The 72,089-nt window shown below is 47.2% G+C and overlaps 1 protein-coding gene and 4 non-coding genes across 5 annotated transcripts; 3 read left to right on the forward strand and 2 right to left on the reverse strand.

Moving 5' to 3' along the window:
- The first annotated feature begins 11,369 nt into the window (after nucleotides 1-11,369).
- Nucleotides 11,370-11,441, forward strand: TRNAA-CGC (transfer RNA alanine (anticodon CGC)). Its single transcript has one exon. It is a non-coding gene; the product is annotated as a tRNA-Ala (tRNA).
- A 663-nt stretch (nucleotides 11,442-12,104) lies between these two features.
- On the forward strand, nucleotides 12,105-12,176 carry TRNAA-CGC (transfer RNA alanine (anticodon CGC)). Its single transcript has one exon. It is a non-coding gene; the product is annotated as a tRNA-Ala (tRNA).
- Nucleotides 12,177-23,674: 11,498 nt separating this feature from the next.
- Nucleotides 23,675-23,746, forward strand: TRNAA-CGC (transfer RNA alanine (anticodon CGC)). Its single transcript has one exon. It is a non-coding gene; the product is annotated as a tRNA-Ala (tRNA).
- A 729-nt stretch (nucleotides 23,747-24,475) lies between these two features.
- On the reverse strand, nucleotides 24,476-45,871 carry LOC142576429 (somatomedin-B and thrombospondin type-1 domain-containing protein-like). Its single transcript, XM_075686558.1, has 4 exons — nucleotides 45,454-45,871; nucleotides 35,846-36,040; nucleotides 33,572-33,701; nucleotides 24,476-27,373 (listed from the first exon to the last, which is right to left on the reverse strand). The coding sequence occupies exons 1-4, from the start codon at nucleotides 45,758-45,760 to the stop codon at nucleotides 27,100-27,102; spliced, it is 906 nt and encodes a 301-aa protein (XP_075542673.1). The 5' UTR covers nucleotides 45,761-45,871; the 3' UTR covers nucleotides 24,476-27,099.
- A 20,428-nt stretch (nucleotides 45,872-66,299) lies between these two features.
- Nucleotides 66,300-66,371, reverse strand: TRNAA-CGC (transfer RNA alanine (anticodon CGC)). Its single transcript has one exon. It is a non-coding gene; the product is annotated as a tRNA-Ala (tRNA).
- Between the last annotated feature and the right edge of the window lie 5,718 nt (nucleotides 66,372-72,089).

Raw genomic sequence — 72,089 nt, forward strand, 5'->3', positions numbered from 1 at the left:
AATGCACATCGATAGCAGCGACTATTGCGATTGCTCGGGACCAACCTATACAAACACACATTGCGGTAGAAGTGTTGAGAGTGCACATTAGGCACGTTGCCCGTGCCTGTTCCCACCATCTGGCAACACTACCGTCAGAAAGGCCGCAGGCAGCATTTTGTACTACGATTTCGGAGTATTCCACCTGCCTCCCGTCAGGCTTCACCCCCGCAACTAAGCCATCGATTCCTCCATGGTGTTTGGCTCGACCCGCAGTGCGCCTCACCGTACCAGGAATCAGGAAAAAATCTGAGCTGTCATCACCTGCTCTTAAACAACTAACTCTGCTCCTTTTGCACGAGAAGTACGCCGAACACGTACATATTTATATTGATGGATCGACAACTCTCCAGTGTTCCTCTGGAGCTGTGGTCTTCCCAGCGAAAGCCACCACCATCAGTTTCAAGACATGTCACCCAACGACACCGATGGCCGCGGAACTTGCAGCCCTTCGCGCTGCACTTCGTCTCGTCAGCCAAGAGCAACCTCGAAGGTGGTCAATATTCAGTGACTCGAAGGCTGCACTGCAATCTTTGCTATCGGCCCTGCGGCGCGGACCACACGAACAACTGGTATTTGAGATTAGAGAACTCATTCATACCTTAACTGAGAAAGGACACCACGTGACATTTCAGTGGCTTCCAAGTCACTGCGGAGTCATAGGGAATGAACACGCTGACAACGCTGCTCGGTCGGCTCTTCAAGGGGACGAAGAGGAGCCGATACCGTTATCAAGTACAGATGCCGCTCGAAAACTTCGAATGATCAGCCGTGACATCACGTTCTCCTTGTGGAACGCTGGAAGTTTTCACGACTACCGACTCCACAATCTTGACTACTCTCTACGCCTTTGTATTCCAGCTGGACTCTGCCGTCGCGAAGCTACCCTGCTTTGTCGACTATGGCTATGGGGTGGCTTTCACCAAGTCTTTCGCTTACCGAATTGGATGGGCCGACGACGCCACGTGTGAGGATTGTGGTAACGAGGAGACTTTTCAACACCTTCTTTGTGACTGTCCTCGATATAATTTACAGAGACAATCACTCGCAACCGCGATAGCGCGCTTTGACCAAAGACCTCTCGCAGAGGAACTTATTTTACAATACCGCCATCACAAGCCATCGCAGCAGAGGGCGACGAGGGCACTGTTGCGGTTTTTGAGGGCGACAGGATTGGACAGGCGGCTGTAGCCTGAACAAATGTTGATAGTGTGGCAAGTGTCACTTTGCTGTGCGATGACAGTATTCGGTGCCAGTGACCGATGGTGACTGTGTGTCTAGGCTCCTTCCTTTCCTTATCTCTACTTTGTTACCACTTTACCTCCCCCTCCCCTCTCTCCCCAGTGTAGGGTAGCCAACCGGATCTTTTTCTCTGGTTAACCTCCCTGCCTTTCCCCTTTCCTCTCTCTCTCTCTCTCTCTCCTTCCTTGGAACCAGACTGAATTGGCACACCTGTGTGTTGTGCACCCGTTAAATGTGTGCGTGTGTGCCGTGCTGTGTTATTGAGCAAGTGTGCGTGTGTGTGCACGCGGAGGGAAAGGAGGTGTCGTCTGCATCCTGCAAATTCCTGCTCTAGATGGCTGGTTATCAGACGCTCTAACATACAGGCATCAGCCTTTATTTTAGTCTAGAGTGCCGTGTTACCACTAAGATTATTATTATTATTATTATTATTATTATTATTATTATTATTATTATTATTATTATTATTATTAGAATCATCACTACGACCCCATTGATTATGTTGAAGCCAGCGTGTCACATAATTCAAAATATTTCTGGAGCTTTGTGCGCTCTCACTCTTCTAAAAAGAGTGCCAAAGATGTACGTCTTCTTCATGAAAATGGTGGTGTTGTCTCGAACACTGCTGACGCCTTTGCAGAACATTTCTGCTTGCATATGGTGTCAAGTATGCTTCAAGTAACCTTCCTTCTCAGTCTGGCCTAATGTGTACGCTATCAGTCAATGAAAACCTTGTTTTCAAGTGTATGAAGTGCCTTAAACCTTCCCTTTCTTGTGGTGTTGATGGTATTTCTTCCGCAGAGTTTAACCCTTTGAGACGCTGTCTACACAATTGTGCACAGCAGGAAAGTGCGTCAATAGAAAAAACACTTATGAAAGTAATGGTATTTAAAATGTGTTTCATACATCGTGAAACATTTATTATTGGAACTGTGCTGCAATATTGAATAACGTGCTGAATGTTTTAGCAAAATGAGGGAGAAGGTAGACGGCTGAGTGTTTTTACTCTGTGTCAGTATGTTGTATGTAGTGGGTTCACTTCTTTCATTGTTTTTTACAATATCATGCACAAGGCATAATTTTCAAGTGGCTGGATAAGTGCTTTCAAGCTTTTCAAAACACTAAATAGTACATGTTCTCATATATTGTGTTCCTGTAGTGAGTTTTCGCATGGAGTTGAAATATTGTAAACTTGACAAAATTCGCTAAACAATTGAAAATTCTTAATATTTTCTGCAGCTGTACACTTTATACGATTCTGAAAATGCAAGAGATTGGGTGAAAGCAACTTTTCATTCAACGGGATAAAGTGGCATCTGAAAGGGTTAAGACGTATGGAAGCATACTTGTTGTCTATTCTCACAAACATCTTCAATAGTTCCCTAAAGTTTAGTACCTTTTCTAGCACTCGGAAGGTAGCATGGACATTGCCCATGCACAAATCAGGTGCTAGATGTGCAGTTACTAACTGCCGACCTATATCTATCCTCTGCAGTGCGTCAAAAGTGTTTGAATCGATATTCTATTCCTTGCTTTCTGTTAGTGCTAAGAGCATTTTAATAAATGAACAGCATGACTATGTGTGCCGACAACTTAAAACTATTTGAGACTGTGAACAGTGTTCACCACTGCATCGACTTCCACAAATACATTTTTTTCACTCTCAAACGGGTGCAGAAACAATAAATACTCCTAAATGCTTCCAATACTATGGCATGAAGTTATATGCAGAAAACGCACTATGTGAAATTTTGATACACCTTATGTCATGCTCCACTCCTTATGGTCATGAAATGAAGGATCTTGGTGTGTATTTCGACAAAATACTAAGCTTCTCTTCACATAGATAATTACACAACATGCCCTTCACGCTCTTGTAATTGCAGGCCGTATATTGCATGATTTTGGCTCGCCTATTGTGTTTCTGAAATTCTGCTGTGTGCTGCCAACTACTAGAGTATGCCTCTGTAGGAGGGGATGCAACGAGCAAATCTAATTCTGACCTCATTGAACGCATCCAGAATAAATTGATATCTATCTTAAAGCACCACTTTTGCCATTCTGGCGACCACAGTTGAGCCTTCTCAAATATGCTTCAACTCGCACCTCTATATTCAAGATTTAATTGCATCTTTTGTTCCTTTGTAAGGTAGTCCATGACATTATGCATTCACTAAAGCTTCTTGATCATATGCATTTATTCGTGCCGCAACAGTATACCAGGTAGCATTCCACATTCGTTGCCTGGCCTTGTTGCAAGATTGTGCTGTATAAGACTCGACTCCAAAACATACTTCAGAGTTCGTGTCCTGTGTTTTGTGTATCTGCAGATAATCACGTAGACTTAACTCCCGCTAACTTTTCCTCTTTTCTTCATTTGTTTCTCTATCTCGCATTTTTTTGTCTACCACATTCATGTTTTCTGTTCATTTTGTCTCGCATAGTGCTCGTTAAGTGCACCAGTACAAAGGCTCTCTAGCTGTTCCTGGGCACTACAATAAACATTTGAATGATTATTATTATCGTAGCATAAAATCGTTCTTTTTAAGTATGTACTAGTATAATATTTCAGTGCAGTAGCTTTTGTGCAATTAAAAAAGGGCATTAATTAAAAAAGTGCAATAATATTATGCTATGTGCCTGATCATATGCATTGCGCTATTAATTTCGTCTGAGTAATAATAATGGTTAGCTACTGAATCCAGTGTTGTGCAATAAAATATGCCACAGCAATTATTGCGTGCCTCGCAGAACAAATTGAATATATCTTTCTCAGTCAAAACATCATAGCAGGCTGAAAACAATAAAACATTTTTTTTTTGTGGTGACGAAGTGTATAAATTGTGAAAATAACCTGTTTATATATTTCTTATACTATGCAAATGAGCTGCTCCCATACATTCGAATAAGCGCTTCAATAGTATGACTTGGCAAAGGGCAACGAAAGACCCCTACTAAAACCCTCCAATTCTCAAGCTTGTATTATCTGACGGTATGTCACTTCATCAATGTAAAGAAAGACAAACTTGGCATGTGGGAACCTGTAACAATAGAACATGGCCCTTACACTGTGAAAATGTTTTGTAGCGATACACTCAATGTGAAGGCCTCCGGATGCGATGTTGATGCATCAAAACAACCCAGAATAATAGAGGAGATGCATGGGCTAGATTTAACAGAATCAAGAATGGAGGGGAGACAAGCTACAAATTACATAAATTTTAGCAATTCTAGGTTCTTTTTGTGAGTGCTATAGATGTTTCAATTCTTTTTTTGCTGATTTTCTCAGAACCCACTTTTTCACGTTCCTTTCATGCACCAACAAGCATAATTACATTGACACGGATGCTTTATCTGTATCTGGTTACCGTATTTCACCGGCTAAAAAATGTTAAACGTTATCGCTCGGTGCAGGATGCGCCTGAACGTATCGGAAGCTTCGCGAATGTTATCAATGGTTCTTTATGGTGTCGACGAAACCTGTTAATCTGATTGCATACGCGAAACGAATTGTATAGTAGTTTCTGGAAGGCGCGCGGGCACCAGCGAATAGGCTGTAACTTTCGACGACTGATGTATGCAAACCGACGCACTTGACCCGCAGACGAGATTTCGACTATTGCCGACATTGCTCGCCGCTATCGTTGCGATTGAGTCTGCACTATTTATTTACCGTCGCTACTACGTGACAATATTTCCAACACAGATTTTTTCAGTGATACCTTGTACGCCTGATTCTTACATAGTTGGCTGTGCAATGAGCTAACAAAAAAGGAAATGGTACAACAGTTTTTGATGAAATGGCATCGTCGTGCAGGTGTTTGCAACGCGATCTTGCAGGCAGACGATTCGCGAGCGCTGATGTCGATATGTTGTGCACTATTTTTACTTCAAAAATAAAAACAAACTGTTACGGCAGGCGTATATTCATTATTCAAACGTGTTTTTTATATCTAAAAGCCCATACAGATCACTAACTTATTGTTTCAAGCTTAGTTTACAGCAGGCTGTTTTAGGCCGGGCTTTGATGGATGAAGATAAAATCGTCAAGCAACAGTGTACCGCAGCCGAGGAGCGAGCTTCGGCTCGCGTCGGAGCTTCACTCCAGTGCCATGCTCCAGTGGTGGCGTGCCCTCTTCCTCCGACCAACGCGAAGCGAAGCGTTCGCTTGTCGGCGCACGCCGAAGCTTGCCGACGCGTGCCAGTGGTTGGGGCATTACCGGCGCGCGCCATTGGCCTACTCCGCGCCGACATCGCCAGCCGCGGGGCGCGGCCACGTTTTTGGTGACGTCAAAATGACGACACGCTCCTGTCAATCCTCCTCCCACCGAGCATTTCGTCTGCTAGGCACCGAACCCGACGGGAGCTGGGAAGTTTGGAGCGATGATACGGCTTCGCATGGCGCGTCTGGTGGATTAGATTGGATCCAACAGGCGGCCTTTTCGGCTGCGGAATGGCACGTTTGAATCCAATGCATAGTTTAATTCGAGAAAATGGCGCTTCCATTGGGAACTTAGGTTGTTGCGCTGGCGTTTCTAGAGGAAGGAGGAGAGCGGGTGGCGGTGCGAAACGCGTTTGAATAAATCGCGGAAAATGAATTCCGGCGTCGTTTTTGTTTCTCGAAACAAATAATTCGTTGGTTGTACAGAGAAAACGACAACATCATCGGTGCCAGCGAGCCACAGGAATGTTGTCGCTGCCTCTTGAAAAGTGCGCCACTCTTCCCGTCGTTCTTTTGTTCTTTTTTCTTCTCGCTGTACGCGACACCACCTAGGGACGACGCAAAGAACTTAATAGTTGCAAATTGCAACAGTCACACGTACTACTATTTGAAAACGGGTTTGGGCTTGAGAAGAAAAAATAATTTTTTTAGATAAAGATTTCATTCATTTGGAAGACGAGAAACATTTGGTTTCGTAGTATACTGTTTGCAAGCAGACGACAAACGACGGAAGAAAACTTCCGGGGAGGTCACCGCTTCCTGATTGGCTGCTCTCTCCGCCCCGCTGTCACAAATTTTGCATACTGCAACTTTGTGATGTTGCAGCAACTGAACAGAACGCGTATCGAACAAAATATCTCCGAACGCGCCCCTCGTGTGTAGCAACAAGCTTGATGGAAAGGAAGCTTTTTCCACTTTCTAGTGGCTACTTCTATGAAGAACAACAATTCGTCCACACATGACTGCGTTTATCATTCCGGGGGTGTAGCTCAGTCATTCTGCTTCCGGCTCCCGAGCTGAACGGATCGTAGGATCATGGGCTCCAATGGAGCGGCATATGCGGCTGTTAGCCGCGGCAACAGGCTTTCGACGGAGGAAGATAAGGATTACCAGATTATTTTGCCTCGGCTACCTACAGGACATATAGTTTTAAACACAGTTTTTTTTTTTTTTGCACGGCGACGCTCGTGTTCGCCCGTTTCGTGTAGAGGATTTTCGAGACGCGCTTCAAGCTGTTGGTATGCACTCTGGCGTCGTCACCCTTGGAGCGTACCAAATCAACCATGTATGGGCGGTGACGATGAACATAGCCGAGGCTGCCCAAAAGCTGGCGGCCCTGAAGGACCTGCAGGTGAAGGGGCGTCGCTGCCTGGTCATCTACCCTAAGGAACAACAGGTGAAGCTTCGTATCCACTGGCTTCTGCATGGGGTGGACGACGAAGGCGTCAAGACCGCGCTGGCCTCCTTCGGCAATGTGACGGAAATGACCCGGGAGCGCTGGCGAGTGGATGGCGTTTCCGACAAGGGCTCGACGACCCGAGCAGTTCAGCTGCAGCTGAAGGCTGGAATGAAAGTTGACGATCTGCCCCACCAGATCCGCGTCACCGGCGAGCATGCGTTGTTGGTAGCCCCAGGTCGCCCCATGCAGTTCCTACGCTGCCGGGGCTCTGGCCACGTTCGACGAGAATGCAAGGTTCCCGTTGTTCCCGGTGCAGGCTTTTTGGACACAACGACGCGGACGGTGTACGCTCTTACGCAGTAGCCACGGGCTCAACGCAGACCGAGCCATCGACATCAGAACATATGGTGGATGTGACCGAGGCGGAGGAAGCTGCCAAGGGTGCTGGAAACAGCAACGTGGCGGCAGAAACGAGCGAGATGAGCACGCCGACCGAAGGAGGACGGAACTATGTACCTCCCCCCAAGGACCCATTAGCTAAACTCGAGAGCGTGAGGACGGACCCGCAAGAAAATGAGAGCCGCCAGCCAGCTACGGATGCTAGGCAGGCAGAGGAAGACAATGCGACCCCAACTGGCGCCCGCGTCGAAGGCGTCTCGGCACCGGTCAACAGGTCCCTGCAGCAGGAGGAGAAAATCGACGGAAAGGCCAGCGGTGACTCCGAGGCGCCGCCCGCTAAGACGCTACTCGGCAGGCGCTCCACCCTCAAGCCTAAGCCGAACCTGGAGGCTGACCATAGGCTCGCGGCGAAGACGACCAAAGACGAACTCGGGCGACGGCTACCGGATGGCCACGGAGGCGTCTAGCGGTCAGCTAGACGTTAAAGTGAGCACCATGCTCCGGGCCTTATCCCCTCCGGTTTTCATCAATAATGGCTACCAACCCGTCGCTTAGTCTCGACACGCTAAACGTTCGAGGTCTGGCCGCCAAAAGGAAACAGAGTCAGGTGTATAGACTGCTAGTGGACCCCTACCTCGACGTTTTAGCAGTGCAAGAAACCAAGGTAGACGGCGAGGAGGACACCGGGAGCATGGTGCAAAGGTTCACGTACAACTACAATACGGTAGTGAGCCCCGCCTTAGGGACTTCGGGGGATTGTGTCTTGTTCGTGAGGAAGCTTCCAGGCCTGGCTATAGACGGTTACTTCTCGTGCTCTTCCGGTCGACTTGTCGTTTGTGATTTCAGCTATTGCGATGTCCAATGGCGCGTACTGTGCATTTATGTGCTTAATACGGTGCAAGAAAGGGTCAATTTCTTTTTGAACTTGAAGCACCACTTCTCTGTGCACAAAACGATAGCCTGTGTTGGGGAATTCGATTGTGTATTGAACATCGAACATATGTCTACGCGACGCGTAATTTATGACAAAATCAGCGATATCATGGCGCTGATCATACACGAATTTGAATTAGAGGATATCGCTCAGTGTTTCGGGGCAGACCGAGAGGTGAGGTACACCCACTTCCAGGGAATACGTCATGCACGATTAGACCGTATCTATCTATCATATCATTCAGTATAAAAATGCCAGTGCTATGCAGTTACTACCGTATCCTTTTCTGACCAGTGCCTGATAAAATGCAGGGTGGGCCGCAAAAAATAACAAAAGGAATTCGTCCGGGAACTGTGGAAAATGAATGCCGAGCTCCTACGGGATGATACTTTTAACGAAACGGTAGTGAATGCTCTGAATTCTTTTGGAAAAGACAGTTCTACGAAGTTGGGCGAGGAATGGGAGTTACTAAAACAAACTATTAAAGTCAAGGCAATTGAAAGAAGTAGCGTACTACGATATGAAGGGAAGGCAAGAGAAAGGGATTTAAATATATTTGCTGAAAAAATTTGTGACGCTCGAATGCATGCAACCCGGCGCTTATCACGAAGATATGTGTCCTATTAAGAAAAACATCGAGGTTTTCGATGAAGAGCGTTATCGAGGCGCGCTCGTGCGCGCGAGAGCAGAAAGACTAGCATGAAATGCCTTCGAAAAGAGCACTGGGACTAGAAAAAAAGCACTACAGACGCAAACAGATTGAGGCCATCGAATATAACGGGGTGGTAGTAACTGATATGAACAATATAGGGCGTGCCTTCTTTGAACATTTCCAAGAGCTTTTCGCATTCAGGCCCGTCAACATGCAAAGTTTCAAGCACTTATTTTTGCAGCGAATGCCACAGCTGTCGAGTGAAGTTAAAGAAACGTTGGAAGGACGAATAACTGAACAGGAAGGGATAAAGGCCATCGAAGACCTGAACCCTGGCAAGTCACCAGGTCCAGACGGTCTTTGTGCCGCTTGGTACAAATCGTTCAAAAGCCACCTAGCTCCTATCTTAACCGCAGTTTTCAATGAAGCATGCGAAATGAAAATATTTCCACCATCCTTTGGCCAGTCACATACTGTACTAATACCTAAAACAGAAGAGACCGAGAAGCTCAAGCAACTTTCCTCCTATAGACCCACAGCACTTACTGACTGCGACTACCAGATACTGATGAAGGTGCTGGCACGGCGTATGCAGTCAGTCATTAAGGAAGTAGTCGACCCACACCAGACATGTGGCGTTCGCGGAAGAACCATCTTTACAAACATTCATAAGTTGAAGTGTGTGCTGGAGTGTTGAGATGCCATGTGTGGTGCAGTTGCGATCCTCCAGCTTTACTTGGAGAAAGCGTTTGATTGTGTTTCTCACGAGATATTGCTCACCACCCTTGAACATGTTAATTTTGGCCACATAATCACTGAGGGGGTGACCATGGCGTACCGGAGTTGCTATACGAGGCTTATAATTAATCAAACGCTGGGGGCCCCCATTAACGTGAAGCGCTCCGTTTGCCAGGGTTGTCCACTCAGCCCATTCCTGTTTTGTGTTTACAAAGAAACGCTATGTCAGGCCATCATTGAAAATGAATACATTAAGGGATTTTGCCTCCAAGCAGCAGAGGTGAAGTTATTCGCATATGCTGACGATGTGGCTCTATGTTGTAAAGATACGCAAAGTGTATTGAACGCTGTGAGTATCGTCAGACACTTTGGTAACGCCACTAATAGCTTCGTGAACTGGCAGAAATCTTTGGGGTTTTGGCATGGAAGATGGGCGCCCACACCAGATCACTTTTCGAACGTAACCTGGGTCACGACGCCGGTTAAGTACATTGGCGCACCAATTGATGCCTACAAAGACAGTAGCGAGTACTGGAAGGAGTGGACAAAAGAACTAAAAGAAAAGACCGACCGATGGAACGCCTGTCACTTGTCAATATTCGCGAGAGCAACAGCGTGCAACATGTTTCTCGTGACAAACATCTGGTACATAATGCACGTCCTACAGTGCTCTCGGATTAATGTGCAGAAACTGCAGCGCGTGTTCACTGTTTTCGTGTGGGCATCAAGCTGGGAGCGATGCAGCCGAGATAATCTCTTCCGGTGCGTGAAGGATGGCGGTCTGGGGTTGGCGCACCTCTTCTTGCGTCAACTAGTAAAGAGGTTGACCCATTTCTGCGCACCGCTATAAAAATGAGGCTGTCAAGATCACTTCCCGAATTCGTTGTAGGCACCGAAATAATGCCAGAGCCAGTTCGTGGTTTATTTAGGGAAATAATTCAGAATCTTTCCTTTTTGCGTGTTCGTTTTTCTAGTGCATATTTGTGGAGTGTAAAACGGAAAAAGTTATATCGTGATTTGTGTGATAGTGTTTTGCTGGCACCCATGTAGAGAGCCGTGTACTGTGGGGGCCCAGGCCTACATGTATTCAAAAGGGTGAAGAAGATGCCAGTTCAGCCAGCCACTAAATCGTTCTTCTTTAAATTGCACACCGGTACTCTACCTGTTAAAATCTTTCTTGAACAGCGTGGGTTCTACATGCCATGGGGAACCCACTGCCTTATATGTAAAAAAAAACAGAAAGCATAGATCATGTCTTTATCCACTGTTTGGAAGGGCGACTTTTTCTGGGACGTGTTGCAAAGGACTCTAAAGAAGGAGCTACCTATGGATCCCCACGGAATCAGGTTTCTGCCACTATATGACGACGAAGGTTTCCCGTACGACCGGATCATGCTTACGGGGCTTCACTGTTTATGGCGCGCAAGAATGGGTGGTTACCATTGTGACCCGGATGCCCTACTGGCGCGTCTGTACTTTTGTGAATGCATGCAACGGTATGTGGAAGTGCAGAAGTTGCAACAGCCTGTTCCTGAGTGGCTGTCGAGGGTTGAACCCCTGACAGCACAAAAGGAATTTTAATCCTACAACATCGTGCCACAGTAGCGGACGGCAAGAAATGTAAATATTACTGTTCTTTGTTCGGTTTGTGTATTCATTCCTTTTTGCTTCTTTGGTCTTTGTGTATATCATTTAGGAATTTCTGTTGTGACGTGTCGAGGACTGCCAATTAAGAAAAAAAAAGGGGGGTGTAGCTCAGTGGTAGAGCGCTCGCTTCGCATGTGAGAATTCCCGTGTTCAAACCCCGGCACCTCCAGTACTGTGTATAGTTAATTTTTTAAATCTCTTTATTGCGCAGCTCATAGTAAACAATTCAATTATTTCGAAAAAACGATACTACGTCAATTTCACATAAGCAAGCAATACTGGCATTACTCCCTCTGGCTTCCACGCGTCCACGTCGCCAAAAGCGCCGTTTCTTTAACGACAATGCTTAGGATGACTGCAGGCACATCAGGTGTGTAGCAACAAGCCTCATCGAAAGGAAGCCCTTTCCACTTTCTAGTGGCTGCTGGCTATGAAGAACAATAATTCGTCCACACATGACTCCGTTTATCATTCCGGGGATGTAACTCAGTCTTCGACGTAATAATGCTCAAAGGCCTTCATAGTTTGTGGCGTGCAAGGATGTCTGGGTACTACTGCGACCCGGACGCTAGGCCTGCGCGTACTTATTTCCGAGAAAGCATGTCTAGTTTCATTGAAATAAAGAAAATACAAGAATGTGTACCCGAATGGCTGTCGAGGATAGAACCTCTAACAGCACTGACAGAATTTTAATTAGACAACGCCAGTCCTTATAGGACTCATGGCATGTATGTCCTTTCAAAATGTTTTGTATTTGTTAACTGTGTATTGTAATTTTGTTCTGTATTATGTGCTCTGTACAATGTCGAAGACCGGCAATAAAAAGAAGAAAGGGGGTGTAGCCCAGTGGTAGAGCGCTCGCTTCGCATGTGAGAAGTCCCGGGTTCAAACCTTGGCACCTCCAGTGTTTTGTGTATCTAATTTTCTTAATGACTTTATTTCGCTACACATAGTAAACAATTCACTTATTTCGAAAATACGATACTACGTCAATTCCACATAAGCAAGCAATACTGGCATTACTCGCTGTGGCTTCCACGCGTCCACGTCGCCAAAAGCGCCGTTTCTTTAACAACAATGCTTAGGATGACTGCAGGCACATCAGGTGTGTAGCAACAAGCCTGATCGAAAGGAAGCCTTTTCCACTTTCTTGTGGCTGCTGGCTAAGAAGAAAATTAAGTCGTCCACACATGACTGCGTTTATCATTCCGGGGGTGTAGCTCAGTCGATAGATAAATATTCATTTGAAAACCTCGTTGCAAGGAATCTGTCAAAAAGAAAAGGTATTGTACAATGATTTGTGTGACGTTGTTCTGCCGGAGCCCATGTACAGAGGCTTGTACAGTGCAGGGGGCCTGGTAGGGACGTGTTAGAGAGAGTAAAGAAAATGCAGGTTGCGCCAGGAGTTAAAACCTTCTTTTTAACTTACACACTGGAACCTTGCCGATAAAAATGTTTTTACAGGAAAAGGGCTTATTTCTTCCATGGGAATCTCACTGCCTTATCTGCAAACAACCAGAAACGACAGATCACGTTTTTCATCATTGTTGGGGAGGGCTATCTTTTTTTGGGACGTAATACAAAGAACGGTAAAGAAACCCCTCGACCCTTATGGAATACGGTATCTAGCCATTACTAACAAGGATGGGTTTCCGTTTGGTTTAATAATGTTAACTGGCCTCCACAGGATACTACTGCGATCCCGATACACGACCTACGCGAATTTATTTCCGTGAAATTTTGCATCGGTTTGTTGAGATTTTGAAGTCCGGTGGTAATACTCCTGAGCGGCTGTCAAGGGTGGAGCCATTGATGGCTCCAAATTAATTTTAATATGACGAAGCCGGCCCCCTACCAGGCTGATTATGTCAATACGACGTGATCATTGTACCCTGTATATTTTGTTTTGTGTATTGCTATTGTTGTTCTTTCTTTGTCAAAGTCAGGCAATAAAGAAAAGAAAAAGGGGTGTAGCTCCATTCCACTTCCGGCCACCACATCGTGCGGACGCGGAATGTCGGCTACCGCAAGGGCGGTTTTGCAGCCCAGCCTTATGCGGCCCAGGTCAGGTTTATGGATGCTGCTACACAGGATTACCAGACTATTTTGCCGCAATTGCCGAAAGGTACGACCGTCTTTATTACCGTCTTTTTGCACGGGGATGTCAAGGCGAGACGCTATCGCGTAGAATATTTTCCAGACGCGCTAGCTCGTCTGCAGCTGATGCTGGAAGTGTTGGCTTTAGGAGCCTATCATATCAATCAGGTATGGGCTATCACCTTCAAAGATGAAAAAAGAAAGCAGAAGTTGCTGTCTACGGAAGCGTTAAGTGTGAAGGGGAAGTATGTTTGGTGATTGACCCACGCAACCAAGACGTAGGCATGAAGCTCTACTGGCTGCTGCGCACCACACCAGATAAGGACGTGCGAGTGGCGCTGGCACCCTTCGGAACAGTAACCGAGATGTCAAAGGCAAAGTTGCGTGTAGCCGGATGCAGTGACAAAGGGTCGCACACAAGACTCGTGTCTTTATGTTTGAAACCTGGCCTCACCACAGAAGATCTTCCGCATCAGCTACGTGTCGGCGAGGACCACGCACTCGTGTTGGTGCCTGGCAGAGCACCACTCTGCCTCCGGTGTCAAGGCACCGGTCATATACGGCGCGAGTGACGCGTTCCACGTTGCGGGATCTGTCGTCGCTTCGGCCACGAAGATACCCAGCGCGTGCGAAGTTACGCGAATGTGACAGGGTTTGGCAAGAGCGATGTGATAAACGAACACCTAATGGACCAAGCCGACGCAGAGGACACAGCAGCGGAGGGCGGGGTCCAGCCTAACTCTGACGCGGCGCCAGCCGCTACGAGCCATGACAAAGAGCAGCAGGAGGAAGCCAGCAAAGAAGACGAGATGGCACAGAAGCAGGCGACAGAAAGCTGCACAGAATGCGAAGATGTGCTGGGAACCGCCGAGGAGACCATGGACGACAGCCCTGGAATCGTCGGGGGCAGCGCAGAAGCGGTGAATAGCGGCCACTCAACCGCTGTCTCAAAAAGACCACGGGACGAAAGCGTTGGAAATGTTGGAAAAGGAGAAGACCGGAGTGCAGCTGAAGGACCGCCTGCCAAGACTACCGCCTCTCGGCGGCTTTCACTGAAGCCCAAGCCGAACGTGTCACCGGACAAGAGGGCACCGCTAGCAGTGCCCCTCCCTTAGGGGGCCCGCTGATTGCTAGTAAAGAACGAATGCACTTAGTGTGGACGTGAAGGTTGCAGTTTTCATGATGTGCGCCGACAAGGAAGACGCGAGGGCTTCGACCAGTGTGGCGGAGTCAATTAACGATGTCGTCCAGTCCAGGGCTGTAAGATTGTTAGCACTAAACTTGCATCAGGCACCAAGCAGTCCGTCAGTCCCGCAGCTTTCTAAACATGGCTTCAAAATAGGGATGCTCAATGTGCGTGGCCTGTCGACTAGAAAGTGGTAGGCTCAGGTTAAAAGGCTGTTAATTGACCATGACATTGATATCCTTGCAGTTCAGGAAATGAAAATTGAAGGTGAGGAACAGACGGACAGAATGGTTGAAATGTCTAAATCAAATTACAATGTTTGTGTTAGTCATGCTAATGGGAAGTTTGGTGGAAGTGTTATGTTTCTGCGTAACACTGTCTGTATTATTGAGGAGACTGTAGCAGCGCTTGATAATAGCCGATTAGTTATGTGTGACCTATCTTGCAATGAAGTAGACTGGAGAATTATCTGTATTTACGCCCCGAACAAAGTAAGCGAGCGAAAAGTCTATTTTGAATATATGGCCACCTTCATAAATTGTGATAGGAGAATTCTTTGATTAGGTGATTTCAATTGTGTGTATTTGCCTGAGGACACCTCCAAAGATGTTTTCATGAACGACAAGAGTGCGGAAATGCTCCGATCCACCGTTCAAGAGTACGACCTTGTTGATGTGGGTGATGTACTACATGAAAACCAAGTAATGTTCTCTCATTTTCAAGGGCGGAGTCACGCAAGGCTCGATAGGGCGTATGTGTCCGCGGAACTGGTACCGACTTCTAATCAATACACGGTTAAACATCTTAGCTTTAGTGACCACAGTTTAATGATGTTCACAATCTGTTCAAAATTGAAGGAGTACCGTTTTAATTGGCAGCTGTGGAAGCTCAATGAAAAGTTGCTACAGGACGAAACATTCGTGGACGAAGTAACGGAAAAAATTAAAGAATTGCGCGCGAGAGAACCTAAAAGATGGTTCTATGCGTGGGATCAATTTAAAAGCGAGGTGAAAAGTTTGGCAATTCAAAGGGCGCGTGTTTTAAGCCGTCAGGCTAAACAGCGAGAAATAGAACTAAACAGTACGCTGAAGTATCTTGTAGATGTTGAAAGTGCAGTTCCTGGGCATTTTACAACTCAAATCAAACAAACAAAAGAGAAGCTGGAAGCAATTCATACTGAAAGATACGAGGCAGCGGTGATAAGAACACGCGCCGAGTGCATCTGGTTATATGAAGCCCCGACGAAACGGGCACTCGGCGACGAGAAGAGATATGCGACAAAGAAACAAATTAAAGAAATTTGCTATCGCGGCGTTCTTTCACGTGATCAAGAAACCATTCAAAGCGCTTTCGAAGAAAGGTATTCTAATTTGTTTAACAGTAAAGTAGAAATAACTGTGTACTTCAAGACATATCTTTTGCCACTCGTGCGAGTACTGCAGGACGAAGTAAAGACGGAACTCGAGAAACCTATAAGTATTGAAGAGTTAGAACGAGCAATCGATGAGCTTAGTAAGACAAAGGCTCCGGGGCCCGAAGGCCTAGGGCCTAGCTTCTACAAGTTTTAAAGCGTCAAATGGCGGAAATACCATACACCATCATAACTGAAGCGTACGAAGTTAAACGCCTGCCTCCATCTTTCAGTTACAGCCATATCGTTCTGATACCAAAGACTGAAGAGCCTGCCAAGTTGCAGTCGGTGGAAGAATATCGACCAATTAGTCTCACGAACGTTGATTATAAGGTGTACATGAAGGTCCTGGCCCAAAAGGCTTCAGTCAGTAATTACTTCTGTAGTTGGCCCACATCAGACATGTGGTGTTAAGGGGAGAACGATATTAACCAACTTCCACACATCGAGAAACGTTCTCGAGTGCTGTGACGTAACCCTCGCACACGTGGCAATGGTACAGTTAGACCTCGAGAAAGCCTTCGATAACGTTGCCCACAGCATATTGTTCGCTCTACTCGAACACATCAACATCGGAAAAGTTATTCAAGAAGGGATGTGAATGGCATACGCAGACTCCAGTGCAAGTCTCATAATTAACAACAAGCTGAGTGATAATATACCGGTTCGGTCGAGTGTGCGTCAGGGATGCCCGGCTTCGCCCTTGCTTTTCGCCATATTTCTAGAGCCATTCTGTTTAAAGGTGCCGCACATCGAGAAGGTCAATGCATTCAGAGTGCATATGCACGAAGTTAAAATCCTGTCATATGCTGATGACATAGCAATTTTTTGTGGCGATCAAGACAGCATTGTTGAGGCAGTGAAAGATGCAAAAATGCTTTGTAATCTTACTGGTAGTGCCATAAGCTGGCAGAAAAGCATCGGTTTTTGGCACGGAGAATTGGAAAGTACCCTGCTTATGTGGAATACATAAAATTCATCTGGAAGACCTCTCGATATCTATATAGGAGTCCCATTGGAACACTACCGCGATGCAAAAACGCATTGGGTAGGTGAAGTAGAACGACTCAAAGCACAGACGGTGAAGTGGGGTGGTCACAACCTGTCTATGTTCGGACGTGCAACAGCATGCAATTTGTTTCTGGTAGCAAAGGTGTTCTACCTACTGCAAGTTTTATGTATGTCCAGAGTATGCGTGCAGTAGTTGCACCGAATTTTTGCTGTTTATATATGGGAATCGTCATGGGAGCGCACAGCTTGTTTAAATTTGTTCCATCCCTCGCGCAAAGGAGGCTTGGGCCTATCTCATTTATTCCTAAAGCAAGTAGTTTCAAGATTTGTTTTTTTACGAGACCAAGGAGATGGTTTCTTGCGGTCCGTAATTCAATGGCGATTGGGTGATGCGTTGCCCGATTACATTGTGACGTCACATGCTGGGCCTAAGGAAGCGATTAAAGGCTTCTGGTCAGAGGTAGCGAATGCTTATCGCCTTCTCAGTGCACATTTTACCGCAGATTACTTGCATACTGCAAACCGAAAACGATTGTATAAAGACTTATTAGATATTATGTGCCCAGTGCCTGTGTACCGAGCTCTGTATAACTAAGGACGCGAGAAGGACGTATTGAACCGGGTGGAAAAGGTGCCTGTGAAGGCGACCACTAAATCATTTTTCTTTTGTTTGCGCACTGGTACGCTCCATGGCAAGCCGTGGATCCAAGAGAAAGGATTCTTCCTTCCTTGGGGCGTTAACTGCAACATTTGCCGAAAGCCTGAAACAATAGAGCACATATTCCTAGCCTGCTGGTATTCAGTATTTCTGTGGTACATTCTCCAGCGAACAATTGAGAAGAATTTACCGTTAACCACTTTTGGTATTAAGTTCTTGCCGTTGACTGACCTAGAGGGCGTGCCGTGTGTTATGGTGATGCTCCTCTGTATGCACAGCGTGTGGAAGACTAGGATGGCTGCAAGAAATGAGGAGGTGAATCCAAGACCAGTCAGGGACTATTTCATCGACAATATTGTCACCGACAAAGCCACAAGAGACTTCGGTCGATGCTATGGATCTCTCTATATATCGCTGTCCTGGCACTTTCGTCGTTCTCTTCTTCTGGGAGCCACCCAACATGCCTACCATGTGGCACCGAATCGCAGCGAGTGGCTGTCAGCTGTGTCGAGGTCGTGGCATTACCCCCCTCCCTAGAAGCATCATCTCGATGCGGAACATTGATGCACTGGAGATTGCCACGGGGATACTGTTAAGAGAGACGTAGATGGTGAGAGAGGTGTGGGACATTGCGTTCAGCGGGAGTGGAATAACTTCAATCTAGAGACGTGAACGACATCGGACGGGCGTGGGCGTCGGGGACGGCGAGCGGTGCCTTCTCCTTCAGAAATCACTTCGTATGTGACGTCGCCGAGTCGTTGAACGATGCTATAAGGTCCAAAGTAGCGGCGCAAAAGTTGCTCCGACCGACCACGCTGGCGGATCGGTGTTCACACCCATACTTTGTCACCGGGTTAATAAATGACGTCGCGGTGACGAAGATTGTATCGGTCGGCGTCGTTGTGTTGTTGCTAGCGGATACGCATTCGTGCGAGCTGGCGTGCCTCTTCGGTGCATCGAGCGAATTCGGCAGCATCATTGACAACATTAGAACAGTAGGTGGGTAAGAGCATTTTGTCCAACGTTGTGACAGCTTCCCGGCCGTGCACCAAGCGAAAAGGGGTGAAGCCGGTAGTTTCTTGAACGGCATTACTATATGCAAACGTAACATATGGTAGAACGTCGTCCCAGTTTTTGTGATCGACGTCAACATACATGGAAATCATATCAGGGATCGTTTTGTTTAGCCTTTCTGTGAGCCCATTCGTCTGGGGATGGTAAGCAGTGGCTATGCGGGGTACGGTACGACTGAGAAGCATGATATCTTCTGTGAGCTGCGCTGCAAATGCTGTGCCCCTGTCGGTTATAACCACTCTTGGAGCACCGTGGCGGAGTACGATACCATGTGCAAAGAAGGTCGCAATATCATTAGCAGTGCCTCGTGGGAGTGCTCGGGTTTCAATGTAACGTGTAAGGTAGTCTCTGGCAACAGCAATCCAACGGTTACCAGCCCTCGACGTGGGGAGTGGTCCAAGCAAGTCTATGCCAACCTGCTGAAAAGGGATCCGCGGAGGATCCACGGGATGGAGAAGTCCCGCGGGACGCACAGGTGGTGTCTTGCGTCTCTGGCAGTCGCGACATGTCTTCACGTATTGTTTTACGTCACGGCGAAGGTTAGGCCAGAAGTACTTCTGGAGTATGCGTGAAAACGTCCATGCGAATCCCAAGTGGCCCGAAGATGGCTCGTCGTGAGAGGCCCGCACGATGTCGTCACGTAGGGAAGAAGGCACTACAAGGAGGCAGGCGGTTGCGGCTGAGTGAAAACCCAAATTGTAGAGAAGGCCATTGCGGAGAAAAAACGACGATAACTTGCGGATGAACATACGAGGTGGCTCTGGTAGACGGTTCTCAAGGTAGTCGGTGAGAGGCCGGAGTTCTGAATCATCGCGCTGTTGCTTGCTGATGTCTGATACTGAGATAATAGACAGAAATGCGTCCTCTTCATCAAACTTGCGTGGTGACGGTTGGAGTGGAGCACGTGACAGGCAGTCGGCGTCGGTGTGTTTACGCTCGGACTTGAACACTATCGTCATATCGTATTCTTGCAAGCGAAGACTCCAGCGTGCAAGACGGCCACATGGATCCTTCAGATTGGCAAGCCAGCACAATGAATGGTGATCTGTCACAACTCGAAACGATCGGCCGTACAAATATGGTCGGAACTTAGCAATTGCCCACACAACGGCCAAGCATTCTTTCTCCGTAGTGGAGTAGTTACTTTCAGCTGGAGACAAAGTGCGGCTTGCGTACGCAATGACGCGCTCGGCTCCATCTTGCCACTGCACGAGGACGGCACCAAGGCAATGTTGCTGGCATCCGTGTGCAACTCGGTGTCACTGTCTTCGTCAAAGTGTCCTAGAACAGGAGATGTGCGCAGACGTTTCTGGAGTTCACAGAAGGCCTCTTGTTGGTCCTGCTCCCAGACAAACGGAACATTATCCTTAGTCAGCCGCTGCAAGGGTTCGGCTATCCGTGAAAAGTTTTCCACGAAGTGTCGATAATATGCGCAAAGCCCTAGAAAACGGCGGAGTTCATGTTTGTTCGAAGGTGTTGGAAACAAAGCAACAGCAATGGTTTTGTCGGGGTCTGGTCGAATGCCCTCGTAGCTGACGACATGCCCTAAAAATTTGAGTTCGTCATAACCAAAATGGCATTTCTCAGGCTTTAAAGACAGGCCAGCAGTACGAATTGCGTCAAGAAGTGCTTGTAAGCGCTGGAGGTGCTGCTCAAAAGTTCCTGAAAACGCAACGATATCATCTAAATAGACAAGGCATGACTGCCACTTGAGACCTGATAGAACCGTGTCCATCATGCCCTGAAAAGTAGCAGGCGCAGAGCACAATCCGAAAGGAAGGACCTTGAATCCGTAAAGTCCGTTAGGCGTAATAAATGCGGTTTTCTCGTGGTCACACTCATCAACCTCTATTTGCCAGTAGTCGCTGCGAAGGTCCATCGACGAGAAGTATCGAGCATGTCGAAGGCGGTCCAAAGAGTCGTCGATGCGCGGAAGGGGATAAACGTCCTTCTTCGCAACGTTGTTAAGCTTGCGATAGTCAATGCAGAAACGCAGTGTGCCGTCTTTCTTTTTCACCAGAACCACAGGCGACGCCCATGGCCTGGTGGAGGGCTGTATGATATCGTCGGTAAGCATTTGTTGGACTTTATTTCGGATGGCGTCTTGCTCTTTACGAGAAACACGGGAGGCACGTTGGCGCACGGGTCTTTCATTGGGATTTGTAATAATTCTGTGTTTCGCAATAGGCGTTTGGTTGACCTTCGATGTTGAAGCGAAACAGTCCGCAAAAGACTGTAAAAGGCTTCGAATGCTAGCCTGTTGTTCACCTGATAATCTAGAATTCACATCAATATTGCTGTTGGCTGGTACCTCACAGTTAGAATCTCCATCAATGTGTCCTACAGTTAAACAAGCGGGAGAGTCACTGACTGGCTCCAAATAGGCGATGGCAGTTCGTGGAGCGAAGTGCTGCTATTCACGACTGAAATTAGTCACTAAAATCTGAGCACTCCGTGGCGACAGCTGCAAAATGCCGCGGGCTACGCAAACTTGTCGAGCCAACAAGACTGACAGATTGCCTTCAGCGATTCCGAGATGGGGAGGATCATCGTCTGTTTCCACGGTGATCGACGCAATACTCCGGGGTGGTAAAGCAGCGCAGTCACCCGAAACGCGTAACACCGTGGACTGTGGGTGGGAGTCGTTTGAATGAGTTGCGTGTTCGCTGGAAAAAGTGACAAGCAACTTGCGAAGGTTTATGATTGCGCCGCACTCCCGAAGAAAGTCCATGCCGAGTATGACCTGCCTAGAGCACTCTGCCAGTATAATAAATGAACCGACAAATGTGACCTCACAAATTTGTACCCTCGCAGTGCATTTGCCGATCGGCGTGAGAGCATGACCGCCGGCTGCACGGAGCTTAGGTCCTGGCCACGGTGTCGTCACGTTACGAAGTGCAGTAACCAGTTGTCCGCTTATGACAGAATAATCGGCACCAGTATCGACAAGAGCGGTTAGCGGGTGGTTATCTACAGAAACAGTATGTCGGCTGAAACAGGTTCACGGTTTTCGAAGGAAGGTGTCGAAGGTACGCAGTCGTCGTTGTCGTCGTCGTTATCGTCGTCGTCGTCGATGCCGTCGTCGGGGTGTCGCAGCGGAGGATCTTTTGAAGTGCGTCGGACAGCGGCCCCACCCCCGGAGGTCACTGTTCTCAGTTTCCCCGACTTGGACTCGTGGGCCAGTTGCCCACGGAAGCGGAGAACGTAGCGTAGCGGCTAGGTGACACCGATCGTCGAGGAGGTGGTGATCGTGACTGGCGCCTCTGTGGAGACGGAGATCGGGTCGTTGGCAGGGACTGTTCAACCGGTGGGAACTGCGCGTATGGCGACGAAGGTTGACTGGCCAGATATTGCTGGATTTCTCTCGGGCGCTCTCCCTCACGCGGGCGATGAGCGCCAGGGTGATAGCCCTGGAGTCCTACTCTTCGGTAGTAACAGGCACGGTACAAGTGGTCCGCTTCATCACAGTGGAAGCAGAGTGGCTGATAGTCAAGTGCGCGCCACACGTCTGACTTTCGCGTATCGATTCGGGGGCTCGTGCACCCGTACATATTTGTACGTGAAGCTTGGCCCTGGAGGTGGCACAGCGGTTCTTCAGAAGAAGGCGGGTTACGATGGTTCCCAGGTTGCGCAGGTAGCCCCACTGCTTGCGCATAAGTCAGTACGGGGGTGGCTTCAGGTCTGGTTTGCACGAATGGCTGTGCCGCCTGGCGTACTTCTTCGCGGACGATATCTGTGAGGGATGTTACGGTCGGTTGAAATCGCACTCCCTGTAGTCGATCGAGCTCCTCACGCACGACACTACGTGCAAGCTCTCGAAGTGCATCGGTGTCATAGGGCAAGGAGAGAGAAAATGCTGATCCCAGGCTGATTTGGCGATCGTAGACCGAGGAGCGTTGCTGAAGGGCTCGCTCCATTGTTGTCGCCTCACTGACGAACTCAGCTACTGTAACTGGAGGCCTTCGCATCAGTCCAGCAAACAGCTGTTCTTTCACTGCACGCATCAGCAGGCGTACTTCGCTTCTGTCATGCCAGGATCAGCACGCTTGAAAAGCCGCGACATGTCCTCTAAGAACATGGCTACGCTTTCGTTCGCCCTTTGAACCATATTCTCAAGGACTTGCTCTGCTCGCTCTTTTCTTGCGGGGCTGCTGTACGTATCGCGTATCTGCCGTTGAAATTCCTGCCAGGTGGTGATGGATGGCTCGTGGTTAGCGAACCATGTTCGGGCAGAGTCCTCTAGGGCGAAGTACACGTTCCTTAACTTTTTCTGCTCGTCCCAATAATTGACGTCAGCCACACGATCGAAGTCGTCGAGCCAGTCTTCCACGCCCTCAAAAGGCTCACCACGGAACGGCCGCGGCCAGCGTGGGGTGTGGAGAAGCAGCGACGCAAGAGGCTGTACCGTACCGTATGTCTCCTGTGTCTGGCTTGCGGTTGTGGTGGACATCCTCGGCAGATCTTGCGGGCCGTATTTCGGAGGCAGTCTTTGACGCCGTCGGCTTTGGCGTAGGTTGTCCGCTTCCAGTTCCTGGGGGTAAGTGTACATAAACGCGTACCCAGCACCTCCACCAGTTTGTCACAGACAAAGCCACAAGAGACTTCGGTCGACACTATTGATCTCTTTATATATCGCTGTCCTGGCACTTTCGTCGTTCTCTTCTTCTGGGAGCCACCCAACATGCCTAGCATGTGTCACCGAATCGCACCGAGTGGCTGTCAGCTGTGTTGAGGTCGTGGCAATATTATTTATGTGCGCGAAGTCTTAAAAACCCAAACGGAGCCAACACACTGGCTACCTATCGTTGATCAGCTAGTGACGATCAAGCAATTTTAACTAAGCTCCACATTTGAATGCGCAGCGGTTCCTTCTTTTTTGACATCACTGCATATGTTGTATTCAGAGATTGAATTCGTGCTTTGTATATCCGTATATGTACAGTTCTCAAAACAGGAAATAAAAAAGGGGGTGTAGCTCAGTGGTAGAGCGCTCGCTTCGCATGTGGGAAGTCCCGGGTTCATACCCCGGCACCTCCAGTGTGGTGCATAATTTTTTTATCACTTTATTTCGCAAAACATAGTAAACAATTAAATTATTTCGTAAAACGATACTACGTCAATTCCACCTAAACAAGTAATAGTGCCATTACTCGCGCTGGCTTCCACGCCTCCACGTCGCCAAAAGCGCCGTTTCTTTAACAACACTTAGGACGACTGCAGGCACATCAGGTGTGTTGCAACAAGCTTGATCGAAAGGAAACTTTTTCCAATTTCTAGTGGCTGCTGGCTCTGCACAACAATAAATCATCCACACATGACTCCGTTTATCGTTCCGGAGGTGTAGCTCATTGGTAGAGCGCTCGCTTCGCAGCTTTTTCTACATTGTGTTGCTGGAAACGTCACAGTAGTGTTTCTATTAGTTGTGTTTGATGAATTATTGTTTACAAGCTCGACTCAGTGATTCATGTTATTCGCCATTTCTTGAACTTTTTGATGTTCCCTTTACTACGTCTTCATGTATTTGGGCTGTGTGTATGATGTACATGAAAAGGCTTGGCTTTTCTTTCTGTTATTTTTCTGGCTCTTGTCAAGTGCTATGCTTTTCATTTACACAACGTCTAAAATAATTGCATATTTTCCTCCCGCATTAACGGGTGCAGGGAATCTCAGGACCTATTAAATACTCATGATGGCAGCACTTACCTTCACTTCCAGGAGGAAGGAGTCACTCCTTTCACATAAGAAAGCCCACACGGGAAAAACGACTCACGGAAATGGGAAAAATATTTATTCGCACTCGCTAGCCTAAGGACCTACCTTCTATCAACAAATGTAAAAAGATGCTATAAGTGGCATGTTGAATGGAAAATGAGAACATGTTGTGTAAAACTATAGCAGCTTCAAGATTCTGAGAGACAGTGCCATCCCTTTCCGGTCCAGGCAAACTAGAAGCTGAAATTCTCGTCGATTATGTTTAACGCATCTAATTATACCGCTAAGCAGTAGAGTTCTACTCATGTTTCACTAGAAAGCATTTCTGAGAAACGTCAATGGCAGTAGATTTCTTTTTTAGTAACGTCACCATAACTAGTTTCACGCGGACTACGCAAATCGAGATCAGAGACTCAATAATACGTTTCTACATATCTTCCGAAACGCCTTAGGTTACAAAAGTTATTAGCCAAGCATAATTTATCCATAATAAAAATGTGATGCTGGTGCAGTCAGATCATTTCAATCACCCTTTAAGTAGATGCTTAAGTGAAACAAATTTCATGGAAGGAATTTACACTTCCTTCGCGATTGCATTGTGAGTATAAATGGAAGATATGAATGCTGCGGTGAGAAGTGCCTGGCATTGTCCGTCTGCGCAGGCGCCTACATAAGCGTGGACCAAAGCAGCTAACCGCGCTGTCTTAAAACGAAAGCTTGAGTCTGAGTACTTGGAGATGCGATGCGCAGTGGCGACTGTTCTTTATGATGGTGGCAGCAAAGTATTTTTTTCCGGAAACATGCCTCTACGGGGAAAGCGTATGATGAATACTCTCACATAAATGCAGCTTTGGTTTTTCTGATGTAGGCTTGATAGCCCGTGGCGCACGCTTGGTGAATGTTGAAAAATATTCGTTGTAGAACGCGACGCCGACGCGATCTTACGTTGCGCACGGCATACAGCAGCTGCCCGCTTACACCAAAAGAGTGAGCTAAATTTGCCCAAAATGTGATGTCATATAAAAAGAAACAAAATGAAGTAAGCATAAATGCAAATCAGCGGTAGTCGTCTAGTGAATAACGAGGGTGGTCAAATGCAATGCTGCGGTCATGCAGATGCTCTGGAGCAGTAAAAATCCAGGACGATGTGTTCCTTAAGGTGTTGCCAAAGAAACACTAGCGTGTGCACGAACTGTTGCAAACAGTACAAAGAGAAAACACGACTTATCCTAAAAGAGAAAAAAAGGACATTTATGTGCTTCTCCCATATCCAAAGACGTGGGCGTTGTAATGGTAGTGCGAGGTAATGTTAGAGTTAGAATTATGTCGTTCGCGGTGGCATTGGTGCCTTGTGCAAGTTAGAAATCTTCACATTGTTCCTAATGCCTCCCGATAAATTACGCCAAATCGCGGCATCCTGTAAACAGCTGGCATTACGGATTTTCAACAGTTATGTGGTGCCATCATAACATCTTGGTCATCCTTCGTGCCATGATATTCGTCGTGCAATCCTACTCATTGTAATAACGCGCACACAGACGCATAACTCAGCCCATTGACGACAGGTGAATAAATAGGCTGAAGACCATTCTAGAGCACAGCGCATCTGCGTGTATCAATAAAATATAGTCTTATATGCAACCTTCGTGAGCACGCTGTATTAGTGCACGTCGGCAGTAACACGACAGCTTTTAACCTTCACAAAAAAAAAGAAAAAAGGAATGCGCTACCACACTCTTTAGACTTTACAAGCTCATACGTAATACAGAAGGACTACAAATTCGGTAGGTTGCCGCGCCGTCATCGTCTGTCACTACTGGCCACCGGAGGAAATACACGACCGCACGAAAGCAGCGTCCTTGAATATGTTTGTGACGAGGCGGACAACTTAATTGCATAAATGATGTGTGAACGACGCAAAGCGCATTGCTTTCGGGCAGGAATTCGCATTCGGAGACATTCAAGTTAGTGATGCCTCTACCGCACACCGAGACTTCATTTTTCTTAGTACGCTAAAAATGCTAGACAGATTTTTTCTTCTGTACTGACAAAAGATTCTGCCATTATTTTCGACGAACAACTGTACTTAAAAGAGAAATTTAGGCAGTGTAGTCTCTTCCTGTCATCGCCACAGTGTATACCCTGCCGAACACTGTAGCTTTGTTGCGAAGAGGCATAACATGACAAAGAATTTAATCGTCCCCAAAGGACGATCGAGCTGGAACAGAAACCGAAACTTTATAAGAATGCCAACCTGGCTTTCCCGAATTTCACGTTTCCCAACTTATTCTGGCCCGCGCACAGCCGGAATCCTGGATAATGGGCTGCTAGTACATTTTCGTTTCTTGTATCTGTACGTATATTCTTTCCCATCATAGCTAATTGCGCAAAGCAAAAGCAACGGACCACACGTCGGACAAGTAATTGCGATTTTGACGGACGCTAGCCGCCATGTTCTTGGCAATAGTGAATTGCGAGAAAGGGCGCTTTTCTGATGGCTTTTGCGACACACTCTGTCATCTTTTTCAACTGGGCAACGAGTCAAATCTTGTTGGCGTCGGCACAATGTCACAATAAAGACATACACAACACTAAAACACTGCCTTGCTCAAAGGCTGCCCATGTGCCGGCCTTCTGTGTGCCGCTCTGCCTCGGAGTGAGAAAGCGGGGGGAGCTGACTAGACGAAGATGAAATCCGGCTGCCGTCCTACCGCACAGCGGTCGGTGCGCTCGATGCGCTGCCAGCGGCCGTGGCAGTGCAAGTGGCCGAGGGCCGCGAACCGCGACGTGCGGTCATCCAGGCCGTGTCCCGTGCAGCGGTGGCCCAGGTGCTTGCGCATGGCTGTCACCTCGCAGGACACGCACAAGCGCTGGCCTTCGCGCAGCGCACTGAACGATTCCAGGGACTCGCAGGCCTTCCGGGACTTGGTCACCTCGAACAGCACCACGTATCTGCGTGGGCGGTAGGAAAAAGAGACTCTTGTAACGCACTTACGCCGTCTCTCGACCCTTAGTTTCTCAAGGGGATGCAGGCGTTTTTTGTTTGTTGACTGCACTGATAGCACCTATATATTATGGCAACGTGCAGTGTGAGTCGACGTTCACATGTTGCGGATAACGTCAGGCTCTGACTACGCACATTGTGTAGCATGTTGATGAGAGGGAAATTGTCTTGTGCTGTATGGTATTGGAGACCGTTCCGTTCACTATGTTTTTAGTTCTACTTTTCTCTTTACACATGAACTGAAACAAAATATAATGTTCCTAAGGCGTCGATATTACGCATACATTGCTGGTCGTGCTACTTGAAGCCGACAAAGCCTCTATCGTGGTTTGAAGAGATGTATAGTGAAGTCAACAAAGGGTGGCCGCTGATAAACAAAGGGCTGGGCAACCATCGGCCCCCATCCCGCATATATATATATATATATATATATATATATATATATATATATATATATATATATTACAGGGAACAGGTTATATCAATCCAGAGCCATTGAGCTACTATTCGCCAGGCGCTGTCACGAGGAACTTCAAAGTCCAGCAGTGACCTCGAATAGACAGCCGCATCTTCGGCATCGTGTCATGTCACTGTCACGCAGTTAATTTTGCCGCAATATGCTCCCATTTGGCGCAAGTGGCGTGATCAAATACGTCTTGAGATAGTCTTGCAGCTATTCTGCCAAGTTTCTCCCATGGCCATGAAAACCTCTACAACGCATTAGAATAATTACAGCACCAAATATTCGCAAAACTTTAATGTTATACGTGTGGTCATTGCAACCGCGCCAGAACTCTCATTCTCGACCTGCGGCGTGTTTGCTTATTGTCGCGCAGATATTTCCATAATTTCTACCAGGGGCGCTATAACGTAAAACTATTCCAAACTTTTCTATTTCAATTCTGCAATCAGCCCTCCGCGATTGGTAAAAACATTTTTTTGGGCCACCCCCACTTCGCCTGTCTGCCACGCGACGTCACGAAAACCGCGATAGCTCCCCATCTGATATGATATGTACACACTGATTATGCATGATTCGACCGAACAAATGAAAAATAGTTGTTTCATATTCGACGCCTTTTCGTCATTAGCCCTCGACTATTGGTCAAAAGTTTTTTGGCTGGACCCACTTCACCTGCCTGTCACGCGACGTCACAAAACCGCAAAACTTCACCGCATCAAAGTTACGTGTACGCATTAAAGGTGCATTAATATGCGACACAAAACTTAATTTTCTTCTGAATAGCCGCAGGCTGCCCCGTTCCGAAAGGAATAAAAGATGGCTGCCGCCGATCGCTGAAGCACTGGCTACTCACACCTGCCGGAGAGCATGTGTTTATTTGCTCATAATAAATCTTTTTGCGTGGCCGTGCGACGTTTTCGAGCACTTTCGGCACGTTTACGACTGCGTCCTGCCAACTCTACTTTGCTGAGGATTAGTTTTAGTGCCATTCATAAGCTTCCGTTCCATGTCGCCACGAATTTCGACCAGCCACAGCAAGCTAACTACGGGAAAACGGACCAATCGCAGGCGCCGACACCACCCTCTTCATCCGGTTATAGATATTCAGTGCAGTGGCTCCGCCACATCGAATTCCTTTTCCACTTGAGCGGGCTCCTCGCCTCTTGTCAGCCAATAGAATGAGACAAGCCGCTCAGTGTAGGCAATGTTATTTGTTTTTCAAGCAAGCAAAAGCGATATCCTATGAACAAGGAGAGCGTTTTATTGGTTTGTTCATACAACTTTGCCGGTGACCGCACGATGCTTGCGTCGGCGGTTACGTAAATTTGACGTCAGGAGATTGGAATAAAGCATATTGGAATAGTTTTACGTTACAAGGCCCCAGGATAAAAAAAATTATGCAGATCCCACGAACTGCGGTAATATGTGTAAGCGAAGCTTTCTGCGCTGGTTGCTTCGATTGGCGATAATTTGCTGTAATGTTGACGGCGAAAGTTTCATTTCTTCAACGTTTGTCTAACACGAGAATGGTGAGCTGATGTTAAACGTTACCTTTCGTGTACCACTGCTGCTTTTCTGTGTCGTACAGAGAACACACAGGGAGAGATGTTTGCTTGAGGCGTTGTGGTGCGCCATATTTCATAACCTCTGAGAGGGTTGAGCTTTGTAATTGCCTCACACAGCACATCACATCGTGGCAGAAGTTTTAAACTAGAATTGGATTATAGGGCTGTACGTGTCAAAGCCGCAATCGGATTATGAGGCACGCCGTAGTGGAGGTGTCCGGATTATTTTTACACTGTGATGATCTTTAACATGTCCCAAATTATAGGTGCACGTGCGTTTTCTATTTCACCCCCGCTGAATTGTGGCTGCCGCGTTCGGGATCAAATCTGCGACCTCTAGCAATCCCATAGCCGCAAAGCTACCGCGGGGGGCACAAAAGTATTGATTTGACGGTCGACCACTTCCGTAATGTCGCCTAGGTGGACCCTGCGGTGCGCTTTAAATTTATGTGGTTCTGCTTCTGCACGCCCTGTGTAATGTCTCCGCTTGACATATTTGCATGGTGTTTATTTTTCAGAATTAGCAGGAATGTACTGTACCGTACCCTTGAACTTCAGCTTATCCAGTTTCTCCGCACCCACTGTCGTATAGCAGCCGCGTTTCCTTGGCTTCTCACGTCACCTCCCCCCCCCCCTTGTATGATAAGTACCTCTTGCCCTCCCTCCTCTCCACAGTTTTATCTACGTCCCCTCGGGACTCGCACGTTAGTAGAAAGTGAAGTGCTGCAGTTTCTGCAATGCTTCTGAGGGAGGTCACAGATAATTGCAGCTGTCAAAAGGCTAATTGGCGACGTCTAGGGAGCTCTAGAGGACACTGGGCACATTCGACGCGTGTCATAGCTCGAGATCACCCAATATCAACGTACTTGGCAACCGACGCTCTCAGTGGGCATATTCGGCACGTTACCCGATTACGTTCTCACCATCTTGCCGCTCTACCCACAGAAAGGCCACACACAACTTTAAGTTGTATAATTGACGCCGAAATCGTACCTCATTGCCATCGAACTACATGCCTGCAGCAAGACCATCCTCACCTTTATCGTGCCTGCACAAACCTGAAATACGCCTCAACATCCCAGGAATCATGAAGAAAGCCAACATGCCGTCGTCTGCCCTTAAGCATGCCACATTAGAACTTTTACATGATGTGCACAGTGGCCGCGAACACGTTTACATCGATAGCTCAGTCACATCTGCAAGGGCAGCTGCCGCTGTGGTGGTACCAAGACGATCCGTCAAAATACACCTATAAACGTCACATGTATCATCAAAGACAGCTGCTGAACTGGTAGCACTGCGTGCGGCTCTTCATTTCATTCAGGAGGAACCACCCCACGCATGGTCAGTCTTCTGTGATTCCAAGGCCGCCTTACAGAGTGTACTCTCAGCACTGCGCCATGGATCACATGAGCAGCTCGTCGCAGAGATCAGAGAAGTCCACCATCGACTAGTTGACGACAGACACGATATAATATATCAGTGGTTGCCTAGTCACTGTGGCATACATGGCAACGATCGAGCAGACGCAGCTGCCCGATCTGCCCATGACGGCGCCAACTGCGTTGCCATTCCTCTTTCGAGAGCCGACGCAGCGAAAAACACTTTCCGCACTTGCGCGTGACCTGACATTAGCCCAATGGAATTCATCCGATTTCACAAGTGCACGTCTTCATACCCTGGACCTTAATTTACAGCTCCGTATTCCACCCGAGCTTCCACGACGTGAGTGCACCCTTCTAGCCCGTCTATGGCTTGGAGTAGCATTTTCAAACGCCTACTCTTTCCTTATCGGAACGACCAGCAGCCCACTTTGCGACTTCTGCGGCTGCAATGATACAATCGAGCATCTTCTTTGTCAGTGCTCTCGTTTTAACCCACAAAGATCGGTCCTCTCAGCCACTCTAGACAAACGGGACAAGCGCCCAATGTCAGAAAACAAGATCCTTGGAAGCTGGCCTACGCGAATATCAGCGCGATCTGTTATGAAGGCGCTGCTGCGATACTTGAAAAACACGGGACTTTCTGAAAAATTGTGACTGTACACTGTGGGACGTAGGACTGTACGGTGACACTGCTTAATACTAGGAACGATTTTGCGGGCTGCGTTACAGTGCCCACAGAAACAGTTCGTGTGTACGTGCGTGTCTGTGTTTAGGTTTTTCTTTTTTATCCTTCTCTCTCTCACCTATTGCATCCCCTTACCCCTCCCCCAGTACAGGGTAGCCAACCGGAGATAATCTCGGGTTAACCTCCATGTCTTTCCCTTGCCTTTCTCTCTCTCTCTCTCTCTCGCTCGACGCGGTAAGGTCTAAACCAGTTTCTCCTTTCGCCTTTCCTCTCCGTCTCGCTCCTGTCATATACAAACGTGACTTACCGCGCGTGAATACACAGAGGGACAACAAGAACAACGAAGACAAGCGCTGTCTTCGTCAGATAGCGCTTGTCATCGTCGTTCTTGTTGTCCCTCTGTGTATGCATGCGCTGTAAGTCATGTTTGCAATGTATTACAAACTAGCCCGTACCCAAACCCTGTGTCATATACACACACGCTTTGAACCACCCCGAGACGCACTGTGCCAGACAGCAGAAACAGCAGCAGCAGCAGTGGGAAAGTCGAAGGAAGAGGCACAGAAACCTTAGCTTTAAATGAGGTCGGCTTCTTCGGAGATGCCAGCCAGTGCAGAGATAGAGAAGTTTGGGTCTAGACACAGAGGCGTGGCTAATTGGGCAAGGCTCAAAAGGTTCTTCAGAAATTAGACAAGGTGAATGGAGAAAGGAGCGCTGACGTCATATGGCGTCCTTCTTTTTGTGTCAAAGAAGTTAGCGGCTAGTTTCTAGGAGACCGCCCGCGTAGGCATCTGGTGTGGTGCCGATTGAAACAATGTACTACGCTCTGCGTTTTTCAGCCAGAATGCATGGTCGAACCACCTGATGCGGCGAAAGTTATTGAGCCACGTGAACCACTGTAAACATGATGTCTGCCATAAAGAAAGATGAAATGCTGCATGATCGCGGCGAGGAGATACTCATGTTGTGAAAGAATGATGATGTTAGCGTCTGCTAACCTTACTGCGCGATAGCAGCTGCTATAGCCACCAGCATCTAAGAGGTGTAGTAATGCGAGCATCGCTGCGAATGGTTCGTCTGTATACAAAGAGACCGAGGTACGAACAATCTGCTTGTACATGCTTCGTGTTGCTCGTCGCGCAGACAGGTCATACCACTAAATTCTATTTGCGAGTCAACGGAGCAAAGCTCGCAATTCTCATTCGACAGACTTATGTGTAGCGGGGATAAACACAAGCATTTTGATTCAAACAACAGCTGTAGCGAACGAATCTAATGCAGCGCACAATTTAGGACAGTTTCATGGCGGGATAACTTTTCAAAACCTAGTTCAGCTTCACCACGCGGGCAGCACGCCGCGAGCAATCACCTTCACTGCCGCTAAAGCAATGAAATTGAAAGTTCTTACCAGAACAGAGACGCCGACCACTGTGTGCGAGCAATTACATTTTAATCATTAGTACGGCGACACACTAACATGACGGTGTCGCGGAATCAATGAAACTCGGGACCACAAACATTTGTCGAGAAGATGCGCCGAAATTGTTAAGCACGCGCAATTCTTGAGGTAAACAGATTCTTCTAAACTGTAGAAGGCTTCTATATTGGGCCATGTCGCATAGAAGCGGCCCTTCCTGCTCCTTTCTGTTTTTGTGATTCCTGTCCCCAGCTTTCTCGGTCCACACATTTAGTAACAAGGATGCTTCTCGGATTCTCAGAAGTCAACGCACCCGTTGGGGAACAATTTTCTTTTTCCATATCCATTTTCATATTCAGTCTTCGTGCCAACTTTCGAATCATGAGCGTAAAGAATCACTCGCGCTTAACATATAAATAAACTGCCGTAGTTGTTGCTAGACATAAAAAAATAGAAACCATGCCAATTCACAAACTGTTTCGTTCTTAAGTGATATTTGCCATTGGGCGGTCGCCTTCGCTAATAAGGTGCACAGCATCAGCATCAACTGAAATTTTCTCTTACGAACAACTCTACCACAAGACGTGTTTATGAATACGGGCCCAGAACACGGGTTCAGGCGATGGCTTACGGTTTCGCGGTGGTGTTGTTCTCCTTGCTCAGCTCACTCTTGGGCAAGTACTTTAGGTTCTGTCGGATGTCGTACGAGTCGTTCATAGAACGTAATGGAGAGAACGTCACTGGAAGCAGCAGTGCCGTTTCTGAAACAGAAAGATAGAAAAGCACGGCAGTTAGGTACAACACGCGCAGGCATATTATTAAAAAAAATCACTGCTTCCCGAGGCCGCGTCCAGTGAGGAAAGTAAATTTCCATGTAACATCGAGTGAACACCAAAGCAGTTTAACGCATCGTGAAATTAAAATCGAAACGTATAATCTAGCTTCTCTCGCTAGCAAGCCACTGGTAATGAGAGGACGTGCTGCGCATCTTAAGAACTTATAGAGCTGACAATGCGTCATGATGCCTCATAATTATATCGTGGTTTTGTCACGTAATATTCGGGAATATAATTTTGATGTGGACGGTACAGGACGCATGCATGCCGTTAGTTGTGGTATTGTCCTGCACTTCGCATGGCTTGGGCTAACCCAGCTAGAGATGACTCGCTGCTTCCCGAACAGACTACTTTGGAACTTGGACGTCCTCATATACCCCAGAGGACGGCTATGCAAGTATTGCTTTAGCGTTTTTCAAGTTCAACCTAAATGGCTCAGGCTCCACCCATATGGGCACGACGCCCGTCCATATGGGCTGGACCCGACCAATTTTGACCTATCTCGGATGACTGATGGCAGATTAAAAAAAAATAATAATTATGGAGTTTTACGTGCCAAAACGACGATCTGATTATGAGTTACACCGTATAGAGGGGGACTCCGGAAATTTTGACCACCTGGGGTTCCAGATTTGGAATAAAAACATACGGGAATAGTTTTAAGTTATCCCGGCCTTGCCTCTGTTTATGCGCCGTTAACATTAACGGAAGTTGACTGACTTGTGCGGGCGTCTTTGCCTACTTCTATGTGATGGGGCTGCAATACTCGGCCAGTCTGCGTGCGCATTAGTCTTATGGAATGCACCTCGCGCTACATCTGCAAAAGTAGCACGGTTGCCGCAAAAAAAAAAAAAAAAAAGGCGGGAAACAAAGTTGGAAATGGCGCTTCCACGTGAATTGGCGGATCGACTGCACGTGCGTCCGCGCGCCAGCGTTATATCGACCGACAAGGTTTGCCTCGAAGGAGGCAGGGGTGGAGGGCGTTGACCTCCACAGACACCATTGGTGTGGCCCCCGATGCTGTCAGGCGCCGCGAACCGCTCTTGCCGCGAGACGCGAAGCAGGCACCTACGTCGAGACACCCGCTTCCAAGAGGATGCTCTTACGCCTCCGGCGACGCCCGAGCACTCGCGCGCCCTGACAGGGCAGCTGCGTCACACAGAACGCCGCGACATTGCGCGCGCCGTCACATAGCGGCGGCATACTCTCGCTCCCGTCCGCGTGCGCGTGACGGAGCGCGAGGGAAGCACGCTCGCTGACGGGCATCGCGTCGGGCCTTGGAACGGGAGGCACGCAAGAGGTTCCTGCCGTACTTCGTTATTAGGGCCGGAAGAGGCGCGCTGCTCAACGCAGTCTATTAATAAGTACGCGTGCGTCATATCCGAGGAACGACGGGATGACTCGTGCACGGAACTGTCATAGGTACGGCCTGTCGCTACCCGAGATACCGCATACGCTAACGACCGAGACATACGAGTACAGTCTCTTGTCATTATTATCACGCGAGTCGTCCAAGCATTTCGCTTGCGAGATGTTATATACATCGTTCCTACCAATAAACGCTTGCAAAAACGGCCTGTTATGTACGTGGAAGCTTGCAAGTGTACTTACACTCTAAACACAGTTGCACCCTTTGGGGTGCGTATTTATCACACAACGATAATCGTCATCTGTCTTGTCCGCATTTCCTTTCTTTAACGCGGCGAGCCCGGTACTTTCCAGTAACGAACGCCATGCGCGTTGTCAGCATGGCATAGCATTCCCGACAGGAAACTAACGAGCGCAGCATTTTCAAGAAAGGAAATGGGGGCACGGCAGATGGCGATTATTGTCGTCTGGCAAATATACACTCCAAAGGGTGTAAACTTTTCTTAGAGGATACGTTTCGTAAGTTCCCTTCGCGCATGTGCGTTGCGAGAAGTTTCTAAGAGCGCGTTGGCAATGCGGAGAAACCCAGTAATCAGTTTCTCTACATTTCAGTTAAACAGCATCTCTAAGCAGATCTGTGTCTCGAGAAAGAGTTTAGCTCTAATGGCTGCTCCTGGCCAGCCGCTTGCAACGTAACCTACCTCTGTGGATTTTGTCCTGTGGCTTGCTGTTGCACCGGTGGCCGTAGCACCCGCGCCTTTGGCGCAGCTCACCGCAGGACAGGCCCCCATTCCGCGGCTGCTCCAGCACGGTGCGCTCGCGACCCATGCCTCCGGATCCGCACTCGGTGTCACACTCGGACCACGGGCCCCACTCCGACATCCGGCAGTCCGTCACTATGAGAAAACGAGCAGAACATACAATTGGTGGGAGACGCCACATCGGCAGCGATCGTCGTTAGCGGCGCTGGCTAACACACCCAGGGCCAGTATAAGCCGACATGCATAAATACCCAAGGAAATGCGCGAGAGGATAGGCTCGGCCGTAGAGCATCGCACGTCCCGATTGGGGAATTCATGGGTTCAGCTCCTACCAGTGGCAATTTTTCTATGCGCCCAATTTAATTTTCCTTCTGGCGTTCAACTCATGGAGGCGCACTGGCAGCTAACCGTGTCATTGACTTTGGGTTAGTGCGACTTCAGGCAGCATACTACGACCTCCGTCATTGGGTGAACCTGAAGGTTTACAATTGACACCGAGGGAGATATAAACGAGATATAGACACCCACTACATCACGCGCATCAGGCCACTAGCACCGAAGTGTAATTATGTGACTAGGTGATAGGAGAGTTCGAGAATGCCTTTTTCGAACGCTTGAAGATCAGAGTTTTGAAAAATACTGGCACCTTGGAACGGTCGAAGGACTCACTGTCATACATGAACGCGTCAAAACGCTGCATTTCAGTAGACGCGGTATGGCGAAATTAATTCATTCATTCATTCACAAAACTTTATTTGTGTCCTGGAGCCCGGCCTTTTCAGACCGAGGCGGGCCGCGTCCACGTCGGCACCGCCAGGCCGAGCCTTATGGCGTCATCGTGGACCCTCTGGACAGCCCGTAGTTGATCTTGATAAGAAGAGCTTGATATCATCTTGTGCCAGTAAAGCCATTTTTCTTCGGGGTCGGCGAGAGTAGCGGGACAGCCCGCCAGCATGTGCCTGATGTCAATGATGCCATCGCACACGTTACATTCTTTCCTAATTTCTCTTTCGGGGTGAATTTTATTTATGAAATACGGAGTGGGGTACGTCCCGGTTTGCAGTAAACGCAGCGTGACTGCCTGAGCCCTGTTCAATTTTACGTGTGGCAGTGGGAATTGCCTACGCCCCAAGTAGTAATATTTAGTGATGTCATTGTAAGTTAGTGAGTGATCTTTATGCTCCCCGGAATGGTAGTGGGCGTCGGTTCGGTTCTGACCGGCACGGCAAGCAAGTCCTCGTTCCAGGTCGTTCGTCACCTCGTTGAGGTTGGGCCGAGTCTCGTCCACTTGTCCCATATGTGCAGGAAACCATCGGATTTCAGTTTTGATAGTTTCGACCTTGTCGATAATTTTAGCCGCAGTCCCAGCTACATAGCCTTTGTCAAAGCTCTTAATTGCTGCTTTGGAATCGCTATAGATGAAAGACCATTTACGGTTCCTGATGGCTAGAGCAATCGCGGCTTGCTCCCCCACCGTGGAATCCTTAGTGAAGATGGTGACGGCGTCCCGTACCTCGCCCCGGCTGTCGACCACTACGAAATTAATGAATGAGCCCTTATTAAAGAGTGCGGTGGCTCGTGGCCTGCGTAGGGTTAGTATTATTCTTTTTTGGGCGGCTGGGAGGGTGGGAGGTGGCATGAATTCAAGGTATAAAAGTACGTTCGCCATACTGATGAGAAGCTCGAGAGCAGTAAGGTCCTCTTTGGCGGGACTCTAAGTCCAGGAATCCGGTTGTTCGGCACTGTCAATTGTGTTTGTATAGGACTCATTTTAAGGTTGTGAAAAACCAAGATACGTGCTTCATGTCGGGCGTGTCGCTGTAGCACACTGTAACAAATAAATGTGAAAAAACAAACAAAGAACGGTAAACTTATATTTTCACTACAAATAATTACTTTCTCTTGAAGAAACATTACTTAATTAAAAAAATGATTTTTTTTCTGTTTGTAGCCGAACGCAGATATCTTTTTTGTTGTTTAACCAGGGTTGGTCCCCATTCCGTAAAGTCAAAGATTTGTCGCGAATATTGTGAGCGAAATGATATTCGTTGGTCTATTTGCTATCTTCAATTAAATTTGTGTACAGCTTAACCAGCCATGCAAGTATAGACAGATAGATCTCCTATGGGCGAGCCGCTCGGTCGTAGTCTCTGAACATGATACACTTGCAATCAGAGCTCGTAATGCCGCTCAAAGAATGACTATACAGTGTGTCGCAGCTAAATTTAGCCAGCTTTTTAATATATGCAAATGCAACATATCTGGACAGAACACTTGTAATGCTGTTTGCCTTGGCTTTGAGATATTCAAACTATTCTTTTCATTCCGCCTAATTAGTTAATTAGTCTTCATTAATTATTCAACTTCTCAAATATTATAAGTAGATGAAAAGTGTCAACAAGAAAATTGTAGAGCGACATGAAACAGTCCGGTAAGAACTTTCTGTTGCTTAATACGCGCTACATAGAAGTGTTTTTTTCTGAGCGTGAGAGAAGCCCGCAAATGCGCGCAGAATTCCCACGTGACTGGCCTCTTAAGACACTTAGTGTGTACTCATGAAACACATTCCCCGTTCTACGCGCTGTATACATGTACTAACTAGCCGAAGCCTCAGTGCTTTGTACCAAAACGTTTAAATACGCTGGCATGGAACGCATGAAGAATTCTGACTCTTTCAGGTTGCGCCTACTCGCGGAAGATTCTCGAAACGATTTAAAGCGCTCGTTCACGTAACGCACGAACGCTTCAAAGTGATTTTGTACATCTTTCTTGACTCCTAAGCACTTTCTGGCGATTGGCTCTCATCACGTGCGGATTACAAAACAACATGAAGCCTCGATTTCTTTTTTCTAAGCCGCACCACAGTGACATTTATTAGTCGCATTTCTAAAGACTCCGCCTTGGATGCTTCGTGAGAAAACGCATCAGCGGTGCGTAGTTCAAGTAGCACCGCCAGAGCAAGCGTCAGTTAGAAGGATTTCCAAACGAGACAGGAACATTTTGTCCGGCCTGGTTCCTAAATAAATTAGCACACTCTTTTGGAACGATAAGGGAACGAAGTGTGGCATACTTTGAAAACATATACTCTGGCTCTCCTTTTTCTTGTGCTACCCTGTTACTTTGCGCGCGTCCTTCACCCTTTCCTCCTCCTCATCTTGATCGCAAGGTGGCTTAAACTGCAAGGAAGAAAGAACGCAAGGGTCGCAGTTAAGGCAGCGCGGTGTCTGCTCGTTCTGGAGGCGTTGCATATGACCGCGGCAAGTGCTAACAACGCTCTGACCAGTGCCGTCCTTCATTTTTTGTGTTGGCTGTGCGGATGCTTCCGGCCCAAACGCTTTGCTCGCTCCAACCCGTAAATGTGCCAAGCGTTTATCGTCTCACCGTTGTGACGGGCTGCTCCGGAATTTAATGGCCGAACGGCAGCTACTTGGATTCTAACAAACGAAGTTCAGCACTACAGTAGTGAGCATATTACGTTACTCTTGCTGAATTTTCCCCTTTTATGAGAATTGAAGTCGTGCTCACTGATCGCAGTGTTAGAGACCTCGCTGCGTTCGCAGCAACGTGCCCCATTATGCACTGGAACAAACAGGCTGTTTCCTACTCAAACTGAATGATGAATCATTGCTACACCACGTGACTATCGTATTGCCTTTATCTGCCTGTGAGAGACAGCTCAGAATGTGCTTTACCTTGGTGCCGCTTAAGATATAGCGCCGGCTTTTAATTGGCACTGTCCGGCACATGATAGAGCTGAATGCGTGGTCTGTCTCTTCTTTCGTTAACACTTACCCATTATATGCTAGTTACCGTAGAGAATCTTTCGGTGTGTAGTTCCCACAAACATTACCGCAGACATTGTTGCGTGCGGGTCCCTATGTATTTACTCCAGCACAAGCTTAAATGATGAATTTTAACGAGCGTGAAGCGATCGTTTCACCCTCAGGTATTGTTTACCTAAACCAACACTCATTCTTCCTATGCTTAAAATGTTGACCACATCTTAGCTAACAATAATGAAGAGCTGTTTCTTATTACTGTCCGGTCTACATAAACTGATTTTGAACAGCACATACTGAACAAGAACTGTGCACGGATGTACAAGGCCTATTTATTTATTATTTAATTACTGACTCATTTATAAAACAAGCAACCAATTACTACTACAGCTACTACTAGTGCTACTACTACTGCTATTTCTACTACTGCGCCTTGTACGTTGACCCCAACTTTACGAAGCGAGAAGCGACTCTTTGCAGATCGTCGTGCTAGGGAAGCCGAAAACTCCCCTCGCCCACGCGTGACGCCATTGGAGCACGTGCTCCCTGACACCCCGGCCGTCACGGTCCCTCCCTGCTACTGCTGACGCTGCGGCTACAGACCATCCGGGGTCATCAGTCGTTGAACCCTTCTGGCACCCCGCGCTCCCCGCTTTCTCTGTCGTGCATAGTACACTTAGTTGGAGCCATGCCAGACACGCGACACGCGAATATCTCGCGGGTCGACGCAAGCAGGGGTGTACTGGGTCGCCGCACCCCCTCACAAACGGCGCCCGTTATGCGAACGAACCGCGGTGCCGAAGAAAAAAATGCCTCGGCCCTGTGCGCCGAAGCATCTGGCCTTGAAGCGAGCTCGCGTCGCCAGTCAATGAACTCTGCCCCGCGTCGCGCTCTAGACTTTGGCCCAACCGCGGCTCTTCTAATGACGGCTTGGTGAGCCGGCGGGCTGTAATTCCTTTGTGCTCCGGGAGGCATGTAAGCTCGGCCCAGCGTGACTCTCTCTTGGCGAGGGCGAGCTTCGTTCGCGATCTCTCTCCGGCTGCCCTTGAGACGGAAAGACCTTGCATTACGTAAACGCAGGTTGCGAACGAAGCTGCTCGGGCAGACATTAAAGCGGGTCTTCTGCCTTCGCTGTCAACATCCCGTTATTACGAAACGAGCCCACGCGTTCGGTGTTGTCCACTCAATTCTGCGAAGCGCGCACAAAAGTTCAAAGGCCCGGCGCATCGAGAACAGGGCTTTAACCCTGCAGTGCCCATCGTATAATTTCATTCTGAGGCGTACGTATCCCGCTCGGCTTGGTAGCTCAAAATTATGATTTACGCTGGGAAGGACTAACTCGTGCCTACGTAGTAGATTGTTCAGCCTGTCAATTAGTAAGTCCTTAATTGCTATAATAGTTAAGTTCTCGCTCATATAAGCTTTTTCAACAAATCTACATACTCTTCGTGGTCAGACGTCAGACGCAAATATCAACAACTTGTGATAATCTTGCTTAATATGTACCCATGCTTGAACATTACAGGCTTAACAAAATCATGTGTTGTTGCAGCGACGGCGTAAATAGCATATACAGTGGATAATTTGTCTAGGCCAAACATTGTTAGCTGGCTTCATGCTCACGAAGACTTATTCCAGTGAAAGCGATGGTTATATTGTGACGCAGTGTAAACTGACATTAGGTGAAACGTTAAAATTATGTATATTTCTTGTAGAAAAAGACGCATAAACGGGACAGGCGGGCACTGCAAAAGAAGAAGAAGTTGGAACAATGAGTAGCTCTTTGTCTGGTTTCGTCGCGTCTCGATAGTTCTATACACATTGGTGCCGAAACTTGGGCGCCACTTGACTAATAACTTCAGTTTGTCATAATGACGAACGTCAGAGTATAGCACCCACCGCTATATTTCCTTACCTAACAGCCACTGTCAATTCGCTTATATTGCACGGCACAAAACAGCTCCTTAAAGACCTATAAAGGCCTATATGTTAAGTGTATTAGCGAGTGCGTGCGAGTACGTTTGAATTACGTGACTGTTTTTTTATTATTATAATTGTGGTTCTGGTATAGAAAAGAATGAGTTTGTGTGCTTTAACTTCTCGCAACTGCACAGAGGAATAGAATGGGTGTTGCAGGCGACGGCTCGGGAATAAGCTTAGTCGCCAGAGTTTCTCTCAAGTGCGGCAAAGTGTAAGTATACGCGAGGCTTGCAGCATTTCGCCCGAGGGAATGCGACCGCCGGAGCGGGGATTTGAACCTCGGACCTCGTTCCCGGCAGAAGAATGACCGAGCCGCTCAGTCACCGAGTCGGGCGACAGAGGAAAGGAAAATATACCATTATTTTTGGAGGACAATGGTAATACCGCATGCTTGGTTCAAGTTGAAAATAAAATTCACTGCATGGATGCCAGCGAGCCTGGCAGCTGCAGGTGGGCGACGATTTTCGTCGGTGCACGTAGCCGTCTTCGGTTGACAGAGGCGATCAGCACTGATGCAGCGCCTGGGCAAGGTGACCATACCAGGTGCTGATTTACAGACCTTTTCGTTCGTGGCGCCCTTTGCCATTGGCCTGTCGCGTTCGTTCATATGGTCAGCATCAGGATGGACTGAAATTTTTCCTTTCGAATAATTATAACAATAGAGTTTTGCGTTGTGTGTGTGTGTGTGTGTGTGTGCGTGTGTGCGTGTGTGCGTGCGTGTGTGTGTGTGTGTGTGTGTGTGTGTGTGTGTGTGTGTGTGTGTGTGTGTGTGTGTGTGTGTGAACACGGGCCCGGACTTCTTTACTTTGCTTTCCTTTAAGTCATTATGCACGCATATGGACACGCAACTTCTTTTTGTTTCATAATTAATAGCTGCGAAATAAGAAAGTGGGACATAGCGGAAATTACAAATGAACCTGTCCCCTAGCGTAAGTGAGAAAATTAGTGAAATTAGGCACGCGATGTCAGTGTGCACGAAAGATAGATTGTGCTATCATGTCTACAGCGAGACCGTACGATGTTTCGCTGCTCGCTCGACGTCTTGCTCGTGATGAACGTTGTTATAATGGGTTGCTTTGGGTTGCGAGAGAGCCCAGTGCTGATCAACTACATCATGCGTGCTTTTAATGAAGATTTGGTTTGTCTCCAGTAGAAAGGGGGATATCTGGTAGTACATAGGTTCAAAAACATTATGCTGTTTCTTAATTTAAGTACGTAAGAAAAATTTCCTAAACGTTCGTTGTATGTGTTTAAATATTTTTTTTATACACAGCCTCCACCGTGTTACCATGGAATTGCGTAGCTTCATAACTCTTTATCAACATTCGTCGCACTTCGTGGCTCAGAAGGACGGTTCCCTACTGTCATCTCCCCTTTCTGCCTTTTAAAACTCTTACAGAATAAGTTAGCTATACTAAAGAAAACCGCCTGTTAGGGCAATTAAATAGTGCTCCTTCACTCACTTCAACTCTTGCATTGTCACACACCTCCGAGCTCTCATTCTCGTACCTTCAATTAGGTGGCGAGCTGGAAACGAACAACTTGAAGGGGGCTACAAACTGACGAAGGAGCAAGAAGGACGATGGAAGCGAATAAATCGCAGTCCCGAACATTGCTTTTATGTTGCCCTCACCGGCGCACCGCCAGACTCAACTGTGCCGGTGCATTGTAGTTCCCATGCGGGATAGGCCCGTATTCACGATAAAACACTTACGCTAGAATTGTTCGTAAGAACAAATTTGAGCCAATTATGAGGCGACCCCAGGCAGGAAGCGGCTGCCAACGCCTCCCCATTTCTATGAGTTTCTCCCCTTCAAATGACATATTGGACACTAAAGCGCAACGCTAAATGAAGTTAAACTGCTAAAAAAAAATTCTTTCAAAATGCTATTGTGACTTTCTTGGGGGAAAGGGAGGGGTGAATAATATTGTGTGGATGAGCTTGAAGCCCAACTTCTGTTTCTTTTAATGTTATTTCGCGCCATTGAGACGTTGTGGATTTCAGAGCCCTTATCCCTGTTTGAATCATTTTAGCAGTGGTAAAGTTCTCGAAACTTACTAGGATAAGTATTTTGTTCTTTGAAAATGCAGTGTAGTCTTTGTTCTTTATCGACAAGCAGTTAGATGAACCCTTATGCACGCGCTATCAATATCCATGGCATCTTGGTATTGCAGTGCGCCAACATAAGGGTATATTCGCCAGCCGTATATTGTTTTCACTTTTCTTTATTTCAGGATCTCTCCTTTCCTCGTAAAGTGTAACTTAATATACAGCCTAATTTAGTACACGCTTCGTGTCTCTTTAAACAAATTTATTAAAGAGGGGTTGAGGGTAAACGTAGAAAGCATAGAAAGAAAATAATCCCTAATCTAAAACTATCTGGCATAACACGACTTTTGGCGTGAGAAGGACATGGGTTCCAGATTTATGAGTGCTCTACGTAAAAGATCTCGTGCTATGTGCTCTGGAGATATGGTGGCAAACAGTATCCGCTAGAAAAATGCATAGATAAATGCGCTGTCCCCAACACGAATGTGAACGGCGGCCAACTGATCATGTGCTTTTGAGTGGCGTTCGCGGAGCTTGAATATCAGCACGACGTTCCTATCGGTACAAAGTTTATAAGTGACCACATAGCAGGACGAAATGTCTCAGCTTGAACAGCTGGAGGCAAAGGGTGCGCTAAAGGTCTCCTGGAGAACCGTCTTGTATTGAAAGTAACGCGTACATCCAGGCAAATATGCTGAAGTGAAACCTAAAGAGGTAACTTCGCATTCTAGATTCTCTCGAATTTTTTTACAGTTTCGGTTTTCGGATATTTGAGGTAGTGGTAATGTAATCATTTTGGTATAAATCGTACATTTGGCGTTCCTGATTGAATAGGTTAATCAGCACAAAGGCGCACTTGACTGATCTGAGGTTTAACAATACTTTTTATAGAAGCCACAGCATGCATGTCTCGAAATGTATTACTTGCACTAACGCAAACAAGCGTGATTTACAGTAGAACCTTTATTCAATTGACTTTCTTCCCGTATTTTGCATTGACGAGCACTCGTTCCCCTCATAAATAAATTGATAATTACACTCACGAGCAGCCAGCACCGAAACATATTGCGGTACCGAAATGTGACGGGGGCTCTACAAACGCTCGCACACTCGCGCGCAAGCAAGAACTGCGCTGCGCATTTCGGTGCATCGAACCTGCTTGCCCATTTTCGCCGTGACAAGGGATGTCCTGAAGGTGCGTTGTAAGGGAAAAGACAGTCGCAGTTGTACATCTAGACTATTTCTTCGGGGTGTTGCCAGTCTCATTATTTCAATATTTTTCCCCTTGCGAGCGGAGAGTGCTTTTTGCCTCAAGGCGTGTACTGAAATAGGAAAGTGCGTGCCTCAAAGGGCGTATTTCAAGTGGAGAAAGAATATTGGTGGAAGAATGGTACACGTCAAAAATGACTGCATCAGTGCGTATACCAACGGCGGCACATGTGACATCCATATACCTTCGCTCATTTTAGCAGTATGTCCGTTTCCCTGCAGTGCACCACTGTTTCTACATTTATTTTATTGAGCAATATTAAAGCCTTTGGTTCCACTGAAGAAGGCTACCTCCGGAAGCCAAGCGACATGGCAACTCGCGTGTTCTATACGCACTAACAAGAGCTAAGAAATCGTAACCCTCCTAAAACGATGTCGTTCGGTGCTCTGCGACGGTTAATATGAGCGTCGGGGCGTAAAACCGAGCAGTGATGGAATTTTATGCGTGGTTGCCGAGAAAGTGCTCTCACCTCCGCAGGACTCCTTGAAGTCGTGGCAGCAGTCTCCGAGCTGCATGCAGGCGTGGTCGCAGTAGCAGGACTGCTCGTCTCGCTCCTCGACCAGGGCGTTGGGTCCGCCGGTGGCGCCGATGGACGAGTGCGACATCATCTTGCGCACCACGCACGACGCGTCGCGCCCGGGACAGCACAGGCCCGCTGCCCGGCACGAGCCGTCGCCGTGGTGCCTGCGCTCCGGGGCAGCCCGCACAGCCTGACCGCAAAGCAGCAGCAGCCAGAAGCCGAGGGCCGGCCCGAGCCAACTCGATACGCGTGTCATCCTGCTTTCGCTGTGGCCCTGTCGGCGCTACTGCTTGTGTGTGTGTTTCCTGGCTCCGGCTTCTCGACGTCTGCGCCTCGCGGCCAAGTCGGCGGGTGTGTGGTCGCGGGATTGTCGTCGGCTGGAAGACGTCGATCGCCCTCCTCCTTCGCCTCCTCCTCATTCTCGTCTATTCGTTCGTGGCGACTGGCTGGAGAGAGGGCGTAACTGGAGGGGGTACTTAGGCGGGGGGGTCCCCGCGCAGGTCTCGAGGCCTGCGTTGTCATTTCTCTATGCTTTTTTGCTACAGCTGGCCACCAAGAAGGAGGGAACCGCGGCGGGATAGAGGAGGGGGGCTCCTCGCCGCTGCGGGGGTGTTTTGCGTGTGCCAGTGTGCGTGTTGTGTGGTTCACAGCGGGTAGGGGGGTTGCGGGGGGTGGGGCTGGTACAGCGACGGGGCCATTAGTGCGCTCATGTAGGGACAACAGACTGAGGGTCGCCGGTACGGTTTCCCAAAATCCGTCGAAAGCCTCTGTCACGCGCGTGGATCCGGACCGCCCGTGAACAATGTAGAGAGACGTGAGCAAGAAAAGAAAGCTAGCCGGGGAACTATTTTTTCTCAGACTCACGTGACTACAGATTTAAAAAAGCCTGTAAAGTAAATCGTTGCAGAATTACATGGTAGTTTCACCTCCAAAGATCTGTGGCGCGTAAATGAAGAGGCCAAAGATGACATAGGAGAGCGCGATAATCACCAGGAGCTATGTGCTGTCCAAGGGTGACTGATCGCTTAAATGGCAGTTTATTCGTATTATTCCCACTTTGTGTTATCGAATATTACATTTTCCTGCTGCCGCAAGGAACTTTTCCTTGCGCTTATTGTATTCTTCCGCCAGTCACCGCCCGGAACTTGGCTGAAAAGAGCGTAGCACACTTTCTTCACACTTGATGTGCCCTTTTATTGCATGCAGCGCCATGTCGAAGGCGGCTGGTCTAGAGTAGACTGCCGTTAGACGAACCCGGTTAAGTCAAGTTTTCGGATACGAGAAACAATGTATTTAACAATGTAGAAAAATTACGTTTTTTGTTGTTTAAGCTATGTATAAGCCGTCTTTTCAGTTTCCTTTTATGGCTTGGTCTTTTTAAAACAATGTGTCAGTTTAAAGAACGTTGCTGTGATATTGTGCATTCTTTCAGATTCTGTCAGTGTTGACAAATGGAGCGAAGGATCGCTGAAGCCGTCGATTGATCGGCTTTTCCCTCATCCTCCTTTTACGCTGTACTTTGACGAGGCAAATCAATCGATCGATCAATCAATCAATCAATCAATCAATCAATCAATCAATCAATCAATCAATCAATCAATCAATCAAGCAATCAACCAATGCGTGGACATTTCAGTACGTGTAGCTGTGTTAGCTGGTTGACGTTTATTATTGGTGCAATAGGACGCTAAAGAACAGGATGCAATAACAGGACAGAAAAGAGCACCACTCGCAACTAAGTTTATTGAGAGCAGGCAGGCTCACTTTAAAGTCCGGCGCTGCCAACTTTGAAATGGTGACCACGCCGCCGTTGAGCGCCTTCTGGCTTCCCCTTCCTTTGGCGGGTGACGGGCTGAATAAATGCAGAAAAAGCTCATTTGACACCTTACGGGTGGACTGTTATTTGACAGGGATGTAAGATGACAAGGATTTGTAGTATGTATGCTTACAACCGCAAGCATACACAGAACGGTAGGGTTGGGGATAATTTACACCCGTCCTTATTTTAGCCTGATGTCGGGATGCTAACATGGACTCCAATTCGCCACGTGAGCCTCCTCAGTGGAAGCGCTACACGACGGCGAGTACTTCTCTCTCTTCTTTTTTTCTCATAACCGGCAGATAGATCTATCTCGCCTCAGTACTATGTAATCCGTCGTGACAGTGTTTTCGTGCGAGCAATCTGTGGATAATATTGTTTCGGTGCCATTAAAATTCCTATGTCGCCCCTCGCAACCATCCGTTTTTCGAGGCTGACAGTCCCCGGGGATGCATAAGCAGCGAGAACAGTCAGAGCGGTATATACGTCTATGCCCACTTTCCAACGCTATTATTTTATTAGTTTATTGGTCACTAAATTTGGGATTCAGACCACAAAGAATAGACAATATTAAAATTTCGCGCCCGATGCGCCTACGTGCTTTTTACTTCAACGAATCTGAAGCTTGTTAAGAATATGTTGTTATGATTTACGTACTGAGAACGACATTTTCAGTGAAGCTACACCTTTTTTAATATGTGTGCTTGCCACAACATAGCAAGATATGTTTACAATCATGAGTGCATGCGCAGTCAGCAGCAGCTAAGCGCATACATACGAGCCTGGCTAGTCGTCTTCTCCTGTTAACAAAATGCGGATTACCGGGCGCGCATTCTTCGTTAAAGAGTACGAAAGTCCGGGGACATTCAATACTCTATTGTTCCCAACTCACTCAAGCTCGTAAAATTCTCAGTATCATTCGTATCCAAGCAAACCATCTATTTTATTGCGAAATATTTTTTTCGGAGTCAACCAGTAAACATTCTTTTGAAAAGTAAACCGCGGTTTGTACTGCGACCGTACGAAGGAGTGATCCCCGTAACAGAGTCATCGCGCTGTCAATAAACAACGGTGACGTCGAAAACTAGTCGTAGCGTCTGGGTAAACGATGTAGCGTACTCAGTGTAAGTTTCTATATGGCCAATTAAATGAGGCCCGTTCTCCAAGGCAAAATTGATGCCGGAAATCCGGGCAGGTCAACTGCAAAAACAGCATAACAGGCGACGGGACTTGAGACCCGTTTAGTGGCCTAGCCAGACCCCTGTGCTCAAGCATTCGGGGCGATGGTGTCCGCGTAAAATGTGACTTGTTCAGAAGAGTAAATTCTCAACAGCTATTCTCAATAGTAAATAATAATTTAGAGACAACGCTAAAAGCACGGACCAAGCGAAGTGCCTGAGGTTGCGGCCATGATTTGTATAAAAATGGGTGCCCCTCCTTCCCTTCCTGCACTGTTGTCAGCCGTGCAAACAACTATCAAAGGTGTCTAGAATATTAGCTTGACGGGAACACAACGGTGTCCTTCGGCGTCATACATGCGCCGTTCGACCATAGCATTTCCCGATTCAATCTTCATTTTTCAACGGAGCATGTATAGAGGCAGATACACTTCGACGCGACCTTGACTAAAGATATCGAGAAATTGGTAATAATTTTAATATGTAAACCGTAAGTGAGTAAGGATTGAGAAGTCATGAACATCGATTACGAAATCGTAAAACCTTTTATTGTGTACATCAAAATTGGTATTTTGTTTAAAATCCCTAGTGTGAAGTATTGAGTGGCAGGGGGCGAAGAAACGGCCCGTGAAGAAGTCACCACATGGAAAGCATCGCATATTCAGCCCAGTTCACCAAACCAAACTCGGACATGCTTTTGAATCATGAGACTTCAACGGCGCACTGCCTGCATACAAGATACTGTCTTTTTTGTGGTCAGTAGTGGATTTATTAAATGTTCTCTTAGTGTCCTGACGTATAAATTTTGTCGAGGAGAATGACCAATTTCATTGATATCAAAAGACAAACCCCCCATTTCACTGGCACTCGATTTCCACACCATAATAACTACCTCCTGCCGAAACCAAGGACTAACTACGGCAAACTTACTGCGAACTTTTTGGCAACATCAATATGGAATTCACTACCACCCTCCATTAAATCATCTCCTTCCATTCATTTATTTAAGAGGAAAATTCGACACCAATTCTTGGGAAAGTGATTGTGTTGTATATTTTTTTACGCTTCTGTGTGTCGAATAATACTACTAGGATCTGCTTTTTGTGTTTATACTTTATTGTTATTACTATGACTCGACTTTGTTTGTTAATACTTTCTGTTCCTAGGATTGCTACTGCTGTTGTTAACCGTATTAAGTGTACTTTTTCTATGTATTTATTGTTGCAGGTCCCTCCCCAGTCTTTGACTATGGGACCTCCTAGAGTTACTTTTTCTGTAAAACATTTCAAGCGCATCAATAAACTGAAACTGAAACTGAAAAAGAAAGACGTGCAGGTAAATGATGACACGGCAGTGTTTGCGGTTGCAATTGACAAACTGCTCAATTGCAAGTACTGGATCATGGCACTATATACCTGCGTGATAGATTTCGCAAAACACATTCAAACGCTTCGCTCAGCAAAAGCTTATGCTTCTCTAAAATCTCCGCTCCGAATGTACACTTACTATGCCGTTCTCTTCGCAATGTCCAATTATAGCAGTGATAAGACCTGTGTTCAGTCTACAGTGGCCATAGTAAGCCGCCGGCGTATGAAAATAGCTTTGTAACTATCCAATAGAGCATCGTCACAAAATAAGAGTCACGGAAAAACAGGGAGATGTTGCAAACCATAAAAAAAAGATTACTGGCGCTCCCGTAATTGAGAGTAGATGTAAGCATTAAATGGCAGCCGGCAAAGCTGATTGCTTTGAGATAATACCAGCCACAATTTCAAAAAGGGTGTAGCGCATGTTCGCACTGGTGCAACCAACCACACCACGCTATACTGTGAACTGGTCCACATGGACGCCACCCAGCTAGAAGAAGAAAACAGGCTGAAGGAGGCACGACATGCAGCGAAAGACTCCAGGAAGACAGAGCGCACTGCCGATCTGGAAGACAAGCCCCTGAATGAGGCGCCACGCAGCGTGGTGACATCTCTCGGGGCGACGCGAAACCCGAGCTGCGGAGCTCACGGACCGTACAGGCAACCCTGTCTCAGCGCTAAAAGATTACGATGAAGTGGGCATAGCTTCACGTATGGTGCCCTGCGTATGCGTTTTGAACGTCACTGTTGGAAGTGACAAAAAAATGTTCAGCGTACTAGAATTTACAGCTTGAGTGATGTTGTGAATGAACATTAGGAATAACTCGGAAGCAGTCTTATTTTGTAACTTGTTTGGTCAGTAACTAGCGTATGTATAGCAGTCCCTTACAAAGGGTTCGGGGCCAGAGACCATATTTTCTTAAGTTTTGACTGGTTGCTGGGATGATCTCGCTTTGTTGTGCCTTTATTATGGCTCGGTGCTCGTATCGTCTCTAGCAGAAAACTTTTTCTAAACGACGCCACTTGCCCGCATAACGGCTCTGGCTTTTGGCTCAAGGTCACTTGAATGTCACCGAGAACGGGAGCTGAAATGACTTCACGCATAAAAAAAAAAGAAAACTCCACGTTGTGGGCGAATCATTCGCATGTTCCTTCGAGCACAGCAATGTCGAGCTCTTGTCGATCATTGTGGCATCTTCTAATCACTTAAATTTTCGCTCCAAAGTGTTATCTGATGGGAAGTAACAAAAGCGCTTATGTACACTGGGAACTCGACGCCATTGAAGGGGCATCCCCGCGGCGCTGAGCTGCGGAAAGACTTTTACTATGGAGCCACACTTTCACCACAAAACGCGAAACAAAAAAAGGACGACCTCTTCTGGAGACGAGTAGCGGCTTGGTTTCGAAGAGCCAAGGTGCAGATGAACAAAGGCGGCGGAATGGTGTTGAAGGATGCTCGGAAGGGGTCACGTAAACGGTGGGTGGAGCTCCAGCGTGAACAACGGAGGGGAGTAGACAGCGAAGGCAGCACGGAAAGGGGGAGGACGCGAACGGTACGAACGCCGCATCGAGTGGAGGGCTCAAAAGAGACGCGCGCCGCAGGAAAGCGCCGACAAAGCAAAGAGTAGCAAGATATACGCCAGAGGGACGCGCGAACGCGTGGCCTCATCTGGCCGCTGGTTCGTCTCGCACGCCGAGCAGGCGCCTGTAAGCACGCCCACATATGCGCGCCACAGACGGGGCCATTTTCCTCTCGCGGCGCCGGAAGGAAGAACGCTCGAATGCGCCGCGGCGAGAGATGTTACGCGTGCCTTGCCCAGCTCAGACAGTCCCCGCACTGCCGTGTTGTACTACACGCTTTGCTTTGTGCCCTTTTTGGGGGGAGCATCTTAAGACCTCTTCCGCGCACTCTCTTCCCTCGATCCTCGGCAGTTTCGTGTTTACACGGCCAGCCGTCGGCACGACGGCCAAGCTGGCTCGAGACGCTTCTGGATGCGTCGCGCATCGCAGCGCGCGAGCTGTACACTCCGGCGGACGGCTCGTACTCGTCTTGTAAACAGGGAAGAAGGGCGAGGCAGGGGGCATCTTCCTGCACCCTCGTTATGGGTCGGGAAGTTGTGGCGGGACGCACAGGCGGGTCCGAAACCGAGGAGAACGGCAGGGAGGTGACGAGGAGATGGCAAGTACATAATTCCACGTATTTGCGGTGCGCAAAAACAATACAGAAACAAACACAGACAAATACCCAGGAGCGAGAAAATCGGGACCACAGGGTCGTTTGGAGAAAAAAAAAACATGCTTTCCTCATGATTCAGAGGCACGAACTGAAATGCACGCGTGCACTGAAAAGCTCGCCATGCTAAGTTTTGGACTGCAGGCCTCAATTTAAATTTACATTCGCATGTGCGGATGACAAAAGGCCTTGATCGAGGAAACCTGCTTAGCGCACTTTTACTGAGGGGGGAGCATTCAGCGCTCTATGTATTATCGCATGCAAAAGTTCGGTTTTGATCTAAATTTTTTGCATCAGCTATGAATGCCGTTGTGTTTAATTGGGGGTGTACTTAAGTCATAGGACTGCACCATAAACAATCATTAACGGGAGATACACTGTAATTTTAGCACGCAGCAGTACATTTCTGCCTCTCTTTGCCACGCTTCCTTGCAACCTTGTGATCCCGAGCCAACTAGACCAGCTGTACATTTTATGTCATCATTATTCTAGTTTTCGCGGCTGGATGCTCATGACGCCATACACTGGTGCAGCGATACGGTGATATAGGAGTGCGTTCAACTTTCCCTGTCTTCAAGCTGCCTTGCGATACTTCAGTTAAGTGCTCCTGTAGGGCGAGCCCGAAAAAATAATGTGCGCTAAGCCTGTATTTTTACTCACAAAAGTACAGGGACCCTTCAAATTTCGTCATTCGCTATGCCCACAGTATGCGAAGCTACTGGCGACGTAGAGGTGCTTCCCCGAAAATCCGAATTAACGAACCGAAAATTAGTGGACCACCTCCTGGTCTTCTTATGGAAACACTGATCAGCTAAGCCTTCGTGATAACTTGTTGGATGAAGATGGACTGCGGTGGTCTGGAGTTCGAGGAAATTAGGAGTGGAGCGTGAGATATAGGCCCAGCAGTCACTTCAGGAGCCGTGGATATAAACATTAGTTTATTTGGAAACGCGGAGCTATAATTCAACAGGTCCAGTGAATACTTCTTCGAATACGCATGGTAAAGTGGACTAACGGTGTAATCATTGTTGTTATGCCTTAACACGCTAAGAACGTATACCCTCAAAGCTATCTTTATTTTTCGGTCGGGGGAGGGGAAAGTCCATAGCTCGCCCCCCTTACACCCTTAAAAAGAGAGTACGAGCGAAATAATACGCCCATATTCATGATAGAAATAGATAAATGATAAAAACAAGCTTGGCCATATTTGGCCAAAGCCATGAACCGCAGCTTACCAAAAGGTGTTGAAGGAAGCACCTAATCATTGTATGTGGTATAGCAACATGGAGATTAACATGGAAACAGAAGAATAATCCCAGCGCTATACGAGAATGTACGTGAATGTAACAGTACGCTTGAAGTAGAGGTCGAAGTGTCCTTGGTTGCATTGTAGCTTGCATTAAATGTAAGCGCTAAGTGGGGCGGCATCTTTAATGTGTAAAACAAGTAGCCACAGCTCTGTGAAGATACAAAACTGAACGCAGCAGTGTCCGACAAAGAATGAGAAAAAACACATTACAGAGAAGGACAGGTGGGATCAAGAACTTAGCGCCTTAGGGGTGGCTTTGGCGGACGGAGAAAAGAGGTTGTTGAAGTTGTCCGGGAGATGCCTCCGGCTTTTAGCGCATTCCGAATGCACGATTATCTATGTGAGCCGTTTAACTATAAGGCCAAGCCACCAGGACCCTGCGGGTTCGGCTCGAACCAACGGCCATTGCTTTGTTTTGTTCCCCGTTGATATCGCTTCTCAGTGATAAGAATATGAAGTTTGTCGCAAATATAAATTGCATATTCTTTCAACACGTTTCGCCCCATCATACGGACGCCACTTACAAGAGAAAAATTGAGCTCTATCTAACAAAAACTACCGGCGCTAGGCACTGAGTAACCCCTTTTACAAAATGAGAAGTGCACGACGCTTAGACCGACCCCACCACTCAACGAAATTTTGTTTTCTCTCGTGGACGACGACGTGTCGACTAGCCGGTATGTAGCGCACTTCCGCAGAGGCTCCCTCAATGCGGTTATTTGGGTTCACGCTACTACTTTCGGAGCCTCAATTATCCAGAGCTCCGCGCATAGTGCATCACACGAAGACGCAAACAGGCCGAGCAGAGCCGCGAAACACTTTTAACTACGGCGGCGCCCACGCGCAGCCAAGCTGCTTGAGTAATTTCCGGCTCGAGCATAGCTTCGCTGACTCCTTCTGCGAACGACAGTGATTCAGTGTCGCCGCTTTTTCACTACACCGTTTGTTTGCGGTGCAGTGAAGCGATCCGCGCATGCAAGAAGCCAAGCACTTCGCGCAGACGTTTTCCCTATTTTATCAGTTAGTATTTTCTCAATGGCTGCTTGGTTCGAGGTAGTTTTCGCAGTACTCGATCAGTTTGCAGCGCACAAAGGTTTGGTCGAAGCGTCACATTCCGTGGCCTTGGTCGCGCTGCCCGATGAGGCGAGAGCGGACTTCTTCAAGGGCACTCTACCGCCTCGACACTTGCGGTTAATTACTATGATTAAATGCTGGCCGAGGACATTAAGCCAGCCTTTCAAAGGGCGCGCCGCCTCGCGGTTGGACGAACGTATTTTCGGAGCGCGGGGTTGTGCGGCGCCTCCCTTGTAGCTGCGGCGTTGCTTAACTTGCTTGGGATAGAGAACAGTTAGCTGCATCTCTGGTTGTGTGCAGAGCAACTGTCGTAATGCGATCGCTTGGAAGATGCTTCGAGTGAAAAACATTAGAGAACCATTGTAAGGAGACAACTGGATATCTAAAGGAGGCAACAAATTAGGCAAATTTAAGGTTACATCTATGACAATTTCCTTTGCGTTTGGCTTATTTTAGAGACAAATACAATTAGAGAATGTCGCGTCTATGGCTCAGTTTGGATATACTGCAACGATGCCTGCTCCTTTATGTAGGAAACTTAGCATTAGCACAATTTTAATGTGTTCACCGTACACTTGTTGCTGTTGTTTTGTTCCTTGCTACCGTAGAGTCTAACCTAAAGATTCAGTACAACGTAATTCAGTACAGCCTCCAACTGAACGAAGCGATGCACATGCCTCTCACCTCTCAAAGAGAGTTGAGCAAGCGGAAGTTCGCAGCTAACCTTGAGCAAGCTGGACTTTGCTCAGCTAATGTAAGTGCTAGGTTAATTGGAAAATAAAGGCTCGTTGTTTCAACCTAAAAGAATGCCTTGGGCTCGGCAGTGGCATCAGGATTGCCCGTAAAGTTTGCCAGGACGTTCACATTTCATCCTAAAGCCTGTTAGAAATAGATGGACATGTCTAGTGCGCAAAAAGGCCTTTTTAATCACACAAAATTGCTTCACGTCACAAATCAGCAAACTCAATTAGCCGGCGCGTCGATGCAAATTGTATTTGAATTGTTCATCGCGCATGTAATCTTTTATTCTGAGGTTGTCACAACTACAGTGACATAAAAAATGGGAAGATGCGCAGCGTTATGGCCGGCCCAATGAACACACAAATACACAAGCATACTAATGCTGTGCAAAAAATGAACAAAACGGGAAGCTAACCAACTAGTTGTTCCACAGAAAGTGCAGCAAATGATGGTGGTTCACAACACTGCGCTATAGAAAACTAACACAAGCGGGTACACGCACACAACCACGCACGCACGTACGCCCGAATACACGCGCAAACGCATGGACGGATGCGCGCGTGGTCATTTTGTCTATTTAAAGTTTGAGCCAGCACTTATGTAAGCAGAGCTCGCAACGTAATATAAAAACACGAATCCAATCAAATTGGTTTGCTGTCGTCCCGTAGTTTCTTAGTAAACTATATAGACTCCATTTCATATTCGCCATTAACAGCCATACGATATGTATGCTATCGTAGTCTCCGCTCATCTAACCCATAATGACATGTGCACAGGCAATGTAGCAGCGATCAGTAGTTCACTGGGCTCAACCAGGTCATCGATAGATCTGCCACCGAATTGAAGCCAGGGAAATCCAAACAAGCATGCCGCATCGAATTCACCTGGACCGCGCCTCAGTCACTCAAGGCTATAAGTGACTCTCATCGGTCGAACAGACACCTCGAACGGTGAATACCACGAAGTGCCTGAGGCTCTGTAATATGTGTTTGGTGACTGCCATGAGTACCTGCGAAAGTGGCTGGTGCGGTCTATATGGAAAGAATCGAATGAAATAAAGAAATCCAGGAAACCACTGTGTGACGTAGTAACTGTATATGCGTGTCCCTCCATCCCCTCTTATATCTTCCTCTTTATAACACTTCCTTGAGCACATTGTGCACTTTCCAACATCCCCTGTAGAGTAGCAGACCGGGGCGAACTAGCTCAAACCGGCTTCGTTACCTTTCCTATATTTAAAGTATGTATTTCCTCGAGAAATTTAGGAGCTGAGGATGAAATACTGGCTGAGTTAGTGGCAAAAGTCAAAAGGCTTTCTGCTATGACAAGCTTTTTTTTATATCCCAGAAACAGGCCTTCAGTCTTTCGTAAAGAAAATTTTTTTTCTTTCCTTCATGAAGACGTAAAAGAGAATGATCAATAAATAAAAACGACAAACTTGGAGAGGCCGGGTGGCAAACAGCGCAGTTTCCTGCCGCTTGTCCGATTGGCAACGCCAGCTGCGAGGAGAAAGCGACAAGTAACCGGCCATTGAAGGGTATTGCTTTCTATCACGGATCAAGGGCGACCTTCTTGCGCCTGTATTAGCAATGCGCGACGTCTATACGTGCAGGCTTTGTGCAGAAGACACTTCGATGTGTGTTAACTATACGGTTGCGCGAACGTTCGAAATTTGGGAAGAGAATCGAAATATTTGTTTCTGTTCCATTATAAGACAACATTTTTGCACAGCCCACAGGGAGAAAGACAGACACAAGCGGTGACTGTTTTGGAGAGCTTTTCTGTTGTTGTCTGTCGCGGTTGCTACACAGAGGCACCAGTTGCGGAGGTATTTAGCAGGCTTTAATTCCTGCTCAAAATATTTCTTGTCATCCAATGAAAATTACTCACGTTTAGGCAGCCAACAAACAAGAACAATTCTTGAAGAAGGACTTCCCTTTCATGTGGGGACCTTCACATGCAGCTTGGTTTTATGCCCTCAGCCGTCTACTGACTACACCACAAATATTGGCCTGTTTCAACCCCTCATCGCCTACAGAACTTCGCAGCAATGCCAGTGGTCATGGATTCGGGGCTCTCCTTGGCCAAAAACAGCAGGGCAAGGAACATGCCATCGCCTACGCCAGTCACTTTCTTTCATCGTCCGAACGGAACTTTTCCATCACTCAACGCGAGCGCCTGGCTTTAGTGTGGGTTGTCACCAAATTTAGACCTCACTTGTCTGGCCGAAGTTTACCTGTGCTTACAGATAATCATACCCTCTGCTGGCTCTCGTGGTTCAAGGATCCGTCTGGGAGTCTCGACCGCTGGGCACTACAGCTCCAAGAATACTCGTTTGATGTGCACTACAAATCTGGATGATTGCACCAAGACGCAGATTGCTTGTCCCGCCACCCTGTCGATGCTCACGACCTCACTGACCCTGGCTACGACGCCTGCGTACTGTCCATCCTTGCTTTGAATGATATCCCCACCGAAGAGTGATGAGACGCCTATACGGCTCATCATCGACCGTCTAACTGCTTCGTCGCCTGATCATTCTGTTCGCCTGTTTGAGCTACACAACAACGTTCTCTATCGTCGTAATCTCAGCTCATATGGCCCAACGCACCTGCTTGACCTACCTGGTCATCTACGCTCCAGCGTTCTTCACGTGCCTCACGACGTACAAACTGACAGTCTTCTAGATGTCTAGAGCACGGACGCCCGGCATCGGTTATTCTGGCCTGGCATGTACCGTTCCGTGCGCCGCTAAGTCGCTGCTTGTTAGCGCTGCCAACGTCGCAAGCGTCCTTCAGCGCTGCCTGCAGACCAGGTACAACCGGTCGATGTCCGTGCAGACCCATTCTTCCATACAGGCCTTCATCTTCTAGGCCATCCCCGCAGGGGCGTCTGCGTCAGCAGGCGTTTGGTGTGTTGCGACACCACGTACCCGAGCACACGAGGGTTGGACCCTCCCGCGTGTAGCCGTGCGCGGCTTAGCCGTGTCCGGGGAAAGGGGGATCCTGGGGGTTGAGCCGATGCCCGGTGTTTGGACCTTTAAGGCCCCCCGGCGGAGGCAACACGCCTCTTTGGTCTCTGCTTCACGTAGACGGCACCCCCGGACTGACCCACCCGGGGGAAATCGGTAGTTGCCTTTTCCTGTCTCTCTCTCCCTCCAGCCTTCGTCTTTCTCTCACTTTCCACCTTTCCTGTCTTCTCCTAGCTTCCGTTTACTTCCAATTTTTCCAGGCAGCAAGGACTTGTGTGAATAACCAACATAGGTTATCTCATATTTGGTTATAGTGATAACGTACAGCTGGCGTTTGCAGGACCTGTTTTTACAGTCCCTGTAACGTCCCTTTGTAGGGCTCCACGGTGGGTGGTTGGCGTTATCGCCGAAAATTACATCACTCTATGGCTAGTTCCTTCCCTCCCCTCCTTGATCGCCCTCACAAAAGAGGGCGCACCGAAGATGTATTCAAATTCTTTGGTCGAGAAAGACCCAACTTCCCACGATTTCATGTGATTCACTCGGAAAAGTCAGACACACAAGTGCGTGCAATCTCCCCATTTCTAGTATCAAAGTCTTTAACTGAGGCCCTTGGTCCGGGCTACAAGGCGACAAGGATGGCAAGTGGTGATCTCCTTTTAGAACTGCATGATCAGAAACAATATGAAAAATTGCCCAGTCTAGTGTCATTTGGGGATGTTCCCGTGACAGTAATTCCACACTGTACTCTGAACACCACCCGCGGCGTTGTCTCGGATGATGATCTGCTCCAGCTGACAGAGGCTGAGCTCCTGGAGGACTTCAGTGAGCAGAATATTGTCAATGTCAAGAGAATTAAGCTGAGGCGGGATGGCAAAGAAATTGCGACCAAGCACCTAATACTCACATTCGGTTCAAGTATTCTGCCCGAGTCTGCAGAGGCCGGGTACATCAAGCTGCGTGTCAGACCATGTGTGCCAAATCCCCTAAGATGCTTCAAATGCCAGCGCTTCGGCCACAGTTCGCAGAGCTGCCGGGGCCACCAAATATGTGCAAAATGCAGTGCCCTTGAACACGCCACTGAAGCTTGTAATAACACTCTCCACTGTGTAAACTGTGACGGGGATCACACCGCGTACTCGCGGTCGTGCCCCTCCTGGAAGAAGTAAAAAAGTAAAAGTAAAAGAGAATATATCGTTCGAAGAGACACGAAGGCGGGTAGTATACCTGCCAAAGAAAAGCTTTGCCGAAGTGGCGCGTCAGGGGGCAGCGCGACAACGGCCTCCGGCGGCTATCCGACCCACAAACAGTGAGTTGGCAGTCACGCCATCTGCCCCGCGGCGGTTGCAGCTAGCGCTGTTCCGCCAACCGAGGAGAGGGGACCATCGACTCCGAAGGTGGGCGCAGCCGAGGCTGCCTCAACCTCCCAGGTCCCTTCCAGCGCTGGCAACAGCCGGCGCAGCCAAATCCCTCAGGGAGCCCCATCCACCTCCGGGCTGGTGGGCGCAGGGGTCTCGCCTTCCGAGGTGAGACTCTCTCGAAAAACTTCTCGCTCTCAAGAGCGCGTGTCCGGCGCCTCACAAGAGGCAATGGACACAACACCTATCCCCACGGCGCACCAAGCGCCTAAGGAGCGGCGAGGCTCCCTCGAACGCTCCAAAAAAGGCAGAACCCCGGTTACAGGGCCTCGCAAGAGCTCTGTAATCTGAGGCATCACTTCCGTTTCCGTAAACACAGCACCAATTCACTTTAAATATGGATACACAAATCATACAATGGAATGTCAGAGGTCTTCTGAGAAACCTTGATGATGTACAAGAACTCATCCACCAACACAATCCAAAAGTGCTGTGTTTACAGGAAACACACCTAAAATCAAAACACACAAACTTTCTCCGACAGTATATAACTTTTCGCAAAGATCGCGATGATGGTGTCGCATCATCGGGCGGTGTTGCCATTGTCACCCATAAAAGCATTGCATGTCAACCTTTACAGCTACAAACGCCTCTTGAAGCAGTGGCTGTTCGAGCTGTTCTTTCAAACAATCTTATCACTATTAGCTCTCTTTACATCCCCCCACATCACAAATTAACGAAACATGAATTCCAATCCTTTATAGATCAATTGCCAGAACCTTACGCTGTTCTGGGTGATTTCAATGCACACAGCAGCTTGTGGGGAGACTCTCGTATCGATGCGCGAGGTCGCCTCGTTGAACAATTCCTTTTTTCGTCCGGTGCGTGTCTGCTGAATAAGAAGGAACCCACTTATTACTGTCTCGCAAACAGAACCTTTTCTTCAATTGATCTTAGCCTAGTTTCCCCGTCAATATTGTCTGAACTCGAATGGCAAGTTAACAAAGATCCTTACGGAAGCGACCACTTCCCAATACTGCTTAGAACACCTGAAGAAAAGGAATGTCCACCACAGGCTCCTAGGTGGAAGATTGACACTGCTGACTGGGAGAAATTCGGAACTCTTTCTAGTATTTCATGGGATGACATGCCCTCGCTAGGAATTGATGCTGCTGTCGAATATTTTACAGGCTTCATAATAGATGCCGCATCTAAATGCATATCACAAGTAAAAGGCCTGTCGGGCAAACGGCGTGTCCCGTGGTGGAACGACGACTGTAGGATCGCACGTAAAAAACAGAACAAAGCGTGGGGGTTGCTACGCGCCTCCCCCACTGCGGAGAATCTTATCAACTTTAAAGAAGTAAAATCACAAGGTAGGCGAACCCGCCGACAGGCCAGAAGAGAAAGCTGGCAGAAGTTTTTATCGGGCATCAACTCTTATACAGAGGAGGCGAAAGTCTGTAACAGGGTTAACAGGATAAAAGGACGACAAACTTATTCACTCCCCCTGGTAAACACACAAGGCGATACCCTGCTTGAACAAGCAGATTCACTTGGGGAGCACTTTCAGAGCGTGTCAAGTTCCACAAATTATTGCAAACCCTTTCTCAAATATAAACAAATAAAAGAATCCAAGCCACTCATAAGAAAGAGTCGGCAGAATGAACCATTCAACCGCCTCTTTAGTATTGCAGAGTTGAGAGCTGTCTTGAGCGCATGCAAGAGCTCTGCACCGGGATCTGATAGAATCATGTATGAAATGCTGAAAAACTTACACAATGACACGCAAGTTACACTAATTACACTTTTCAACACTATCTGGGACGCAGGGTACCTCCCGACAGCATGGAAAGCCATTGTGGTCCCTGTTTTAAAACAAGGCAAAGATCCTTCCTCAGTGGCAAGCTACCGCCCGATAGCCCTCACAAGTTGCATGTGTAAGGTATTTGAAAAAATGATAAATCGGCGACTCATCCATTTCCTTGACCAGAACAAAATGCTTGATCCCTATCAGTGTGGCTTCCGAGAAGGGCGCTCCACAACTGACCATCTTGTACGTACTGAAGGAAATATCCGGGACGCCTTTATACATAAACAGTTCTTCCTATCGATATTTCTCGATATGAAAAAGGCGTATGACACAGCGTGGCGATACGGGATCTTGCGAGACTTATCGGAAATGGGCATTTATGGTAATATGCTAAACGTAATAAAAAGCTACTTGTCCAATCGCACTTTCCGGGTAAAAGTTGGCAATGTCCTGTCACGTCCTTTTACACAAGAAACTGGTGTACCCCAAGGTGGCGTGCTCAATTGCACTTTTTATTGTTAAGATGACAACGCTTCGTGCTTCCTTACCACCGGCCATTTTGCATTCCGTCTATGTGGACGACATTCAAATAGGCTTCAAATCCTGTAACCTCGCAGTATGCGAGAGACAGGTACAGCATGCTTTGAACAAGGTGTCAGGGTGGGCAGAGAAAAATGGATTTAAAATCAATCCTCATAAGAGTTCTTGTGTTTTGTTTACAAGAAAGAGATGCCTGGTTCCCGATCCTTGCTTAGAACTGTGTGGAAAACAGATACCTGTAAACAAAGAGCACAAATTTCTAGGTGTTATACTTGACAATAGACTCACTTTCATCCCCCACATTACACATATTAAAGAAAAATGTCTAAAAACGATGAACATAATGAAAATTCTATCCCAGACTACATGGGGTAGTGACAGGAAGTGTTTATTGAAACTCTATAAAAGCCTCATTCGTTCACGACTAGACTATGGTGCCGTCCCCTATCATTCTGCGGCCCCGAGTGCGCTAAAGATGCTAGATCCGGTCCACCATCTAGGAATCCGACTGGCCACTGGAGCTTTCAGAACAACTCCTATTGAAAGCTTATATGCAGAATCGAATGAGTGGTCACTTCATCTCCAGAGAACATACATCAGCCAAACATATTTTCTGAAAGTCCACTCTAATCCTCAACATCCGTGTTATACTACCGTTAACGAGATGACATATGCTACACTCTTTCATAATCGTCCCTCCGTAAGACAGCCTTTCTCGCTGCGTGTGAGGGAGCTTAGTGATGAAATGCGTGTCTCAATCCTCGAGCTTCGCCCAATGCATCCAACCAAGCTGCTACCTCCTTGGGAGTGGCAGCTGATACAATGCGATATATCCTTCATGCAAGTTACAAAACACGCTCCAGAGATTGAAATCCAAATGCATTTCCGGGAACTGCAGCGCAAATACTCCTGCTCGGAGTTTTACACAGACGCATCGAAGTCACACGACGGGGTGTCCTATGCAGCCGTCGGTCCATCCTTCTCGGAAACCGATGTACTGCATCCGGAAACTAGTATCTTTACGGCTGAGGCTTACGCACTGCTGTCGGTCGTAAAGCATATAAATCAATCAAAACTCCAAAAATCAGTTATATATACGAACTCCTTTAGTGTTGTGAAGGCCTTGATGTCTTTCTGTAGCCACAAAAATCCGGTAATTAATGAACTCTACTCCGTACTGTGTAAAGCGTATATAGGAAACCTGCATGTCATCATATGCTGGGTGCCAGGTCATAGGGGCATCGAAGGCAATGTTCTGGCGGACCAGATGGCCACGTCAGTTGCATCGCATCCTGTTAATCCCACCGCCGCAGTCCCTGTCACAGATCTCAAGCCCTCTTACGGAAGAAACTACGGAACCACTGGCAACGCCTATGGGACGCGGAAACAAATAATAAGCTCCACGTGATAAAGCCACTGTTAGGATTCTGGCCTTCCATACCAAAATCACGCCGGACAGATGTCCTATTCTGTCGTCTAAGAATAGGACACACATTTGGCACACATAACTTTTTACTCACCGGAAACGAGCCTCCAACCTGTGTTAGTTGCGGGGAGAGGCTGACCGTCCTCCACGTCCTTCTGGAGCGTAGGAAAGCTGAATATGAAAGAAAGACACATTTTCCCTTGGCATACCGGCAGCACATCCCCCTTCATCCGGTAATGTTACTCGGCGCAGAACCGCTGTTTGACACCAACGCAGTCCTGGGCTTCCTAAAAGATGTTGTATTCCATATTATTAGCCCCACACACTCGTAGCGTCTCCTTTCTTTAGAGGATGCCGCTGCGATAGCTGTTTCATATAGCACATGCCTCTAGGCCCTTGTGTCTCAAGGGCTCTGGCGAGGCAGTGGTGCTACAGGTAATTTCACCATCCAATATATTTTCTGTATTGCATTGCTCTTTCACGATGGATTTTATTGCACATAGAACACGTCATTTTTCAGCGACATAATCTAATTACAGATAGATTTTACGCACTCTAGAGCGACTATTTTTAAGGCCCCTATACAGCCACCTAACATTAACCCCATAGAACTCATAACTACATCGCGAACTTATCACCACTGCCTTGGCGCTCTTTGGCCACGCTTGGCCCTTGCGCCAATAAACACTACATATCATCATCTTTTTCTAGGCCCTTTCCCTACGTCCATCTCGGAAAATAAATGGGTTCCGGTCACGATAGACTACGCCACGCGCTTCGCATTCAACCGGGCATTGCCAACAAGATGTTCCACAGACTTCGCTGACTTTCTGCTCCACGACGTAATTCTACATCATGGCGAACTTCGGCAGCTCCTCACCGATCGCGGGAGCTACTTCCTACATAAGCTCACCACCACTCATCATTCACAGATGAATGGACTGACAGAACGCCTGAACCGAACGCTAACTGCGATGCTGGCCATGCTTGTTTCACTTGATCACCGTGACTGGGACAGCACGTTACCGTTTGTTACCTTTGCGTACGGTTCGTCACGGCATCACACTGTCGGATATTCCCCATTTACTGTTTGGCCGACACCCTGCATTTCCATTCGAGACTCTCCTTTCATCGGCTCCTCACTCGCCCACTGATGCGCCAATGATGTCGTTGGTGGAGCCCATGCACCTCGTGAAATTGCCCACGACCGACTCTGTGCTTCGCAAGACTCCAAAAAGTCCCGTAACGACAGCCGACACAGTGTGCACTTCATGCCTGACTCTCTGGTCCTCCTATGGTCGCCATGCCGCCGCGATGGCCTATAAAAGAAGCTTCTCCCATGTTACACCGGACCCTACAAGGTGCTGCCTCAACTCGGTGACGTCAATCACGAGATTATGCCCTGCTTCTTGGACCGCCTCGCTACCAATTGATGTTATTCACGTTTCCAGGCTGAAGCCATATTGCCCTTCTAGCTCCTCACCTTCGTAGCAAGCACCAGGACGGCGCTTCCGCCGCCGGAGAGTCTACGTTACGGGGCGATTACGGGGCGGAGAGTCTAAGTTACGGGGCGATTGATAGATGGATGAACGCGAGGTTTGGCAGAACAATGAACACAATGAGGTCGCTTGCAAGTGGGCCGGATCAGGCACCTTCTCCTGCCCTTGCTATTTTGTAAATATTTTGTCAATATATCCTTCGCCTACATCTCACCTCCGTCACAATATCTGCAAGGTCGATTCCAAATGACATCGTGAAGGTCAAGAGTCGAACCCGCGACCTTTGAGGTGAGTCGAACTCTCGACTTTCATGAGTCTCGAACCCACGACATTTGGTGGTAATTACGGCGAAGTTGATTAAGGCATTCGAACCCGCGACCAACATGGAGATATGGGAGAACCGGCCTTATCTGGCCGGTTCTGGCCGCCGTCGCGTTAGCAGTCGGTCATACTGTAAGGAATAGGGCGCCAGTGTGCAAGTCTGTTTCCAGCGTCTCTTTTCGCATCAAACTTTTTGAAATAATCGTCATTGGCATCATGACCAAATTACTTTAATTTGTCTTCCGTAGCACCACCACGGGTCGAATAGTATTCGTTGCACCGAATGTCATTCGCATCTAATGACATCGAAACATCCAGTGTCACAGGCGTATAAATGAATACCCCTATGGCTTCCTTGGCTTCATTAATTGTCTGTTGCCTTTTTATGGTTGTGATTAACAAAAATCGAGCCGCTCTGTAACCTTCCTCTTCATTCATATATATATATATATATATATATATATATATATATATATATATATATATATATATATATATATATATATATATATATATATATATATATATATAATATCAGAACTTTGTCTTTGCTTCACGTCTTCGCATTACGCGTGCGATGCTCTAACTGAGCTACCATGGCACCGTTTTCTCATCAACCTTATTGGGTATTTATATATATTTGTATATATAAAGTATACCGAACGGGAAGAACGGGAACCGAGTGGCCCGATTTTATTAATCATAGCATAAGAAGCTAACAAACAAACACACCAAGGACAACACAGAGGAAATTACTTGCACTTACTCATTGAATTAAAGAAATTATGAACTTATCGCAATGAAAGCGGATGAATAAACAACTGGCCGCAGGTGGGATACGAACCCATGTGTTCGCAATACGCCTCCGATGCTCTTACCAAATGAACTACCGCGGCGCCACTTTCCCGTCCATTTTATGGGGTATTTACGTTTGCCTACTAGAACTAATCCTGGTAGTGTTAGCCACGTGTTCCTGATATGACGAAAAGAAAAAAAGAACCGCACCTAACGTGCATGAGCAGCTATTATTTTCAAGTTTCAAGAAGATACAGCTTTTCCAGTAAGCATGCCTGTTTAGGCGCCCTTAGAAAGTCTGCCAAGTGGACCCTAACAAGGTGAATGAGAAAAAGAAAAAAAAATGTATTGTGGAGGTGCCGGGGTTTGAACCCGGGACTTCTCACATGCGAAGCGAGCGCTCTACCACTGAGCTACACCCCCAGGACGCACAAGCGTTTCCATTATTGTCAATTCAGGTATCACTACAGACCTACGGTTATTGGCAAATACGAAGTGATGTCAAATCGCTTGTGTTATCTGAGCGTGGGTCAATGTGCTTTCATTATGTGTCACACTTCCGATTGCACGACGGAATCTAAATACAATTCACATGGCCCGACTCAAGGTATAATACTTTGTTTAGCGCAAAACAACAGACACAAGAAAGACGACAGGACAAGGCGCTTTCTTGTGTCTGTTGTTTTGCGCTAAACAACGTATTCATGGATTCGCACCAACTAGCCCGCCAACGCATTGTCACGGTAGAAGCTGTCACTAGAACTATAATGTTGACTACACTTGACCTGCAACAACGGAAAATAAATGAACAAATATATGACTGTCGCTTTCGTTTACGGTGCTAAGGAGTAATGAGTTTTAGGTATCGGGATATCTATAGATCGACGAGCATTCACCCTAATAGGTACTTGACCCCTCGCCAATTGCGGGGCTTTAGAGAAAAGCACGTGTCACTTTAAAAGCTCATTTTTTAGGAAACACCGATATCTTAGATCTATACCATATTTTAATGTCCGCCGAAAGATACATGTATAATGTAAGTCTATGCTTGTTACATTTTTTTTTATTCTTGCGTCTTACGTGCCAGAACCGCGACCTTACTATGAGGCACACCATATAGTGGGAGGCTTAGATTAAATTTGACCACCTCAGCTTACATAACGAGCACCCAATGCAGGATACACGGGCGTTTTTGCATTTCACACCCATCGAAATACGGCCGTCGCTGCCGGGATTTAATCCCGCGATCTCGTGGACAGCTGTGCGACGCCATCACGCCGGGTCTTGTTACCCAGACAACACAAAACATCCTCAGGATGTCCTCAAATAGTCAAAATGTCCTCATCCCGTAGCGGACGAACTGAGGAAATCCCTAGCATGACCTGCTATCTTGTTCCAGAAGATGTACCTTATAGAACATCCTCAGGAAGTCCCGAAAAGAGCCTACATTATTATCCAGAATAATATAAATGAAATATATATATATATATATATATATATATATATATATATATATATATATATATATATATATATATATATATATATATATATATCATAATAATTGTCGCTTAGCGATAGTGACAAAAGTTCAGACGCCTGCGGCAACGAACGCTATGTATGCTAAACATCGTATCTATGCCATGAAATGTGCATGCCGGCATAAATCTGTCTTGGGATTAAGAATAAGGCAATTCAATAAATTTTCAATTAATTCTATATATATATAGTGAGAAAGCGTACATGTGATATAGATTATGTGTGTAGCCTCCAGACAAGCACCAAAGCAGGGGCAGGTGGAGCGTCGATCCGCCCCTGCTGCTTAGCCACTGTGTGGAAAAAGGCGACCTGCACCTCTCTTTTGATGCTGTAGGCATTCTTTGGCTAAACTTCCCCCGAAATCTGCCCATCTGTTCTTATTTAACACTTGACCTACGCGCTCCATGGGAATACATGGGGTAACGTAACGCTCTACGTGGCCTGAACCCGAGGGTAGCGCAATACCAGGCCGACCATGGCCGCGGAGGTGAGTGGCCGATTTCGGTGGTAGTGCAATGCCTGGAACACCCACAGTTTAGCTGAAGCAGGCTTAAACCTATGCAAATTTTCAAGGCAAGAATGCTGAAACTTATAATGAAATGTAGGTAGCAAGCTTGATTGGACGCCCCAGAAAAAGACTGATCCGACGCCCCCATAGCCGCTAGCCACTGTTCCTCCACGAGGCTGCAAATAGTTCGTACTTCAAATTTTCCGTTGCCTAAATAAGGTGGTAACCACAAAAATAAAATTATGAACGCGTAATTTTGGACCTTTTCACTCGTTTGCTACAGTAGAATGGTGAAAGACAAATTTTTTATTGAGCTGAACTAAAACGCATGCTTCCCAGCAACATTTATTGCCAAGTTTAACTTAAGTCGGCAGTGAAATTTCATGAGTAAAACGGGGTCAGCAGTAAAATGAACTGCACCGCTTACTTTTGAGAATTGAAATGCTCAGATTTCATATACTTTGTTCCTGTCTGTTGCACACCTCATTGCTTCCTCCGATAAAAAGCTTCTTGAAGAACAGCAGACGCTCTGGAGGTATCAAGCACGACGCCATTTTGAAAAGGTCACATTGCCAGGCGGAGTAACACAACCCCGCGCGAGCCGTGTGCTGGCTGCCAACTGCTGTTTTTTTTTAAGTTATGTACTACCATACAATGATTACGCACTATCCAACAATTTCTCAGGGAGTTTCCTTTGCGTTTTTTCGTTTCTAAACATCCTTTTTCTCATATTTTTCTAGGCTGTGCTTCAGTGGCTTGCTTGCACGAAGAGCCGGTAACATATATGGCTCAGACTAGTGCAGGCTCTCAACAAAAAGCAATCTTGGAGGGTTCCGACACTTGTTGTGCATAAAAACAAGGCCTTTGAGATTGGCTAATGCTGGCAATGTTGTGCATGCAACAAAGTCAAGTCACGTCCAAGGGGAAGCCAGTCAGCCGTCAACGTTTCGCGCGTTTTCTGTACTTTCCGCGGCCGAGTTTGCAGCGACTTCCGTTGCGGTATTTTATTCCTCGGAGGCATGCCCTCGGAATCGGAAAAAGGAAGTGAGTGCATTTTACTTGTTAGTGAAATAAAAACCTTAAGTGGAGGAGTTTGTTGCGGTATTCTAGAGACGACTACTTTTTCACGCTTAGCGCCAAGTACCGTTGTGCACTATGTCGGCGAGTGACCGATGGTTTCGCCGCTTGAGGAACCGAAGTGTAGATGAATTCTTTATGATCCTAAATCCATCGCAAACTAGAACTAATAGCGAGCAGAATAATGTGTACCTATCTGGATCTGGAGAAAGCACTTGGCGCAATCAACTTGACGCTGCCAGTGGGAACTCATTGTTCAACGTTGTTGCATCGGAATCCGACCAACTTGAGCGGCCCAGCATCGAGCACGACACCGTGTTCTGCAGCAGTAGTTCGGATTCTGAGTGCCTACTGGAGCAAATGAAGCAAACGAATGTACAGCAAGAAGAGCAACCTGAGGTAGACGATGTCGCGCCGTTCAGCGACCAATTACAAGCAATAGCCATTCAGTACGGCTGTTCCCACAGCTCAGTTACTGCCCTTTTGAGAATCTTGCGTGGTCATGCCACGCAAGATTCTCAAATCTTGCCTTCCACGATCAGCAAGAATGCTGCTAGAAACGCCCAGGAAGTCAATAAACACAGTAAACATAGCTGAGGGCGGTACTGCCACTTTGGTGTCGTGCAACCTTGTCGTGAACTGCTAGAAATAGTAAAGGATGTACCATTGGGGATTGCTCTCAATTTTCATGTTGATGGGCTCCCTCTGGCAAAGAGCTCGAGAAAACAATTTTGGACGATTCTTTGTCATGTAAAGAAAATCGAAGCTCATGACCCTTTTGTTGTGGGTGTCTTCTTCGGCGAGAAAAAACCAGATGATGCAAATGAGTTTATTCGTCAGTTTGTTGATGAAGTTAAGGAAATCGTTAACTCTGGCATCTGTTTTGGCGCACAGGTTATACCTATCAGAATAAATGCCATCATCCAAGATGCACCTGCAAGAGCATTTATCCTGAAGAAACCATACTGGGTACTACAGCTGTACAAAATACACTGTGAAAGGCCTCTACAGTGAAGGGAGAGTGTGCTTTTCGGCAAAAAGTGGGAATCTGCGCACCAACACCACATTTCGAGGCCAATTTCCGGAGCAACGCCACATTGGCAATACGGTTATTGAGGAGTTGCCACTTGACTTGGTAAAAGACGTGCCACTGGATTATAGGCATCTTGTGTGCCTAGGAGTCATGCGAAAACTGCTTCTGCTGTGGTTTCGAGGTCCCAAGCAGATTAGACAAGGGGCTTCTGCACAAAATCGCATTTCAGCCAAGCAAACAGAGCTATCTCTTTTTGAACCATCTGACTTCAATCGACGTCCAAGAGGCCTACATGACATAGATCGCTGGAAAGCAACAGAATTCAGGTTTTTCGTGCTTTATAGTGGTCCCCTGGCGTTGTTTTCTGTAGTGCCACAAGGGATGTATAAAAACTTCCTGTGTCTTCATGTAGCAATAACCATACTTGCATCACAAAGCAAAGTAGCCGCCGAGCTCGACTGTGCTGAGGAGCTTTTGAAGTTATTTGTTAGAGGCTTTGCAGAAATATATGGATAGCACCGTGTATCCCATAATGTAAATGGGCTTTGCCACCTTGCAGATGAGGCAAGAAATTGGGGCCACCGGACTTATGGAGTGCATTTCCGCTTGACAGCCACATGGGCACCATCAAGAAGCTTCTGAGAAAGCCGCAGCACCCACTAGAGCAACTGTCAAACAGAATTGCTGAAACAAAGAAGCTTCAGTGCAGAAAGAAAATCACTGTAAGCAGTTCCCCTCTGCTCAGTGCACAACATCAAGATGGGCCTCTTGCGCCTCTTCGCCAAGGGCCACAGTTCAAAAAAGTGACGTTTCCAGAAGGAATTGTCTTAGACACTAGTAGGAGGAATAACTGCTGCAAGCTCCGTGATGGGAGTGCCGTGTGGTGTAGAACTTTGCCCATAATGCACAAGGTATGCCATACATAATGTGAAGGAAGTTCCTGAAGAAAGATGACATATATTTGACACCCTGTCCCTCATCAGCACTGGGAATGTTGATTGTGACCAAGCCTTCTTTGCTGCGGTGTCGGCCTCTGACATGGGTCTCAGAAAAATGCATGTAAGTTCCATTCAAGAAGAAGCTGGTTGTATTTCCTCTTGTGCATCTGAAGATGTTAATGATGAAGGAACTCCTGTATGTAGAATTGTACAATACATATATTGTTTTTCTTTAAGGTGATCAATATGCAGTCATCAAGTTTCCAGAGGAAGGCAACTGTGTGGCTCTTGTACATACCAAGTGGCTGCATGGTGATGTCTGCTTGTGGCCACAGGATTCGAAGAATGTTTCGTATTTAGCAAAATGTGGAGCCTCTCCATCCTCCAACTGGCAAGTCATGACATGTGGGCCCATAAACACATTCAGTCAGTTTTATATTTCTCTTCTAATTCTTTTGTAGCATGTCTGATAACATAGTAACCATGTTCATGTTGGCAATGTACTTAAAATTACAATGTGCACGTACATCTCTGAAATAAAAAGTAACTTTAGAAAGATTTTCTTTGGTGGCACAACTGTAGCTTTTACATGCTTACTAGGTGACAATAACTTTTTCATTCAGAAATCAAAGCTCATATACGCACTGGCGCAACAATTTGTTGAAGGTTACTTGGTAACTCTAGGTCTCTTCACCTTATTAGAAAACATATCTAAAAGTACATTCAGTCGGATAATTGGGGCAATGCTTGGATTTATGCTGATTATTATTTTTCACTTTCCTTAGGAACATATGATGCAGCGGGACAAAAGCTCAAGCAAGCTGAAGATGGGTCAGACTTGGGGAGTGAAGTGGACCTGGGACGGGGCAAAAGAAGAAAGCAACGAAGAGCGCTTAGTTCAAGTCCGGAAAGTGTGCAGCGACTACCACTTCCACCGCCCTCTGTGATGAAAGGTATATTTACAATTTGTTTTTCACACTAGCAAGCTTTCTTCACTATATTCTTCGCATTAATTTTTCTATGCGACATAATTTTTCCCAATATGC

This window comes from Dermacentor variabilis, chromosome 3 (assembly GCF_050947875.1).
Source record: "Dermacentor variabilis isolate Ectoservices chromosome 3, ASM5094787v1, whole genome shotgun sequence".
Taxonomy (NCBI): Eukaryota; Metazoa; Arthropoda; class Arachnida; order Ixodida; family Ixodidae; genus Dermacentor; species Dermacentor variabilis.

What these genes read in the sequence shown, in the direction of transcription:
- LOC142576429 (XM_075686558.1), bottom strand. Translation starts at nt 45,760, where the DNA reads ATGACACGCGTATCGAGTTGGCTCGGGCCGGCCCTCGGCTTCTGGCTG. An exon ending in CTTCAAGGAGTCCTGCGGAG is followed by an intron (nt 36,041 to 45,453) that starts GTGAGAGCACTT and finishes GTTTTCTCATAG; the next exon opens with TGACGGACTGCCGGATGTCG. An exon ending in AACAACACCACCGCGAAACC is followed by an intron (nt 27,374 to 33,571) that starts GTAAGCCATCGC and finishes CCGCCCACGCAG; the next exon opens with ATACGTGGTGCTGTTCGAGG.